Consider the following 72089-nt stretch of genomic DNA (forward strand, 5'->3'; position numbering starts at 1 on the left):
GTTGGCCTTGCCACAGGCTGCTTTTTCTCTCTCAACCTCATTTTCTTTACCTGTGAATGCAGGCAAAATAGCTAATTATATGTCATACCAATACATTAACCATTTGCAGTTCTCTGGGTGAAATAAAGTATTCAAAGCCCAAGACGTTCCACATAAAAGCGTATTGATCACACTGAAATCAAACGCATGTAAAGACAGTTTAAAAATGTGGCAGGCCCATGGATTGATGTTTATTACGTTTTCCTTGCCCTGTCCATGTAAATAAGTCTATTAATAAGAGAGCTGATAACAAACTTCGGGGAAAAAAAAGTCACCTATAAAAGTAAATCCCCTGTAAAACATCACTCACCCAAATAGTAAGGATGAAGTCTGACATTTTTCAAGCACTGAAATAGAAAACAGGAGATTTGCCCCCATGAAATGAAGACATTCCCAAAAGTAGAGCAGAACTGACACTTACTTCTAGTTCTGGGAGATCCATCCCAAAATATCAGACCTAAAAAACTTGAGACATCATGCCATATAGAAAAGCTACAAGAAAACGTTTTCAGGATTTTCTGAGCTTTATATCTTTTCTATGGGAGAATCTGATATCAGCTCATGGCATTGAAACAGCGTTTGCTTTTTAAGCACAATGTGTAAAATAATCATAAAATACTAAAAAAAAAAAAAAAAAAGATTCCTCAAGAAAGAAGTCATGCAAAAGAGGTTGAAGTCCAGCTCTCTCTTTATTGCTATTTGGTCATTTTTTGGAGGCAGGGGCAATTAAGATTAACCATATGCACACTGTCAGTAATTTTCACACTCTGACCCACTTTGAGTACTTCTCTCACGCTGTTCTCATCACTCCTTAGTGAAGAAGCTATCTCTGGTCATGCTGGTAGGCACATGCTATCAGGATGCACGATATTGCCCTGCAGTTTCCACATGTTTAAAAGCGTTTTTACCTACCACAACATTAAATGTGGCTTTGTGGTTTTTGTGAGTGGAAGACCAAGTTCAAAATAAACTTGGCTGTATTTAATGCTAGATCAGGTTAAAATTTACTAGCATACACAAAGCTTCTTCTAACAAAACCTTTTTTTGTGTATGGCACTGAATTTATTTTAAAAGTGTGGCAATTCACTGTTGTTGTTGTGTCAGTCCAAATCTCTCTAAATGCCCAGCTTTACATTAGTGCAAACCATTAAAATTTCACTGTCACTGAAACAATACCCTTTTTCCATATGACACCACTTGGTACCAGTTTGTTTTCCCTAACCAGCCAGCAAAATAACACCTTTGCATTTATAATGTAGGTAAGTATCTCTTGTAGGGAGATGGGCACATCATGCCTATTGTGTCTGAAGATGAGCGAGTGGGTGACAAAAAGATTCTGGCATAAGTGTGAGGTCCTTTAGTATTTTTATGTGTTCTTATAAAAATGTAATGAATGGTACAAAGGTCCCCTTGGGAACTCATTCTGAAGCCTTTGCTTCTCCCACCTCCCAAGTGATCTGCCAAATCACTGCTCTCAGAACCCAGTCAGTCCTTCACGTTTTCAGAAATTGGCCTTTCCTCTCAAGACTTTCAAAGTTTTTTACTGGTTTTGTTTTTTGTTTTTTGTTTGTGGTTTTTTTTTTTAAACAAAACTATATTTTAACAAAAACACTTTAACAATAAAATTGCTTAGGCCAAGCCTTCTCGTATGACTAGGAATAATTTAAGGTTAGTTTAAACATTCTTTTCACAAGAATCTCTTACACTTATGTCAAATAGTAAATGTATATCTTCTTAAATAAACCTCTTCAATTTGTCTTAGTACCCTGCCCAGCTGATGCGTCACTTGCTTTCCAAACTATTTCTTCTTGGTATATTCTATGTGCATGTTCTCCAGCTTGGGGGGAAGAAAGGACTTCTAGGAACATACCTGGCCATTCCTTTCTTTGAAGTGTCTTTCTACGCCCATGAACTCTCCCAGGACCAATAAATGTTGCACAAATAAATGTGAATAACTTTGAAGAAATCTGTCGTCTTGGTCACAAAATCTATTTGGTTTTCATCTAGCTCTTAAGTTGAAAAAAAGTGCCTGCTTTTTAATTGGTAAAATAAACCCCAAATCCTTGTGCATTCTGCTTTCTAACTGCTCTGAGAACCTTGCTGTCGAATATCAAGGAGATAGATGTAATATTTGCAGTGCTTTGTGGTACAGCCAAGGAACTGCCTGGCGACAACTGTGCTGCACATACCAACTGGCTGCAGCTGAGCAATGCATAATCTGCTTTTGTCATAGGAATGCTCAAACTAAAGGATCATGTTGTCCAGTATCTTGCCCCCACAACAGACCACGGCAGATGCACTGTGGATCCGGGAACAGAACAAGCCTCTGGAGACATTTCCGTGGAGTGATCTCCCCTCCTCAAGCGATTTAGGGTTCAGAGACTTCTGGATCCAGAGGTGGTGTGTTCATACTGAACAGGACTTGATAATTTTTATTCCTAAATTTGTCTGGCCAGTTTTTGAACCCATGAAAATTCTCAGCTACAAGGGACCTAGCAGCTTAACTGTGACTTGTAGGAAGAAAAATCTCTTTTTGCTTGTACCAAATATACTGCATCCTAATGGCCAAAAATAAGGAGAAAAATGAGAAAAATCATTCGTAATTCACCTTCTCTGTGTTACTCAAAACTGTCAGCTATTATCAGAATCATTGCACATTACTTTGCAAGGATTTTTTCCCCCCATTTTCCCAGATGCTTAACGTCTTACCAAGACATTTTGTTCTTTATTCAGAGAGTTTGAAGCGTGAGAAACTGAGTTTTGGATCCGCTGTTTGCATTGAAGTGAAATTGCATGTCAAGGTCTTATTTATATATTTATTTAGTTGTGGATTAATTAGTGAAGTTCTACAGAGAAAGTCTAATTCAATACAATTTGATTCTTCATTACAGTCATCATCTGGTGGAGGGTGGGGGGGAATCAGACACTACATCTAATATCTGAGTCTTTTGTGAAGCTGGGCCTTTGAGTATTGTCAGACAGTTATGGAAGGTTAATAACATTTTTTGAATTCTAAACAATGTATGTCTTTTCCCCTTATCTTCCATATGCTGTAGAGAGGTTTAAATTAATAGAAACGTGAGTGGAGCTATTATAATTGCCTGGTTTATTATCTACATTTTCCCCCTGCAATGATCTGGGACTGAAGAACCACATGATCTTCTTCACTCTGCAGAGCCAGGGAAGCAGAAGGGAGTGTGTTGTTCTCCCGTGGGCACGTTGGATTCACAGGTCATTTCTTTCTTGCCCATTGCAGCACAGGAGGCCCCTACTTGAAATTCTTGCTATATTAATCAGACACGCAGGTAGCAGTCTGGGAGATCAGGGAACGTTTGCTTTCCACAGCTTTCCTTCTCCTATTGTGTCTCATGGAAAATGTCTGTATATTGTAGTCTTCATCAGGCTCGTTTTATCTGATTTGCTCCTTCTGTTGGAGTTACCAAGATAAGGGGATTTCAGGTAGAGTAAAAGCCGCAACTTTAGGAACCCATTAGCAATAAAAAGTCATGATGTTGAAGGGGTTCTCTGAGGTATATGCAAGTCTAGCCAGTCAAGCTCTTTTTCAATCCCAAAAGGAGGTAAAACTGACTGCAGGTTAGGGTAGCATTCAAAAGAGAGTCTGAATGCAGCATATGAGATTAATTTCTTCTGTGCATATTTTTTTCCACTAGAAGTAGCCACATTTAATCACATTTTTGGTGTTAATTTTTTATTATTTTTTTATTATTATTATTTTGAAAGATATTCTATAGATATTAAAAAATCAGCATCTTTTCCCACCCACAAAGTTTATATTTACCTCAGCAAATCTCTGGGATACACCTTAGAACAACTGCAGAATTCTCATCATCTTTGAGGCAGGACAAATGTGTGAGGAAAACTGAGTGAGGAAATCCATCCGAGGTTTTTTTAACAGTATGTTTAAAGGACCAATTTATGACTGAAATAATGTGTGTTTAAAAGGAAAATATGCATGTGAACTGCTTATCTGATGAACAGGTCCCCCCTCTATCTACAAGCAAAGGCAAGGTTTCATGGAAGCCCAGCTGCTCCTGGCTCAGAAGAGGCTACATGAGGTGACCTCAGCCTCAGAGGGTCCCAGGTGGTGTATGTACACGTACCTGTCCCAACTGATTCCCTCATTCCTTTTCTAAACTCAGTTTTTGACACTGCAAAGCCATGTTTGTCTTTCCACCAGGACCTGCTGAGACCCACTCTGTGATAGATGTCACTCGCATGAGTTTTTTAATACACTATTTGATTATCTGTTTTCCAAAGCCTGCATACGCACAAAAAAAAAAGAACCAAACCAAAACCCACAACACAGCTACTAGGATTTTTTATTCTTCTTCTGTGCCTCTGCAGAGCTGGACAAATGGAGCAGGACAAGTCTGTGAGAAAGGCCTAGAGGCACTTTTTAGACACAGCTGTTTCTGAAAAGAAGCCAAGTATGGTAGGCAGCCCGCGAGGAGGGTTCCCACAGTCAGCCTGAACAGAGTTAACTTTATCAGGGGACACTGGGAAGGGGGGAGGAAGATTACAGGTTTTTAACCACAAGAGTAAGACCCTGCAGTCGATTGAGACACAGCTGTGGGGTCCTTGCCACAAGGGCAAAGGATGCAGCTTTGCAAAACAGGTGAGTCCATCCAAGAAAGCTCCAGCAGAGCATTGCCTCTTCCCTAGTTGTTTCCACCGCTACTTCTGCAGGAGTTAAAGTGCTTGTCTGACCCCTCAGCAGGCCAGTTCCCCTTGGAAAATAAGTAGAACGTTAACCCAGCAAAAAAAATATTAATGGTTTCCTTGTAGGTTGCCAAAAAAACTTCCTGTGCTTTCAGCCTCAGCAAGCTGTTAGATGAGGCAGGGATTTCCTGAACCAGCACGCTATTATCCACCCAGTTAAACCTGGGCCCTAGCCTGCTATCAAGGCCAAAGTCACATATCAGCCACACAGTAGTAAACAATTGTGTGATATTTGTCCTCGGAAAGCTGATAGGGAAGCTCTCAGACCCACTTACCAAAATTTCCACTCTGCCCAGCATGGTCCCCAAATCCAGAAGCCTAGCTGCCTTTCAGCAAAGAGCTGAAAGCAAAGGTGATGTGTAAGTGGAGTGTAACAAAACTATAGACAATATTACTTCAGCATCCCCTTAGACATTTTCCCGTCATCAGGACTGATAGATATCAGATAAGTTTTGTGTCGCCCGCAGCAAAAACCCAAATCATGTAGATTGTAGATTAATAGGTTAGTAATGTAACTACTTCCATATTATCTTCAGTCTGTAACAGGGGAAAAATGTCTTTTGCGGCCGTTTCTAGACTTCTATTGCTCTGATGGCATCAGGACTTCTTTTCCCTTGCTTTGGACTGCAGATCAGTGACTTTTTTTCTTACTCCTACAGTTGCCTGTAATAATTAGCCTATGTTTTCAGACCAGTTTGCATACCTATTTTCTGGTGCACTCTGTCTAGGGCTCCCAGTATCAGATCAAAAATACCATGGCCACATGATAAAAGCACTGACCCAGTAAAATTTGCTGGTCCAGTGTTCCTAAAATGGATAGATTAACTTTCTGCCAGCAGGCTTTGTGACCGATCAAATATCATCTGTTCACACCTTTACGTTTTTGCTAGAAGTATTTCTCCTCTTTGCATAAAATGATAGCGCTGGCCTTGTGTTCTCTGACTGATTCAACAGCACTGAGACTGGGGATTCATGCATGGACCAGAATACATTAGGATCAGGACGGGGGTTGATCTGCTAATGCAAAAATCACTCTTTGTAACTGTGATAACACAACTGGGAAACCAACGACACCTGCAAATTCTTCCTGCAAGAACTAAGGCTAGCTAGGGTGACAGGAATGCTTTGAATTGATGCAGAAGACAACTGAATTGAACCTGGCACTGAATTTCAGATTAACAGGCCAACAACACACTCATGGCTGAATATGTCCATGGTTACATCTGCCAGACCATCAGCTGCGTGGACTGCACGTTAGGTATGCTGGTCCTGAGTTACAAGTTGGTTACTTACAGCATTTAGAATCATTTTAGAGCCTGGGGTTGTCCTCTCATACATCCAAATGGTTGTTTAAGCTGTATCTTCAAATATCATGCCACAAGGTGTGTAGGTCTTTATCTTAAGCTAAAAGGCTTGTGGGAATTTCTAGTCCACTTCTTAGTAACAAGTTTCGATTTACAAGAGTCAACTTAGTTAAATTCTTACTTTCTAATCAGAAACTTGATTTTTTTCCACTGAAGGATAAAAGCTTGACTATAAATAGAAACTGAATATTTTCAATATTCAGTATTGAAATTAAATATATTTCAGTATAACTTGAGTAATGTTTAAATGCCTAGCTGCTTCAGGGTTCTTAATGATAAGCGGGACTCTTCTTAAATTTCCCCTCCCCATTTATCAGTAACCAGGAGAAGATTTTTCACTCTGGTTTTGACCACAACATAGTATCTATAACATGTGTCACTGTCCTACATCTACTCCTGTTTTCTTTCTCCTGGGGGCCAGGAGCCAGACTTGGCTCACTGGCAAACCACTGAGGAGTCTGATGGCTCCATCTGGCACACGGGTCATGGGGCAAGGGAAAAAAAATGATGCTTTGTTCTGCTGCTGCATGAAATGTGAGCTCAGCAGGAGCTCAGGAAAACATCTGAAACCAAGTGCCTTATGCAATGCATAAGGATGCTGATGCTGAACAGCAAGTAACAGGTAGGGATCAGAGAGCACAATCAGAGCCTACTGGTTTGTCAGAGCAAATTTCCTGGCTGATTCACACACTCTTTCCTTCCATTTATCAGTGCTTTCTTATTGTCAAAAGGTCCTTGTACTTATCCATCTCAAATAACCATTTTCCCCCCTCTTTTTTTCTTACCAGTTTTTCTTTCCACTGGAACAGAGCTGTGCCAACTTTTTCTACCCAGCCTGTATTTCTTCAGTTTTATACTTGGCTTTTAAAATAATTGCAATTAAAAATTATTCACCATTTTCCTGTCCCAGATTTCATTTTTCCCCCACTAAACATAGACAGCTGGACCTTAAAATCCCCACAGAATTCCTAAAAAGTGTTAATAAGCAGTATAGAGAGATACTTCCTTTGCAATCTTATCCAGCTATCAGAGTTTTTACAAACCTGCTAATATTACTTGAAACTTTGATTGCCTCAGTATCAGCAGCCCAGAATTGAAATTTCCTGTGACATTTTCCAAAAGGAAGAAATGGTCTTTTGAAGATCATCCCAGTCAAATCTAAGGAGACCAAGAATTATTTTGATGAGGTAATAACCCCCTTTCAATGCCATTATTTTTCTGGTGGGTTGACCTTGGCTGGACACCTGGTGCCCACCAAACTACTCTACCAGTCTCCTGCTCAGCAGAACAGGGGGCAAGAAAATAAGATGGGAAGAAAACCTTGTGGGTCAAGACAAAAGTTTAATGAAGCAATAGCAAAATTAAATAGCTCGTGCAGAAGTGAAGGAAGACAAAAGATGTTATTCTTTACTTCCCATCAGCAGACAATGTTTGGCCTTTTCCCGGGAAGCAGGGCTTCAGTATGTGCAGTGGTTGCTCTAGAAGACAAATGTTATAAATAACGAGTCCCCCCCTTCCTCCTCCTTTCTTTTAGCTTTTATATCTGAGCAAATGTCATACAATATGGAATATCCCTTTGGTCAGTGTGGGCCAGCTGTCTTGGCTGCGTGTCTCCTCCCAAGACCTTGCCCACCCCCAGCCTACTGGTGTGTGTGTGGGGGGGGGGGGGGGGGGGGCAGGGGGGGAAGGTTGGAGAGAGCCTTGGTGCTCAGCAGTAGCCAGAACACTGGTATGTTATCACCACTTTTCCAGCTACCAGTACAAGCACAGAACTATGAAGGCTGCTATGGGACTCAGCCAGACTCAATACCGGTTTTTATTTGGACTGTTTCTTTTCCTTGTCCATATCCACATTAGAAAGCCACAGGCTGTACCTATATGAAGTTGGTTTAGCGCTGCAGCATAGTGCTGAAAATCTGATCGTAACACCATAAGCAAGCCAGCAAGTGAATTTCAGGAACACATCTCACTAATCTGTGATTGGGGTTTTTCCTTCCAATAATTATTGACATCTCTATAAAGCACTTAAGGACCTTGTAATGAAAACACAAATTAGATTTTAGATACTGTCATTACTGTGCTAGCCTACTAGGCAAAACCTGATACTTTAATCTAGTTGCAAACTTTGCAGTGGAGTTAAGATTCGGGGACATGAGGCAGACCTCATGCTAGTTTGTTGTTGAAAGTTGCCTCTATGAGACCCAACTGTGAAGTGATTCCTGGTCATTTATGCTTTGGAAGCAAGGAAAGTTGGCTATGGCCACCAAACCCCTGTCTTCCATGTTCTTGGATAGAGAAAGTGGTGTGCCTTAGCCATGCTGACCTTATGGTCCACCTAGGATTGGCATACCTTAAATTAATAAGTCTTGGTCCATACTCAAATGGAAAGACCCAGGTAAGAGAAAAGGACTTCTCTGAGCATACGACAACATGATGCCAACCCACTGGCAGAACGCAAGGGAAAGAGTTCTCAGTCCAAAAGACTAATGTCAACTTACACGCAAACTTCATGCAGGTCTGATGTCTCTGTTAGATGAACAATGAAATAAAGAGTGCTGAGTTGGAACACAGGAGAGGTGGAGAGTCCCCTGAGGCTTTTTTAATGAAGGGAATTTTGCCCAGATGCAGCATGGGAGGTGTGACTGTCTCATGTTTTGGTGATTCTAGTGTCGCACATGGGAATAGGAACACGTATTTTATTACTTGTTTAATGGTTATGGCTGTTGATATATGGAAAGTTGAATTTCCCAACTACTGTCTGAATCACCAACAGTTACTTAAAACAGGGCTTGGCTCAATAACAGGTCAGGAAGGGCGCGTGCTGCTCCTCGGCCACATTTCTCATTCATACCCTTTCACAGGGGATTCATCTGTTAACCGGCTGCTTCAGAAACTTGTCACATGACAACTGTTGAGGCTCTAAATTATTTTTTAACACTGATCATAAAATCTTATTTGAATATAAAAACAGAGTATTGAATGTACTTGTGTGTATGACTGTCTGCCTAAATATATATTTGAGGGGTTTTCTGGTTTGCTCTTAGGCTCTAGCACAAGCCTTTCCTAATCCCTGTAGCTTTTCAGTAAAAATTAGAAAATATATATTGTTATCCTCAGAGATAAGTCCCTTTTCACATGTAGTAGTTTTGCACTAGCCTCCCCAGGAAGAACAGTAAATTAAATAAATTGCAAAGGTTTCCCAAAGAACTAGGCACAGAGAAAATAAAATAAATCAAACATGTAACATTTCTATGATAAAATCTGTTTTACACACCTGACATGGAAACCAGAGGAATCAGTCAAACAATAGTTAACATCAGCCTGTGGTAAGAAATATTTTTTTTAAAATCAATGCTTTTCCCTTTGCCCTTCTTGCTCCAAGCTCCCCCATCACAGGCTCCCTGGCAGCAGGACTCGGGGATAATCTCCTGGAATACCTGAGGCGTAGAAGCCAGCAGGATTAAGGCACCTCGTGCTCCTCAGCATGGCCATGTGATGACCTGCTGATCCCAGCAAAAGGCACCATTTCCCAGCAAAGTTATTTCATTTGCCTATACATTGTTCCTGCCCTGCCGAGATTCTCCCTAAACATAAGGAAATCAGTCACAATGCTTTTAGTAAAAAAAAATAATATCAACAAAACCACTTTTACTAATAACAGTGGCAGCTAAAAGAAACTGCATCATTCAGGTGCAATTTGCCCAGCAATAAAAGAATTGCTGTCCCTTTGCTCCAAGGGGCAGCTTCACAGAATATATAATTTCTGATGCCACCCATGCAGCTCTGTTAGCTCTGATCAGTCTAATGTATAAGAAAGGAGTGGGTGGTCTGGAGGCTGCCCAGTAATGTACCGAGCAAAGAACACAGATACGGTGTTTGCAAACGGCTTGATGGGAATATAACAGGAGTCAAGGTTTGTTTTCCAGGTCCAGAGGCATCTGCTTAAAGTGCTTTCTGCAAATCTCTTGGCAGGTGGCCAGTATTCTCTGTGGGGATTTGGGTGCAGGTTTTGGTGTGCCATTAACTGTCAAAGTGCTATGGATTTGAGGGGAACAAAAATTTAATTTTTTCTGGAAAACGTATTTCTTCCCTTGTGAAGTTACTTTGCCATATGTTGGTGTGGGAAAGGTAGCTTATATTGAAATACAAAAACGCCAAGCCAGGCCATTTATTCTGGTTGTGCCCTATGTTCACACTTAATCTGACCACATCAATTTATATTTGTCTTATCTTAAGAAAAGAGATAGTTTACCCCCAAATTGTTTATTTTCTCATTTTTAGGTTCACTGTGCTTATTTAACTCACCAGATCCTTCTGGGTCTTTTTTTAAACAATCATTTACTCTAAAGCATGTAATCAAACAAGGAATTTGAAGAGCCTGAAATTGTTTCTGAGTCCAAATTTTAATTTTACTTCCTCTCCAATTGCCAGAGGAAAGCAATCATGTGCTAGGCAGAAGATGAAGGTCTATAATAAATGCCTGTATTTTGAAACATGTAGGGGGTGGGGGAAAATGTCACTTGGCTTTTACCCAGAACATGTGATAACAAGATTAACCCTGAAGTGTATTTTGTGTGTAAATGCATCCAGGGTAGGAATGCGGAAGGACATTGGAGGGTCCACTAGAAGAGAAGTCAGCAGTGAAGCATTCCTGGTGGAAAGGAGAAATTTCTTTCACACCCAGGATTTTGCAGGGGTCAGAGAGAGCACTCCATGCACTGAAGCGTAACGCCAATGCTCTCCTGCTGCTCTGTGAGGATGTCGCTGTTTGCCATGGGTTTTCTGCTAGTCAGCCTTCAGCCATCCACCGGTCAGTTCCCTAGAGCCTGTGCAAATGTGCAGAGCTTGCTGAGGAAGGAGTGCTGTCCCCCCTGGAATGGAGATGGGTCCCCTTGTGGGGAGCTTTCCAGAAGAGGCTCCTGCCAGAACATCCTTCTCTCTCAGGCTCCGCTGGGACCACAGTTCCCTTTCTCAGGAGTGGATGACAGAGAGGACTGGCCCTCTGTATTTTACAACCGAACGTGTAAATGCGAAGGCAACTTCATGGGATTCAACTGTGGGGAGTGCAAGTTTGGTTTCTCAGGAGTCAACTGCACTGAAAGGCGACTGAGAACGAGAAGAAACATCTTCCAGCTCACCATCAGTGAGAAGGACAGGTTTCTTGCCTACCTTAACTTGGCAAAGAACACCCCTAGCCGGGACTATGTTATTGCTACTGGCACATACACTCAGATGAACAATGGCTCCAACCCCATGTTCAGAAACATCAATGTGTATGATCTCTTTGTGTGGATGCATTATTATGCCTCCCGAGACACACTCTTAGGTGGGTCCAATGTGTGGCAGGACATTGACTTCGCCCACGAAGCCCCTGGATTTCTGCCTTGGCATCGAGTCTTTCTCCTGATGTGGGAACACGAGATCCAGAAGATAACAGGTGATGAGAACTTCACCATCCCCTACTGGGACTGGAGAGATGCAGAGGAGTGTGTGGTCTGCACTGATGAGTACATGGGTGGCAGGCATCCCACCAACCCTAATTTACTCAGCCCAGCATCATTTTTCTCCTCGTGGCAGGTAAGGACAGGCCAAGGGGAAAGGGAATGGAATTGTCCTACCTGATGATAGGCACTTAAGTGTGGCACATAAGCTGGGAGCTTAGCCGTGCTGCATTCCCTTAGACATTCCTGGAGAGAAAGCAGGCACTTTAGAAAAAGAAAGCACATCAGATTTTATGTGGATTTAATCTTAATTTAGAGCAGTTTGTTTGTCTCTTTGTCTCTTCTTTCTCTGACTGTAGGATTTAGGCCACCTAAATTTAGGAACCTAAAATGAAGATGGAAGGAGGAAAGTTACATCTTTGTGCGCAAACATGGCTTTTAGCAGACTAAATAAGCTTGGGTCTGCTGGCAGCCAGGTGTGGAAAAGCAGGATTTATGTGCACAAATTGCTATAGCACACAACCATGGAAAAAGAACTGGTGACTGAATGATGGAAAATAGATGCAAAGAGTTTTCAGACGCTCTACCCCTCTCCCAGTGAATTCCTCCACCCAAGAGTTAAAAACTATCAGATTATGCTAATCTGCTCTCAATTTAAACAAGCAAATAAAACAAATCTTTAGAGCACAGAAGAAACAGCTGTGTAATTCACATCAGTAATTCAAAAGAAATATAAGAAGTAATCTTTGTTGCTCAAAGGAACTAAGAAGTAAACCCAACAGCTATTCCTTCCACTTAAAAGCACTGCAAATTAGACTGTAAACCAAAGTAAATTTAGATATTTACATGGGTGATGTTGTCTTATATAACTAAACTATACCATGCTGTTCTAACACTGAGAGTGTCTAGACTTTTTTTGTCTCTCCCTCATTACTGCCACATTGCCTAAAATACAGTGACAAAGGTCTATTAGCTTCCATAGACACACTCCATCATGACAATAGCAACAGTCGCTTCTGGCACTGAAATCTATGATTATATTGGTGTAAATCTATCTTTGTTCTATTTATTTCTGCAGCAACAGCCCAAATGAAGGCTGGACAGTTTTAGTGATTTAATGGAAAGTGAAAGAGAGAGAAGCTCCAGCAGCTCTGTGATATTCTGACATAAAAACCCCAGCAACTAACTGGGTTTACAGGGCTGGTTGTACTGTATTTGGTCTTGATGTGTGTCCTCTGAATAATATAGGCCACGTATGTCCCTGTAAATTCAAGCATTCCCAGATACTGTAACAGACCTATTTTAGGACATTCTCTGACACACGTTTTGTATGTGTAGACTGGTTCCCCCCCAGAAAGGTACTTTTCAGGGACCATTCCCAGGGGAATGTTTGCATGCTGCCACCCTGTTTGGGAGGCTAAGATGATTTTACTGGCATAGACATGGATTATTTCATGTCATTTGGCCTCAGTGCCCAGGAAATTTCCTGGCCACATTTAATTTACCAGTATAGGTACAGCCATAAAATAGATACATACATAAATATAGCATAAAATAGTTATAAACATGTCCTTTCATCCCATTTTCTAAGATTCTGCTCATTTCTAACTGTATGAATTTGGATGAACTCTGCTAACTTAATTAGACTATATTACCAGAACGAAGTGGATCTGATGTTCTGCACTAAGCTGAATAAAGGGTTATGTGAAAACGGTATCAATGTTACAGTGGATTAAACGAAACTAGAATTGCACTGGTTACATGTGTCAAGTGGAGCTATCAATACAGTATATTGGATGAAATAACCAAGGTAGTAGGAGGCAGGTAGCAAAAAGGAATCAGCAAGTTTCTAGCAGAATTTTCTAAAAGACCTGGAGGGGGTCAGATAGTTATGTTTAGCTCGGTTTTTTTCCAAAGGTCTTATTAATCACATCCAGATTTTTAGAATTTTTCCAGCCTGGTAATAAGTATCCAAAAGAATCTACAAGTAGCAATGAATAGACTTAAGAAACAGTCAGGTTTATAACTTCTCATTTACAGTCAGTTCCCACAAACGTATTCTGAAAATAAATTCTTTTATGAAACGAGTTGCTTTTAAAGATATTTCTGTATAACTTAAATAGGTGCAACAATAGAAATTGTGCTATGATTAAAACTTATTCAGTGTTAGTGTATGTATGTAAAAGCACCTAAGTAATTTGTGGAAGTTTTCCAAGTAATTTCCGAAGATGGGTGCTTACCACTTATATTTTTCATCCACTTCTTGAAATATTATGCTTTTATCAAAATTTCAAAAATAGGACTACAATAACTTTAGCTTCATAAGGTGTTTTTCCCCTTTAACACCTGCTATCTATGTATATCTCTGTTGTCTTATCTAGCAAAAGAATGAAAGATTGAATAGATCTGCATTTTCAGTCAGTGAGTCTAGGGTGAAGATACAACACAAACTCGTATTTCTTAATTAGACTTGAATCTAAATTTAAACAATTGTTTGTGATGGAATAACAGTCAATACAGTTCCTTCCAGTAGGACAAAGTAAGAGATCAGAGTCTCACCCCAGAAAATCAAAAGGGAACAAAAATAGCCTTAGTTTGAACCAGAAAACAGCCACAGATCTGCTGCAGAATACGCCGATTATCTGAGCTCTGTAGCTAAACAGCAAGAGGGAAAAAAAAAAAAAAAGGAAAAAAAAAGAAAGAGGAAGATCCAGAAATGTGAAGGAATTTAGGCTTTTAATAAGCATTCAAAATAAAAAGAGGGCAAGAGAAACCTCTTGAATATCACATCTATAATATGGTGTCCTTTTTAGAATTTTAAGTCTCCTTCCAAGGCATAATAAAACAATGCCTGCTATGATAGGAAACAGTTATAGATTTATTTAAAAAAAAGGTAAAATGCTTATTTGCAGAACAGCATCTCTCTCTTTTTTTAATCCCTAAAGAAAGGAGAAAATACTTTATTCCATTGAGAAGTTGCCATGGCAACATGGATACCCATGAATACATGCTGAAATTCTTGCTTTCGCCTTACTTTTTCTTCAATGTGCTGCTGTTAGCACTTAGCTGAGTGAATTATCTGTCCGCTTTTTTCTCATGACACTTCTGATTCCTGCCTCTGGTTTTACCAGCAGCACTATCAGGAATCTTTAGTGTTTTTATTTGTTTGCTTGGCTCATGTTTTAGGGTAGGTGGGAGGGATTTTCTCATGTTTTCCGTTACTTGTTTGTGATGATTCAAGGGTTGCATTCAGAATTAGGACTGCGTGACACCTACTAATGCTTTGCAGATTTTTGCAATTCCATGTTGACTTAATGGAAAGCTATATGGGAGATTGAGATGTGCATGCCATTTTGAGAGTTTTTAGGTTTAGTGTCCATTTCTATAATAATTCAAGATAATGGATTTGTTAAAAAATTAACTATTTTGCCTCACTTAAACAGTAGCAGGTGAAATTCTGCTTTCCTCGGCACCAGAACTAATTTGGAGAAATCACTGAAGTCAGTGGAGTTGCAAATGCATGAAAAGCTGCCTGCAAATAAAAGCAGGATCTGTCTGCTGGTAGTTAACAGTTTGGGGATCCCCACGGTGTGCCTGACAGATGATGAAGAAAGTAAAACAGGAGAATGTAAATGCTGTTTTGGTGTTGCTGCTGTGGTAAGCAGACTACACCACCAACTTTAGCCTCCTGTATTTTGTGTGTCCTAAAGGAAGAGTGACTTGAGAGAAGTAATTGCATGATGTGGAGAGCTGTCTGCTCTCAGAAGCGCTTCTCTAAGCCTGCAGCCAATTCTTTGTTGCAAGCATGGAGAATTTCCCTTAGCATTTCATTCTGTATCACCCTGCAGAACCACTTCCACAAATGCAAAGCTACTACAAAAGGGAAACAAGTTACACAAACAGAAAATGGATATAATCTGAACTAATAATGACAGTACTTTAGATCCGTTACATGAAGATATGACTTCATAAGAAATAGGAAATTCAGCTATTCAGATGCAGTTATTTAATTCTAAGCACAGTTTATCAGGGAGCTGTATTACTAGGGGAATCATCTGAGGGGATCATTTCAAGCACTATTTTATGCCCACCTTTAAAAGCTGTAGGAAATCTTGAAAAATAGAAACACCAGAAACCAACATTTCTTGATTCTAAAATCACCCAGTCTTACATCCATCAGCTTGTGGACACTCGAATATCTCTTGAACTCAATGACTTCCTTTTTATTGCAACTTAATAGGTTTTGGTGCCAGCTACAGGCTGGTAAATTAAAAAGCAACAACCCAAATGGAGCAAGTAACCATAAAAGAGGAGTTTATCAAGATTGGTCTACTAATGAAATGCTGACATGGATTATAAATCTTAAACATATCCTGTTACAAAAAGATAACTCTCCACATGCCATACCTCACTACCACAGCCTGAGGGAATCAGGATCTATGCACAGCAGGAGCAACCACTCGGCTATGCTCGGGCTTTTTATGCCACTGCAACCTCAGAGTAATTCCCCTTTTTCCATGGGATCACGAGTGAATGACAGCAGTCTGGCCTGTAGATGCTTGGTTGTTTTCTAGTACGTGTCCATGACTGCTCCAGAGTTGTGTAGTGTAAAAGATAAACATTTTCAAAGGTGTGTAAATTAATGGCTAAGGATTTTTTTTTTTTTTGTAATAGTTTTGTTAATAATTAACCAGAAAAAGAAGATTACCATCTCTCTGTAGAGAAATGTGTCTTAGTGAATTTGTAGTAGACATGGAGACGGTAACACTAACTGTACAGCTTGGAGACAGCCAGAAAGCAGGGGAATCACAGACTGCCAAACCTGAAAGTGTTAATGAATGTTTCAGCAGTAATTGATAACGGAGTTTCCTACTCCACCCTACCACCATTTTGAAGTGCTGAATGGGGTGTATGTTACCCACACACACACCCTCCAATCCCAGTTCTGGGCTGCCTCTGAGCAAAGAGATGAAACTCAGCCAGCTTTTACTAAAGGCTGAGAAAATACCTTGAAGGCCCTGGGTTTGTTTCAGTGCTGTCACTTCATGTTTGTCTCATTCCCTTTTAGCCTGAGTTTCACAGCTCATCCAGTTAATGCATACGCTGTAAGGGTCAGAAAGATAATTAATGACCTTATCTTGCACAAAGATGTTTCTTACAATTTATTTGAAGCTTTGCTTTCCAAATTTTCTTCGTTTCATTCAGTCCTTTTCCTGTTTTACCTTTCAATCCCTGCTGATATTCAGGAGTACATGAAGAAACAGATGTAAATATCCACAGTCTCTTAAAAACTTTTTGTTCTGCTATAGATAAATCACGTTTTAAAGTTCTGCCTATAAAAGCAAGCTTCCAAAGTACAGTTTGTTCTGTTGCAGGTTATTTGGGGATTTCCTTGCATTTTCCCAGTTTGGTGAGTAAAGGGTTTCTGGATGCTACTTAATTAGGATTAGATTATGCCAGGTCCTAATGCAGCCCAAACCCTAAAAGTTAAACCTCTTTACAATTGCCAAATGTTTTAAATCCAGTGTGAGGGCTGCACTTTAATGCTATTCCCAAGCAAAGATGTGAGAATAAATGGAGAAGGACAGAGAAAGGCAACAGATCAGTGGAAAATCCCTTTTGGCCACATAATGGGAGCCAATACTCCAGTTCAGGAGTCTAGACCTCATGTAGGACCAACAGGGACATGTGGGTGTGTCAAGGAGGGCCATGAAGTGTCCACATTACAACCTTAGGAGAGCTGGGTTGGGGGCCACAGACAAGCAAGTCATGTAGTTGCCCTGGCTGTAGTCTGAAATGGTTCTTTTAAGCTATTTTAACCTGGAGCATAACACCATGAAAACATGCTGGTAGTTTCTGGATGTGGGCAGACTTCTGCTCAGTGGTCTCAGAAGAGAAGCAGAGCAAGGGACAAGCTCTAAAGGAAGCAGAAGGGTGGATTAACCCTTTGAGTGGCCATATTTCCCCAACAAACTTTCTATGTGAGCAGCTTTTTCATTACCCTAGAAAATACCTTTTTCCAAGGGTTCAGGTATATATTAGCTGTATTGCATGGCCCTGTGAGCTCAAATCTAATAAGTACAAAAAAAACACGAAGAATTTGTCATCAAAACTCCCAAAGCTTTGAATTTAAAAATAGCAGACAAAGGACTGAACACTGCTGAAGACTCCTGCAATGCAGTTCACTTTATTTAAGCGCAGGGGCTGCTCTGCACAAGCAGTTGCGAACTAAAAGACAAGAGGGTTTCCCATTTGTGAAAAAGTGCGAGACAGCAACAACGCTTCTGTGCATTTACAGTCTGTTTGTTAAGAAATTATACAAAAAGCTGTGCTAAATATCTCAGCTGCAGTGCATGGAGGGATTTTTTTGCTGTGTGCTACATGGCCCGGGGTGATGCTGCACATTCTGGACTGCCATCTACTGGCATTTGCTCTGCTAACTACTTACATAAGCTTTTCCTCAGAGTATCTTCCTAAAATTTCGCTGGAGCCAGTGAATTTAAGCATGCAGAAGAGCAGGCACTCACTGCAGGTTGAATATGAAGCTTTGTCCGGGGTGAACTGAGAAATTTGTTCTGAAAAGGACCAAAAAAACCTGTGTTTTAAAACAGCGTGTTTCTAGTAGAAAGTACCCCCGATGAATGAAAAGGTGGCAGTGATGTGACCTATTTTGTGTGTGCCTTATGCAGATTGCATCTAGAATGAACCATTTGACTGACCTATGCCCCATTACCACTTACACATCATATTGATAGAACAGCAAATTATAGTTTCAGGATACACCCATAATTTATTTTACCTAAGTTACACTTTTCTGGAAAAACATCCTGGTTAATTTTATGGCCAGACCTTAATTTTTAGTCCAGAAAAAACAGCAGAAAGTCACTGACAAGTATTTTCGTTCCTGCCTCCTATGTTGGCGTTTTTTGACCATGAGTTGCCAAATGCCTTATAACATCCATCTTCTGTTTAGCATGGATTTGATTAGTCAGATAGTTAGTGAGGGCTACACAGACACACACATGGAAAACAAAAATTTAGCACTCTAACTGTTTATAAGCCTCATAACATTAACAGATGCATTACATCGCACCAAAATGGATCAACAGAACAAAGGGGAAATGTTCCTCTGTTTAGATATATTTGAGACTTCATGCTTGAAGATTCCCTGTTTGAAAAGCCAGCTTTGAAGGGAACATTATTCTTCTTTAAGACACAATAAATGGCTCTGGATATATCCCCAGGGCAGTAGGGAGATGATTAAAAGATAGGAGATGGCAGGGCAGAGAAGTCAGAGGAAGATATGGACCTAGCTAAAGTCCACAGGGAACAGAGCCAAACAGAAAATCCACGTGTATGTAGTTTCTGAGCCAAATGCCAACTGGGAAATGTATTGAGCTCCGCCAGCCAAGACACACTTGCCTTCTTCACTAATGAACTTCTAGGGACATAGGACTGTGCATTTTTATAAGCGATATTACTAGACCATCTCCTGAATCATCCCTTTATTTTTCTTCTAATGGGAATAAACTCCCTCAGTAACACAAACCAGTCATAAAAAAAAAGTACCATAGCTATAACCACAGGTTCCTCCCTGTCATTACTTCTCCTTTCTCAGTGGGGATTCTTAGAAGAGACTTCTTAGAGGCACAGTCCTGACCCACTTGGTGAGCTTCTGGGGGGAATGTGCACAGGAAACTGCTGGACAACTACCTGCAACCTCCAAAGGCACCTTAGTAGTTTCAACAAACTAGGGCAGATTTCAGCTAATAGAGCAGCCTCTAAGGATAAATTTCTCTGATAAGCTTTCTTACTTCCTCAAAAAAAGATGACAATGATTTATTCATGAGATTCATATTCATAAGAAACTTATCATTTAAGAATTCCAGATTCTTAAGAATCTAGGTTATATCACCAGCTCCATCATATGTTTTCTGTGAATTTGTGGTCGAATGACTTAGAAAAGATTTCATCTCATCTCCTTCCACTCATTCAAAAGTTCGTTAGGCAGCAGAGCAACTTGCCTTTGGCTCTGTCTTCAGTCACTTCAGAGGCACATCAGTGCCTCCAGGGTGTGATCCATCCTGTCCTAACGCTAAAGCAGAACATTAAGTCGAACACTCTTAATTTTGCTTCCCTTGCTAACTGCAGTCCAGAGACAGTTTCTGCATTGATTTTTTACACATTTTATTTCACTGACTTAGTCAATGGAGAGAGTTAGGCACCCCTAGAGGTAAGTACATCTTACCTACCAGACATCTGGCTTAGGAGGGCCGAATCACACTCAGGAGATGCCTCTCTCTCTATTGATTGCAGAGGTCATCCTAAAGTGTTGCTTCAGGCTGGCAATGGGTACACCACTAGCACTGGTGAAATGAATCTCCCACTCACTTCCTTCACTAACAGAGAATCTCGTGTTCTTCCACCCCATTCACAGAACAGATGATGGCTTTCATTCACCTTTTTGTTCACTGATACAATCCATGAACTAGAAATACACCTCCAGGGTGAAAGAAGTCTGGGAGCTTTAGTGTTATGTGTTTTTTCCGCTATGATGTCTCGCTCAATAATGAGACTTTCTCCACACAAAGTTCTCATTAACTACATTGATTCCCTGCTAACCACAGAGTCTTATATTTTGAAGGGATCTCTGGTGATTTGGAATTTTGTTTCGGTGGGTTTTTCAGGAAAAAAAAAAAGCAAACCAATAGACAGCAGTTTTGGTTCAGAGCCTCAGCTTCACGTGAAAGAGATACAGAATGTCTTCTGGGAGTTCTGAACAATGGTTGTTCTGTTTCACTTTCATAGACCCATCAACCATACCACTACACATACCCACCAAACCCTCTAGTCCGATCTTCTGCTTGTTGTTGTGTCGTTATGTTTTTCTCCATCCTCCATGTTAGGCAAGTTCTTGAATATAAAGTAGAAATATGAGTTTGCCCTTGCACTGACTCCCTGTAGGTTTTTGTACCCGAACATGCAAAAATCCTCCCTCTCATTGCGATCACCTCTCTGGCCAAGCAGTGAATGCAGTGAAAGCTACTATAAAAGCTCATGGTCACCAGAAGACCCACATCCTTAGGTAAAACCTAAGTTACTGTGGTTTAAAAAGATATCGAGCAGGGCCTTAGTGACATACAGTCTATGTAGGCACTTTTAACCCACAGCAAATGTAAAGGAGTTTGATTCAGTCAAAATTAGCTATGATTCAAAGCTATATTGGACTACCTTGTTCTTCCAGGTATCTCAGACTGGACTGGCAGCTTCTACAGATCATCTAACAAATAATGACTTGTTATGCCACGTTAACTAGACTTCGCCTCTGAACCCAGAACATTTTTATAAATTATGCTGGATTCTGACAGTATTTAATATCTGTATCCATCTCTCTCTTTAAGGTCCTTTCCCAATACCCATTACTATGGCATCTCAGTTGGTGATATATGTTCACCCCTGCAACATTCCTGGGAAGTAAGGAATGCCTTTTCCCATTTTGTACATAAAACATCATCAAAACATGGTGAAACTAAGTGTCCTTTTATTCTAACAAAGCACAGACAGATATTTTCAGAATAAAGGTGGCGTTTTTTCATATTCCAAGTCAACAATTCCCTTTCTTACTGTGTGGGGAGAAAAATCTGATTATTATGGTTTTGTTCAGTAGTCTGCTGAAGCCAAAAAGCTTCCATTTAGCGACTGCAGTAGCAGATCTAACTCCATTTGTGTCCTGCTGCATTCGTAGGTAACACTGAATTTAGCCTCCGTGAGTTTTCAAGGGCATAAATGAGAACTGATGCCTCAGTCCACATGGGTAATTTCACATACAGACTAGTGTATTCTTTCAAAATGTGAACTGTAGTAGAGGGGTGTCTTCTATGAAACAACCCAGCTTATGTTAAAATCATACATATAAAATTAAAAAAAAAATAGATGTTCTTGCAACAAACATTGCATTGTACATCCTCTTTGCTCCTTTAAAAAAATATTAATCAAGGTACCTCTTTTGTTTGCTTTTGTTTTTTACAATTGCAACTCTGCTAATAGAAAGTGTTTATACAGGTAATCTGTACTCGGTCTGAAGAGTACAACAGCCAACAGGCTTTATGCAATGCCACAAGTGAGGGGCCTATACTACGAAATCCTGGGAACAACGATAAATCAAGGACGCCAAGGCTCCCATCCTCAGCTGAAGTTGAATTTTGCCTGTCCCTGACTCAGTATGAATCTGGATCCATGGATAAAATGGCCAATTACAGTTTCCGAAACACTTTGGAAGGTAACATGTTTTATTCTTTTATGCCATTCCTATCTGTAAATTTTTTCTCTCTGAGGTCAGAGTCTTTAAACTCTGGGCCGTTTGAGCTGATTCCATGAAGCACCACTCAAAAAGAAAGAAAAAGTTATGCTTACTCCTGGAATAACAACAGACAGAAAGAACCATGCTAAAGGCATTTGATAAGAAAATAGAAACTATAGACTAGAACAGACCTTAAATCCCTCTGTTAGGAAATATTGTCTCCTGCTACAGTCAGCACCAGACACAGCAAAGAAATTCAGCACTGCATAAAAGGAGAACATCTAATAATCTATTTACACAGGATCATAACCATGTCCATGTGGGTTACAGGTTTTCCCTGGAATCCACTGTCTTCCAGAGGCCAGGCTGGACAACAAGGGTGAAAGAGGGTGCTGCCAGTTGCCATGTTGCGTCTGCATCCTGCCACTGTGAACTCCATAGCAGACTTCTCCCCAAACTTCAAGGATTAGGGATCAAGTTCTACCTTAGTATATGACCCTTAGTATCATTTGCAAAATAATTTAGCTATTTATCTTAATTATCTAACTACCCAACCTGTTCTGAATGTTCCTAATTTGCAAGGGTTCTTTGCTAAAAGGAGGAGTTATTCTTAATTATCTGCCTACCTGATCTCTTTTGAATCTTGCCAAATTACTAATAAACAAGGATAGCACATTATATACTTATCAATAAATATTTCCACAGTTTCATATATCAGCAGAAACAAATGTGATCTACTTTTGATGTCCCAGAGATGTTTGTTTGCAAGGAACTATGCAAGGGCCAAACCAATGCAATAGAGGAGCTGGTGCAAAGATGAGAAAGCAAAGCTTTTAATATGTTCAATATTACTCTTAATGCAGTGTGGAATGCCATAAAACTTTCTTGGCGTGTGTGTGGGGTGTAGGGGGTGTGTGTATGTGTGAAGTGAACAAGTTTCTGCTCTAAAAACAGTCAAAAATGTGGAATTTGTATGCTGAATCCAACAGAGAATCCAGACGTGAAATGACTCCAGCTCTGGACATAGCTGTGCTTTCTTTCTCTTGAAAACAGAAACCACATGAAGTATGGGAAAGAAAAAGATGACACTGAGTAGAGGTTTGCTCACATTTTCCTTCACAAAGCATGTGAATATATGCAAAGGGTGGAATAGGAGGAGTAGAGAAAAGGGAATTTAAGTAAACAAGTCATGAAATAATGAGGGTCTACTATCATGCTGCTGGTATTGTAATCAAAACCAAAGGCACAGTCTATGGAAGTTGCACAGAGCCACGTACAGGTTTACTGAGAAGGAGAGTCAAAATGGACCGCTCACTTATAAAGCCTAAATTTCAATATCACGGCTGCTCATTAAATAACAATCATTCTGTGAGTACTGGCAGAAAAAGGGCAAAACCTGCTCTTTGTCAATGCTAAGTCTGAACCGGCAGATAAACAGAGCCACAGATCAAGTACACCCCTTCGATACAAATGGATACATTTTCTTGAAACTGAAAATAACAGCAGCTATTTGAAAAAAGGGCAACAATAATAGATGTTCAACAGAATGCACAATGGAAAAAGCACTTAGAGGTCTCAAAAAGCCTGGAAGAATTTATTTTAACTTCAAAATCAGAATCAGTGTTTTGTCTGATCAATCTATCAAACCTTTTCTCCGTCACTGTCTGTCACGTTAATTTCATGGCTAGCAAGCACAGTCACAGCTGGTCTTTGTTAATATCATACTGTCATCTGTCAATCACACTTGAAAAGGGTCATGCTTTAATCTGAATAATGGTAATGTCACTCTGAAAAGAGCTCTGCTGGATCAAATTTTCCTCCAAGTGAATTCTTTTGTTCTGTGTAACAGCCCTTCAGAAGATGAAGAGTGTTCATCTTCCTCCTAAATGAGGTTATGAAGCTCTAGCTCACCACTGTGGTCATTTGGAGCCCTCCACATGCCACACAAGACATCTCACGGTTGCCACCAATAGGTTCTAATGGTTTTCATGTGATTTAGATAGATCTTCTAATAGACTGGGGGAAACCTACATGTCCTTCAGGACATATGCAAGTCAGATACAATTCTGAAGACACACAGCTTAGGTGGCTACAGAAGCAGCATATATTATCTTGGTCACAGTGCCGCATGGCCTCTGGATGCATCAAGTTAGCTCAGTGCAGGGGCAGAACATGCCTGTTTTATAAATCCATCCAGGTGTGCCCTCCCTGACACGCACCCTAGCCCTTTCAGAGTGTCTGTAGGATCCCTCCTATGTGATCCTAAACGGGAAGAAAAGAGATTGAGTAGCTCCTTTTCTCATGGCAGTGAAAGTGGACATTTGCAAGTCCTAGGATACATGCAGAAGAAGCCTGGGAAGATGTAGCACAGTGAGGAAAAACTGTAGGGTAAAACTAAGGCAATGAGTGTCCTTTCCTCAGAAGCTCTGTAGACATGAAATCAAAAAAACAGGACAGTCATACATTAGAATCTCTCTATTTTAGGGGAAATCCTGTTAAGAAAGCGATCATGTTTGCTCATAGCCCAACTCCCAGTGCAATTACCAGATCCTGTATTATTGTCTAACTTGTATAACCTAGCTAAATAAGATTTACAGTGCTCAGGAGCTGCTATGGAAGAGAGCAAAAGTCAACAGAGTGATGTTACCTTTCTTTCCATAAGAATATTTAATTAGAGCCAGAGATCACTGAAATGAAACTGTGTCCACAGCATTCCACGATAAGGCGGTTTTTTTGGTGATGGATCTGTCTGAATGCAAGCCAGATGCGGCTCAGCAGGCATTTACCTGTATTACTATGGCGACAGAGCTTATTCCATCAGACACAGTGTTATTCTGAGGCACTTTTGGGGGGTTGGGTTTTTTAGGATATTTTATTTTTTAATCTGAATTATTTCAACACTCAGCTTTACACTACAGGACCACAAACTTTTCTGTCAACTAACTTATTTAGCTAACAAGATAGTGAACTGTAATTCAAAGCCAAGAATACATGGCTAATGTTGAAAAAGATGGTGGAAAGTTTTTAAACAAGTTTTACTGCCAAAAAATCCCATATTGTATTAGCTTATTTCTTACAAATGGCCTGCTTAGGGTTTTTTTTTGTTTGGTGGTTTGTTTTTTTTTTCTTTGTACAGAGGCCAAGCTTAAATTGCCAGCTTGGATTTATTGTGCCAGTACCCACTTCTGTGTGACGGCATTCCTACAAACTTGCTAACACTCTATAGTTCCTAACATTTACTTTTTTTTCTAAGCAAAAAGCTTTTAAATCCTTCTGTACTTGTTTACGTAACTTTGTGCCAGTAGACCTACGGTCAAATTCTAATCTCTTTTAGATCCAAAGTAAATCCATTAACTTTACTGGAGTTACTCTAGATTTACAAAAGATGACCAGAACCATTGAGTGGCTCCTAATTTACACTGATGTGAGATTTACTTCTCAGTTTTAGTTCTGTAATGGCAAACACCTGTCATCTCTTAGAAGAACTGATCACATAGAAGAACTCCTTCTGGGCAAAATTTTATGCTCTTCTGTGCTTGAGTGCACTGGAACAAAGACAACATTGTTTTACTCTTCAAAGGGATAGATACCAGTATCATTATGAGCAGATGCCAAAAACACAGGATGAATCTGTTTGACTAATAGCAAATGCTGCTATAGAGTCAGAAATTACATCACTGAAGAATAACCACAACAGCCATAAACAGCAAAGGTTGATCACGTTCAGTAAAACAACACCCCTCTGAGGCTGAGCACATGAGTTGCCTTCTTACTCTGGGACAGGCCAGCTTCAGCTTTGCCTGAAAAACAACAGGTTAAAAGCAGTTTGCACATTGTCCCTTGAAGTAGAAGCAATTATTTTAAATACGATTTGTTGAATCTTGACCCTAACTGTGGAACACTGCTGACTTCACTGGATTCTTCATGGATACAAGAAGAGAACAGAAAATCAGTCTCATTTATAAGCATCAGGTGAGATCAGAAATGGATTAGGTGACTGCAAAGGAAATAGTTGTTTCTTCTTTATGCAGTTCAGTTTTGGTGTAACATCTTGAAAGCCAGCTCCTAAGAATAAGAGATGGCTGAAAAATTTAAATTTCTTTTTATTTATGAGCAAATTCCACATTTTAAATTATTTTATTCATGGCAACTTCAACTGAAGATCAGTGTCTTCTAAGGTTTGCACAAAGTGACAAAAGAACATTAAAAAAATTCTAAAACTATATCATTTTCATTATTCATGAATTAACTCATGACACACAGTATCAAGTCAAGCCATGTCACAGCATTCCACTGTCTGTCACACTTATGTATTGTTGCCACTGTTCTGTCATGAAATGATAGAATAAACCATCAAACATTTCAAAATCTAATTTCATTTTGATAGGACATTTTCTCTTTTTTCTCAAATAAGAGATTTTAATCTGGAAAATTTCTCTCAGTATTTTGGGATCCATATAGCTAATGAAAAATGGTTTCTCAAAATGGAGTTTGCAAAAAAAAACCCTTCTAATTAAAAAAAGTTTTAGCCTACAGCCAACATTCCTTAACCAGCTCAAACCACAACCTCTGGGTAAAATTTAGATGCACATTGAGAAAGTGCTGTCAAGTTGCAGATGGTCATTACTAAAGAACAAGAAAGACTATTCAGCCCAGACCACAGTGAAGCTCTACAAGAGACATTTTATAAAAAAAGCCTGAGATGATGACATGGAATAAATCAGATAATCCCAAACTTTCATTTACTAGAGCCCCCTAGGCCAAATTCTGCAGATCTTGCAGCTACCTCACTCTAGAGAGGTTATGGTAATAACATTGTTTTAGAAAATATGTAAGATTTAACCCTGAAAAAGATTCTGTGAGATAGCCAATGGCAGAAAAACTCCACGAACATTAACCAGAAGAACATCACTGACTTCAAAGACTAGCAAGGGGTATGGCCTTAAAATTCTTATATCTATATTTTGCTTTCTATTTTATGTGCATCTGACATGAACTTCTCTAAAATGTGAAATCCTTATTAAAGAAAAAATCATCATCAGGGAGAGTGGAAGTAACTAGATCAGCCAGTTCAGTTCAGACATAGAATTATAGAATCCCCTAGGTTGGAAAGGACCTTAGGATCACTGAATCCAGCCATTAACCCAGGACTGCCAAGTCCAGCACTAAACCATGTCCCTAAGCACCACAGCTACATGTATTTTAAATACCTCCAGGGATGGTGACTCAACCACTTCCCTCAACGGCCTCTTCCAATTCTTGACAACACTTTCAGGGAAGAAATTTTTCCTAATATCCAATCTAAATCTCCCCTGGTGCAACCTGAAGCCATTTCTTCTTGTCCTATCCCTTGTCACTGGGAGAAGAGACTGACCCCCACCTGCCCACAGCCTCCTGTCAGGCAGCTGTAGAGAGCGATAAGGTCCCCCCTCAGCCTCCTCCTCTCCAGGCTGAACACCCCCAGTTCCCGCAGCTGCTCCCCGTCAGAGCTGTGCTCCAGACCCTTCCCCAGCTCCGTTGCCCTGCCCTGAACATGCACCTCAATGTCCTTCTTTCTTAGGGATATTAAGGATGCCACAGTTGTTAAGCAGTCTACTAAGATCATCAGAGGAGATAGGATTGTTGGAATGGTTCCTCCATTCCTGTAGCACTGAGCAATGCTAATGCTCTCTGAGCTCTGCATACCTTCTGCTAAGCATACTTACAGCACTTGTTGCAGATGAGCAACTGAGGAAAAAACTACCAATTTTCAATACATAAAGCTTTGCACTTCACTGATTGTACATGGACTTAAGTGGTCTCCCTTATTAGATTGCAAAATCCACAGTTAATATAATTAAATACTCCATTAAAAGACATGCACGTGAGCTAACTGCATGTTCAGTGAGAGCCACCTATATCTCATCCTAAAAACTGTCAGGCAGCCTTAATTTTGTGTGGCACCGTTAGCTCCTCCTATAATAAACTCTGGGCTAAATCCCTACCTGATTTAATTTGGCCTGGCTCCAGTGAAGCTAATTCCAATACACTGATTACTGTTGCTAATTTGCAACACCACAAGAAGAAGCAGAATCAGGTTTATGATCTCTTTAAAATGCGATTTTTCTCTTATTGAAATCACTGGTAGAAATTCCATTCCCTTCAGTGATGTATGTCCTAATGGCTATTTCTAATGCACTCTAATTAAACGAGGGTTTAAAAGGATGTCAGAATGCTACAGCTTCCTATACTGGCCAGATGATTTAACAGCTCACCACCCTCAGGGACAGTCCTGCTTCTCTACGCAGTCTCCAACAGCCAGTTGCTCTTCCTCCTCTTTTTTTACCAACACTGGTTCTCATCGTACCCTTACGCGGGATAGTGTATCTTAGTAGCCTGGAAAAAACCTGACATCCCATACTCCAGGGCAGTTTACTGCCAGACTAGTGAGTTACATCAGTTCACAGAAGGACTGACGAGTTGCAGTCAATGCGTGGGAGAGGAGGGCAGAGCACAGGGCAAGGCACGTGAAGGTGGTGGAGTTCCCCTTACCTAGACACAGGGAGGTCTTATTTCAGCACACTGCACTATTAGAGCTGTAGCCTCACATTTGCTGCAGAGGTGATTTTACTACATCCACCTCAGCAAAGCTTCCCATACTCAAAAAAATTCCTTATTCTTTCACCTGTTCTTTTTAATTGGCTCTACCCCGTTTCATAGCATGTCATTCTGAATAGCTGATTATAGCGAAGCCTTTTGAGAAGTCTGAGAGAAAATAATATGACCCTGACTAATAAAGTGACATCGCATTGTGGGTTTCTTCCTGCTAACTTTACAATTTATATGGACTTGCCTTAGCAAGAAATTAGGTATTAGAACTTCTCATGTGCATGGTTAAACATGATGTCACTTTTGACACTGACTGAATGTGCCCCAGTTAACTGGGAGGTGGAGGGTGGGGTTGCTAAAGCTGTTCCAGTTACAGACTTTTTGATCATTAAGATAAATTGCTCATAAGCAGATGTTCCATGAGAAGTTCTCCAGAGCCAGGATAAGTATTCTGTATATTTTTTATGAATTATTAGATCAAGTGTTTGCAATGCATTAAATTTTAAGAAGTATCCCGAGTCTGATATAAATCGTCTAGCCTCCTGCCTGGACTCTGCATAAAGTTTATCTTCCCTTAAACATACTTAAAATGCAGCTGGATATAAGTGAAAGAGTTGCTTCAGAATGATGTACAGATAGCTGATTTTCAGTTAATATTCACAGAAATTTCCTACATCAATGATCTCCAGAGGTCCCTTCCAACTCTGCCCACTCTGTGATTCCGCAATTCTGTGTTCTATAGAAACAAACAATATTAAATGACTGAGCCTGTTTTATCTTAGGAACCTATAAGTATAGAGATCAAAAAGGAAAATAAAATGAATACATTTTTTCAACATAAATAAATGTACACACAAAAATGTCTGCAGGGATTATGTTGCCTTTTAGCAGTCAGACACAATGGACAAAGAAATTTAAAAATATAAAGCAATTAAGCAGTACATTTGCTGACATGCTGCATTAGCTACATGGCAGAAGTTTTAATTTAGCTTATTGTCATTTCATCTTTGCTATGCCTTTGAAATATATTAGCACTCCTTTACATGTTTTCTTAAGCCCTTGTCTAAAAAACTGAATGCAAATGAAGTGAAAGTAGGTACTTTGATCTTCAGGCTTACTGGAAAAAGAATTATACGCATTGTCATATCAGCATATGATTTCTTCTTGAATATACAGGCTTTGCTGATCCACAGACTGCAATATCAAACATATCTCAAAGTGGTTTGCATAATGCACTTCACATCTACATGAATGGCTCCATGTCCCAAGTACAAGGCTCTGCAAATGATCCTATCTTTGTACTACACCATGCTTTTGTTGACAGGTGAGTTTAATTCTTCTTAGTAAACCTAATTTATTCTGTGTTTTTACAGTGTGCTTTTCACCTATATTTCAAAACTGCAAATACTTCACATGCCTTTACATGCACAGTATTTTCAGACATGTAGAACTGAGCTTTGCTGTTATTCGAGAGCAACTGTCTTTCCTAACCTGTCGGTATGTTCACTGGATGAAATATAATTTGACAAGTTGACAAATGCATTCAGCTTTTATTACCAAAGTAAAAATAGTTCTTCAGTGATGTCATAGTGATTAATATATATGGATGCGTATGTCAGGAAGTTTGGACTAAAAGTGTGTGACTCATTTTAACACGACGATAATCAGTTGGAGCAATTCCCTTACGTTCTAAATGTCAGTGCTGTTTTAATTTCTATTCCATAAGGAAAATCCAAGCATGCTATTCATAAATAAAGAAGAAAAAAAATGTATTTCAGTGAGACAAACAAAATTGTGACTGTCTCTTGATAAAAGAGTACAGCTGCAGAGAATGAAAGCAAACAGAAGGCTATAATGTTTATTAATAAGAAAGAGTAGGGGGAAATGGTTTTGCAAGAGAAGAGTGAAATTGCTGTTAAGGACAGAATTCCAAGATTTACTCGTGACCTTAAAAACTTCTGTGTCACTATAACACATGCAAATGGCTACTAAGAATTTACTATAGACTGTATTACACCACTGTGGTGACTAAAGAGCAATAAAAAGGAAGTTAGCTAAGCAAAGGAATGTAAAACCACACAAACAATACTCATTCTGGAGCAATTTATATCTTCTTACTAATCTTCCCCTACTTTCCCACCATGCACTGACTGTGACTTAGCTAATGCAATGCTTAGAACAAACAAAATATTACCCTGTACAAACTTTTGGGACTCTTTCATAAGTTTGTATGCTCAGAAACCTGCTGGCTGAGACTCTGCCTGCAGCAGCAAGGCACTTATTCGGATGAAAACCAAAATGATTTTGGGTCACTAAGGCATGCAGCACAGGAGGGGTGCAGATTACTACTTGCAGGCATCATCTTGCAGTGAAGTTTTCCAGTTTCACGCAGTTCACACCGAAACTCTTATATAAAACTTTACCTTATTTAACCAAAAAGCTAGTAGGTGTAAAAAGATAAATTTGAAGTCAGGCTTTTTTCTTCTCAGTTTATACATTTAACGAGCCTAATGGTTGTATTCTTCATACTTTACCCATACAGAAATAGGGCGCATCAAGTCTAAGCAGTTCACCCAGCCATCCATGGAATGGTTCCTTCAAAGGGTGATCCACCTGTCTTCTGATCCTAATACCGTAGGGTATAATTAGCCTTCTGGGGGTGTCAGTTTTGAAACTCTTTTCTTTGAAAAGCTTTTCTTCATAACTTTTTAAACATTAAACAGTATCGTTTAGCTGCAATATAGCATATCCACCCATTCACTGTTTGACAGGATGGATGCACAAGGTTTCAGGTGTGGTTACAAATTTTGAGTTTGGTGCCTGGAAATTAGCTTTCCAATATCTAGGCTATCAAAAAATGGATCAATTGAATATTCAGAGGAAAGGAACGCAGAAGAGAAAGCATTAAAAGCTCCACCATATCAAAAGAAACATTTTTCTTAAGACATTCACACTTCTATAAGACCTACTCATCTCCTAGCTCCCACTCATTGCAGGGCTTAAGTAGCACCTTGGTCTTCATGGTGACCCCTCCCACAGAGGAATTTCAGTCACAGTCATTACGAACCCCTGGAAACACTTCTCATAACTGTAGTTACTATCCATTTTAGAAGGCAAAACTATTTGTGAAAGATAACATCATTAAATCCTACTACTGTTGTGGAAATAAATCACTGCACAGGCACTGTGGGGGCAATACAGATATCCATGATGCAACCTCATCCCATCTGTTGGCAGAAAGGATATTGCCAGTGCTCTGCAGCTGCTGTGTGTATGGGCTTTAGTACACACAGATGTAAAAACTGATGATAATGCTGCCTTTTGTATAAGTGACAGAAATGCATTAGCATGATCAGGGTTACTTAGCAGCCTTATCCATGACAGATTAATCATGCTTTTAGTTATAATTAATAAGTGACTGATAGGTACATACAGTACATTTAAAAAAACCCTGTTCCTCTCCTACATAGACTTTAAATCTGAAGGGCTGAGAAGTTCTTTTCTGAGGCAAGCAAGAACACAAAGAATAGAGGAAACAGGAGAAACAGTCTCCACAGCAGCAGAAACACTTTTTTTTATTATAATTTTTTTTGGTCCTTATCAACTTTTCTCATTTGAGCAGAACACTTTTGAGCTGATTGCTATCACTATCTTGGGCCAAAGGGCTTTAAACTAACTTTTTAACTACATTTTCTGCAAGGACAGCATCTCTTCCAGGCCTTGGCAGAAGACACGGAGAGTTGTGAGACAGGGGTTTACTGGCAAAGGCTGTAAAAAGACTGGACACAAGCACCACAGGTCTGCTGGTTCTTGCAAAGGCAGGGAACAGCTGTGTGTCATGAAACCAAGAATGGTCCAGTGCTTTGAGCATCCAAGGAAGACCCAAAAGAGGGACGCCTCACTCCACTGCTAATTCCTTGGGTGAAACAGAGCATGTAGTTTGCTCTCCCAAATGCACACCTCCTGGAGATGTGTTTCCTTCCCGTTGATTTCAACAAGACTTCTGAGGAGCTGTTGATCTGAGCTTCAGCTAACCCATCTGTAAAGTGGGTGATATTAGATGCCTACGTAACACGGACACTGTCAGGGTAAATGCATTAACGACTGTCAAATGCTCAGTTACGACCATAATAGGAGTGATAGAAGTAAGGCAATAGATCATTGGAACTGATTTTACATAGAAACATATGGTACAGAGGAGGATAAACAAGTGTATACGGAGTTTGCTGACAGGTGTGAGCCAAATGTTAGGAACTGCTTTCCAAACCAAGCAACAGTCAGCCTCCGATCTGTTATCCCCAGCTTTTCCTCCTGGGGCTGATGCACAAAATGGGGAAAGGATGGACAGAGCAGCAGTACAGTTGAGATTTTTCAGGTGAAAAGCAAAGCATTTGCTTACAAATGTTTTTTGTTTTTGGTTTTGGTTTTTTTAAGGTAATTTCCTTTCAGCAGTGCAGAAGTATGAAAGTACCGAGGCAACAACTTTCTTAGCAATGATAAATCAGGCTCCTTGCCTTCTTACTTGCTAGCTAGAAGACCTCGGTGTTTGGTAAAAGCAGGTGACCACACTTGAAAATTATTAATTACTAATTGAGTGGCTCAAAAAAAAAAGAATTATGCAACAAAATACACATTCAGCAAATATGAGAGCTTTTTTAGCTCTCTGAAGTATTTCTTTTAATTGCAAATCTCTTTGCTATTCAGATATGCTCTACAGTCAGCACAAGGGAATAACAAGGGAGGAGTCAACCCACTCAAGCTGGAAGGAGCAGCTGCACAAGCAGTGAAAACAAGGGCCCACAATCCCACTTGAACTCACTAGGGTGTTTTCTGTGCTTTGAAAAGGAACTCCTTCCTCTGTCCTGACTCTTTCAGACCCTCCATGCCCATAACCTCATAGTGCCTTCATCTGTTCTCCCTGCACTTCTGTCCCTTGAATGTTTCTTCCATCTTTCTTCTTATTTCTTCTGTACATCTCCTCTTTTTGACTTCCACATCGCACTCCAACAATTCCCCTTGCAAACTGCAAGAAAAACTAAATAGCAGTCAGGAAAATAAGCTGCCATTAAATATCTCCATACTACATTATACCTGTACAGGATGAGGAGCAGCTGAGGGAACTGGGGGTGTTCAGCCTGGAGAGGAGGAGGCTGAGGGGGGACCTTATCGCTCTCTACAGCTGCCTGACAGGAGGCTGTAGACAGGTGGGGGTCAGTCTCTTCTCCCAGTGACAAGGGATAGGACAAGAAGAAATGGCTTCAAGTTGCACCAGGGGAGATTTAGATTGGATATTAGGAAAAATTTCTTCCCTGAAAGTGTTGTCAAGAATTGGAAGAGGCTGTTGAGGGAAGTGGTTGAGTCACCATCCCTGGAGGTATTTAAAATACATGTAGCTGTGGTGCTTAGGGACATGGTTTAGTGCTGGACTTGGCAGTCCTGGGTTAATGGCTGGACTCAATGATCCTAAGGTCTTTTCCAACCTAAACAGTTCGTTGATTCTGTGATTCTAATTTAGAACCAATTTTCTAGAGACATACCATAGGGTGTAGGATTTCAATCTCTTGCATTTCTAAAGTCTGGTCTTGTTAGAATACGTGTACAGCTAGAGCCAGGTTGTCAGTTGTGGTGATGTCACCACTACAGGACCTTTTTCTCCAGCCTTCATGAGAACCACACAGCTCAGAATAGTGCTGCAACTGTCATTCCATTAACCCAATGCTCTGCCCAGGTATTCCTCTCTGTTCATACCCTCCTCCAATTCCTTTGTTCTCTGTCACATCAGATGAACTGCTGGTCTCTGTTTTCAAGGCTGTTCACTGCCCATCCCCAAGTCATTCCTTATTCATTATCAAGGAACTCACTCACCCCTCCAATAAGTTCATTATATGTATCTCTATCGTACATCTGTTTGGCATTCACACAAGTCCCTCCATACCCCTCCTAGCTGGGCATTGTTCACCCTACACATCCACAGATTCAGTCACTGTTCTTCCCTTCAACATGACACTTACAAAAAACAGTAAACCGAAACCTTCACTTAGTGGGTGGACTATTGCCATCCCACTATATGTTTGCCTAGTTCTCTTCCCATCTGTTTGTATCTATCTGTTGTCCCTTGTCCTGTGTGTATATTATAATCTCTGGCATTAAGGGATTGCCTAATTGTGCTGGTCTGTGCAGTGCTTGTCATATTCTTAGCCTCTGACTGTGAGTCTTAGATATTAAAGCCACAGGTGATAGCAACTGCTTTACTTACAATCATCTGACATGCCAACAGCATCAGACAGTCAGACAACCCTACGCTGATCTTGTTGCTTCAGTTACTCTTTTGCTTGCTATCACACAGGACTAAATTCTTGCAGCAAAGAGACAAAACCTCCAGGGCTGGGGATGTGTGCATGTGTATTTGTGTGTGTGTACATGCACTCTGCTAAAAGTAATCCAAATCAAGCATAAAGCCACATAGGGAATGGAGACACTCATTTACAGATACTTTACATACATGCATACTTCCAAGCAGGTGCAGAAGAAACTCTCCTACGCATCAGCTTCAGAGCCCAGTGAAAATGTCACAGATTCTGCCTAATCAAGGCAAATGTCTTCATGCTGTTCAGCAACATCAGCTGCCATGGACTCCTCTGCAGGATGCTAAAATAACCTCTTCTGCTTCAGTGGCAGGATGGAGCTGGGAGCTTTAGGAAATGCCAGACTCTGGCTTATCTGAAGATCTAACAATAAAATGTTCTTTATCACATTGCTTATCAGTAAAGTGTTAAATTGGAAAACATGTATGGAGCAATCTGTTAAAGAATATATTAGAACCCAAAATCTACACATCCTAATTTTCATGCCACCAATGTCCCATTCTCTAAGCCAACTGTATGGACACTTTCAGTACCTGTGGACCTCATATACTCACTTTCATGCCAGTCCCTTCTTTTACTCAAAAAAAAAAAAAAAACCAAACAAAAAACCAAACAAAAAAACCCCCACCCTTAACATTATGTCAAAAATGATTTTGTTGGAAAATACTTTAACAAGAGGAAATTTGATTTTCACTCCCAGGAGATGTCAAAATAAAAGCTTCTTATTTTTACTCTGTTTTTGAAACAGAACATTTTCATTTTCTCTTTAAATGTCATCTCAGTTTTTTTAAACCAAAAAATGGCACGAGAAAAACCAAGTTGTTCTCTTGTTTTGAAATGTTGACAGGAAACAAGAACTTTTTTTAGCAGTTAAGAACTATTTGCTTCAAGAATTTGGAACATTTGGAGAGAAAATATTCAAAAAGAAACATTATAAATTCTTGTAAGGCAATACTAGGTTTCCAGACTTGTTTAATACATGAAATAACAGTCATTCCTTATCCTGCACTGTCTCCAATGGGAGAAAACACAGAGAAAGCATGAGGCCAAGGAATTATTTTCCACATTTGGTGTATGGAAACTTAGAGACAACAAAACAAGTGACTTAAACACAGCTGAGATGCAGATTGTAATAAAATGATATATCAAGTAATAATAAAGCGGTGTAAAAATGGAGGAATCGCTGCAAAAACATTAAGTGCATGATTAATTTTCTTCCTTGATATGGGCACAGCAAGACTCTTACTGCTTTCTGTTTGCAAAAAAATGATGACACAGCCTAAAAGCTATATTTTTCTGGAGCTGAATGCACTATGGCTTGGAGCCACATGAAATCTGTTAGACAAAGGTAGTTCAGGAGGTTGCAATTAGCAATATACCTCCTCCCACAGTAAGAGTATAACCCACAGTAATTCTGTATTGTGTCAGCTCAGGATCTTACAGTCTGTGCCCAGCACTGTATCCTCCCAAACACCTGTGTAAAGGCAGCAGGTGAGGTAAAGTCACCTCCACAATTGCCCCTGGTACAAAGGTGAAACACAGTTAAAGTTCTTCCACTCAGTGAAACCATGGACATCACTGAGCTACTGCTGTGCCCAGGGGTAAGCAAGTACAGCTTTTATGAGCGAAGCCCCTGGAATTTCCTCCTGACCTAGGGATGTTTTGCACCATTTCCAGAATAGAGCTGAGATGGTGTTTGGCAGGACAGCCCCTAATGCTCCCAAATACTACCTTACCTCCTAAAAGCTTTTGCACTTTCTTGATATATCCTTTGATATCTGACAGCTGGGTGAAATCTCATTGAAGCTGGTGGGTGTTACACTCATTTCTTACTCAGGATACATGTTCATAACCTCTAGGTTGCCTTTTAGAATTAAACGTCTGGATTATAAAGTGTTATTGCAGGAAGAAAAAAAAAAAAAAAGAACTGAGTTCATGGTGTGGCAGACATTGGAGTGGTGGGATGGAATCAGTGGGAGCTGGATGGTTTCAGTGGGACTGTACGCATATGTTGAACACATGCAATATGGATAAGGAGGGGAAAAAACACTTCAGAGGCAGACAGGGATGGCAGCAGGAAGCCAAGGACAGCCGGAGAAGCACTTAAATGTGATCATTGTGGAGCAGCAGCACAATATCCAAAGAAGTCCTGATAAACCATTTTGTCTGTAGTGCGATGAGTAGAGCGGCACACTGTGTAGGAGATTACCCTGGTCCTCCCCTCGCAGAGAGCTCCCCTGTCCCATGGCACCTGGGTGAGTGAGGGCATCAGCACTGCAGCTGATGACCTGCTCACACCTGGCTACCTGACTCCACGTAGCCCTGCAACAGAGCCACAGCCGGTGGAGCTGCCGGCTTCTCCCTCGAAGGAACCCCACCTTCAGCTTTGTTTAAGCTGTGCTTTTCTTGAACTGCATTGCACACATCTCCTTTTGAGCCCCACGTATAGTCAGTAAGAATGTAGTCAGTTACAGTCTAGTGACCAGCTCAGATGCAAGTATCTCTGCTGAGGCACACTTCTGTCTCTTGATCAGATGAGTCCGCTCAAAAGATTTCTTTATATCTCTGTATAACACTTGGCACAGAGGGTTTGTTTAAACTCAAGTTCAGAAATTACCATAATGCCAGCAGCCACAATACGTGTAATGCTTAAGGTGTACGACCCATTACTTGTATGTGTAACAACACCGGGCCTGGAAAAGTTACGTCCCCACCTCCCAAGCTGCTGGGGCAATTAATTACATTTTTGGAATGCATCCTGGGTGGCAGTTGCCTCTTCTCCCTGTCTTGAGTGTATTACATGACTCCTACTGGGAAGAGAGCCCTGATCAGCATACACACCCACATCCCACCAGCAGGCTCCAGCTCTCACCCTTCTCTGATGCTTAACAAAATCACCACATTACCAGCAGCTGCTATGCTGGAAGCCACCATGTCACAGAAACCAGCTGTTTTACCAGGAGGGGCAATAGAGGAAGAAAACTGCTTTCCAGCAGAGCACTTCATATGAGGGTGGTCAAGAATTACTTTGGTCACAAGCTTTATGGGCACATGCAAACTCCTACAACAAGCATGAGGTACAGAGCAGATCAGTACTGAAGGGGTGGGAAACTCAAGCACAGAAAATTTTAGAAATGAAAGCAGGGAAGGATTCATTTTAATTTTGCTTCCCATTAGGGGTGTCTACAAAAGTGCAGGAGGACACACACTCCCTCTGTTACCACAAGCCCTCAGTTGGCCCTGAACCAGAGTTTCTAACCTTCTCCTCTTAACCTCTCAGTCTTAGTAGCATGTTAACCAGAGCTACTCAGCTTGTTTGATGGAGCTGACTCACTCGAAGTGGGCTCAGTATGTGGGTAGAGTGAGTTCACATCTACTGCAAAATACCACATAAATATATCCACGGAAAACAGAGTGTAAGTGGGGTGTTGCCGAGAAACACAGATCCCCAGTATCTCTCATTTGATATCCCTGTGTCTGGGGCTGAAAGGCAAATCATACACCAAGATACTGGAGCTGGACTCCAACATCTATTTCAGTAAGCCTGGGCAATTCCTGCTACTGCAATTGCAAAGCACCCAAAGAAAGGTAGGAACAGCTCCGGAGGGTCACACCACAGGTCTGTCTAGCCTATACCATGGCTAGAGTGGTGGCCAGAAGCCAAAGCAAAGGAGTATAGGTTTAGAGCAACCCTCCTCCAGAAGACCTCCCTGCTTTGCCCATTGGACAGACAGGGGCTGAGTCTATATAGTACACTTGAGGTTGCATATGGGTCTAAAGTAACCCACTCTCTTAAATAAGTCCTCTGGCAATCCAAAAATACACCATACAGGATCAGTGGCAGAAATAAGGACAATGAACAGGCTCTGAAGATAAATGTTCTTTTTTATCAATTAACCATACATAAAATCTATAGTGCTGCTGATCACCTTGATTGACGGGAACAGCAACAAGAAGGTTAAACAGACATCTTCTGGATTACATGTGAAATACAGTAGCTGGCCATCTCACCCACCATGTATTCTTTAGGCTAGATGTTTGTAATGACCCATTCTGCTCTCAAAAATCAGTAATATAGGAGGTTTAGTTCAAATAGTTCCATTTAAAGTGCATGTTTCATATCACTCTTACTGCAAGATTTTAGTTCAGCCAACGCAGTTACAGAATGGATCACTTTGTACACTACATATTATGCAAGCAATTAGTATTTTTTTAAAAAAGGAAAGGTTACTTTGTCCTGAAACTTTGCAAGAACCACATGGTTAGTCTTCACCTAGTCTCTTAATGCTGGAGGAGGAGAAAGCTCTCTGTGACACAGCGATCAAGACAAGCTCTGATGCAGACAGCTAGCACAGTGTTGAATTTCCTTCCTGCAGCTCTTCTGCAATAATAGCTGATGTAACTGTTCAAATTGTAAAAAATCACAGGAAAACATGGTACTTTTCTCACCCACATGTAGCTACCTTCTATTCATCAAAAGAAATTATCACTTTGCTACCGTAGATGTGATTTATATATTACATGCCCTTGTGAACTTCAATAACGACAATCTTTCAGTCTCAAAAGAATTGAATTACAGAGCACAGGAGTGAGTTACATAGAGTCAGTCCAGCTACCTCCACAGCAGTCCATTTTAATCTGCTTGTTATCTTTGTCTTCAGGGGAAATTAGTTATTAAACTTTGGAGCAGCTGGCATTTGTACTATCGCTTACTTCAAGTGATGTTTTTCTGTAGCTGCAAACCATGGCAAAGATGAACCCGAGAAAGTTAACATGGGATATACATTCCAGAAAATGTTAACTTATTTCTTCCCATGCAACACATAGTTGCATTTATATTTCCTTATTTACAAAGCACACAGGACAGCATCGTGTATTTTCTATATCTCAGGTTTTGCAGTGTTGGACACAATTGGAGACCTAAATCTGAATGAGAAACAAATGTTTCTAGCCAAACATTGCCCTAGTTTGACAGCAAGAGGTGAAACAATACACATGATGACAGCTATTTTAAGGAATAAGAATTTCTCTTCTCCACTCAAGAAGAGTCACTGCCGACTTTCATTGGTGTAAAACAGAGTCTGGCTTCACTAAGAAAAGTGATAGAGTTTAGATCCAGTATCTGACCGAATCTCAGTCCAGGTAAGCCTCACCTAAACTCCTAGTTTCTTTCCAGCAGAGGTGGAGAATAAGCTTCTGCAGGAGTTCGCTTGCTTTGTCAATAACAGGGTTACAATGAGGCATTACCTAGTCCTGCACTAGAGAATACTGACATTCCTCTGCAGATTCCTACACTATTTCCAACACACGGCTCCTGCCTCTAGCATCGTGAGCAATGTGTCATGCTCAGCTTATCCATTATCTCCCTCTCCAGTAGGAATAAAGCTCTTTATGTTGTAATCCATCAGCAACTGATCAAATGTAAGCTGGTCTCAGCACTTGTTGGTTCATTCTACCTAATTTTCTGAGAAGGCAGAAAATAAGAATATTTCTGTGAGGTTCATCGACTGGGAAAGTGCCCAGCATGTTAGGCTTTGTGGTACCGGAGCCATGCCCCAGACTTATATGCAATGGGGTGAAGCCCCAGGTAGCTATATGGGTTTCCTGGGAAGAGTTAGGCATTTTGCAATGTGACTCCAAGAAATCGGCACAGCAAATGTGGAATAGAAACACAGGACTTCCGCAGCTCTCTCTGAGAGAGGAGCAGCATTTAGGTCTACACCACCAGCAGCAGTGTCTCCTCAGGGTTGTTTTATCTGAATCCTCTGCAGGACTAGGACGCCTGAGCAGCTGTTTTCTCCCAACAGAGGCTTGAGGAGCTGCTGCCTTTGTTATTCTAGAAGAGAAACACTTGGAGCACTACGTTATTGGAACAATGACTGGAAGCTATGTAGCCCTCTGCACCCAAATGAGCATGTTAAGCAGCAATGAGAGATCCAGCTGCATCTTCTCCAAATGGCTATGGATACTCAAATTGGTTTTACAGTCCCAGTTTGTGCAGTGCCATAAATGAGAACAAAGGAGATGGAAGGAAGTACAGATGTCTGTAGTGGGATGGGAAAGCAGAGCAGTGCCAAGATCCTCAGGCACCACATGGCTCCCCAGCTCTGGTGGTACTTTGTAACGGGTGGGAAGGTGTCAGTATTGTGCACGTTGTTACGCCTTATCCAGAGAACGGTCCTTTAGGAGGCAGCCTGCAGCCAATATCAATCTGGCTGGATACGTAAAGAGCTTCATGTTATCTGCACGTTGCCCCTCAGTGTTGCAGGTGGTCTATTCCACCGTGGTCCACTAAAACAAACAAACTTTGCTTCAGAAGTAACCAAAGGGAGTTGGAGCAAAAGGAAACAATACAGTAGGCCAGATCTTTCCTGAAAATGAATTTTCATATTTCACAGACATATGATTGATCTATATGGGAATATATGCTTCAAGAAAAAAATCAGAAGCACAACACTATAAAGAGGAACAGCTCCACTGGGCTAAAAACATGTCTTTTTTTTTGTCTGTTTTGTTCAAGCCTGTGTTTAAAGTGTTAGGGGTTGACAAATCTAGAAGCCCAAACTGCCATAGCTCTGCATTCTTGGGTCCAACCAGTAGTGAGGTTGAGCATGTATTCCCTGTAGATGTATACACACAGAGTAGTTATATATGTGTATGTGCTTGATCAGCTACACAGATCAACATAAGAAATACAGCACTCACACAAATTCCAGCAGCACTAACAACTTCATCCTCTTGCCTTCTTCAGATGACCAGGATGAAAGCCTGTTATGGAAAATAGGCATACATATATGCAGATATATACATACACAGTCTAGATTCCCTAGTAGCTGGCCTTAGACACCCAGTCTACCCATTAACTGCCCCTGGATCCCCTGATCTCCCAGTTGCCTCACTCACAAGCAGACACACATGCACAAACATGTCTCTCTGGCAGCTGGTCTGGGGAACTGGCAGGGAAGTAATTTGACAGTGGTACTGCAAGGGTTTGTGGAAGAGGCACTGTGCCCAAGGATGCTTGCTGCGTGCTTCAAATTGATGGTGGAAGGCTGGATGTTCCCCAGCTCCTGAGGCCAGACACAGAGTGAGAACTGGAACCCAGGGCAGTATGCAGCAGTGATTCAAAGTCAGGGAGACATAGCCTCAGAGACCTTGGATGGGTTTCTCACAGTAATTGAGGGCAGCGTCTTAATTTTTAATCAGACACTTGCATTATGACCAGTGTGATTTGTTTACAACTTTCCTGAGAGTCTCTGTAGTGTCTTTAGCCAACTTAAAACACGAAGAAAAAGCAAAAGGACACTGCAATATAACCGCATACATTGGCAAACAGTACAGTGCCTTGACTTTACAACCTCAGCATCAGCAGCTCTTCCAGGGCTAAAGCACCGATGTTTCTCCCAAATGCTTGGGATGGGAATTACCTGAGGTGACTTTGTAATACCGGCTACCTAGTGCCAACTTTTAAAGTGATGACTACTGTGTAATCACAGTCCTTGGACTAGCATTTCAGCTTCCCTCAATTTGTTTCCTTTTCCCTTTATTTCCAAATTCAAATACATGTTCCTTGCCAGATTTCTTCTACACAATGTCAGATCTCATGATACTGAAACAAATTGTATAAATGACCTCTAAGCATCAATGTTCTGTTTTCCTTCTGCCATGGTCAGTCTAATCTAGCCTCAGTCTCACAACTGTAGAATGAAAGTCTCTGTGTCAAATCTGGCACAAACTAGTCCATGGCTTCAGATTAGGATGAGATAAATTTATTAGTGGCTTACAAAGTTGCCTTTTAGTAGCTGAACCGTTAGTATGGTGTGCGGGCTTAGCTGAGGCATGGATTTATGAGGCTACTGAGAAACAAAAGGCACAGTTTCACTCTTGCTTTCAGTCAGCTTAACAAGGCACATAGGTTAACCAGAAGAAACAGTTCTGCTCACCAATTAATGCTACTCAGAGGTGCTCACCTCTGTTCCTCCCTTGTGCTGGTACTGGCCATCACGCAGAAGCATAATGAATAGGTCCGTGACTTTATTTCACCTCAGCTATCCCAGAACAAATGAAAACAAATGAGATGTGTTGGTTTTGGGGTTTTTTTGAACCAAAGCAGTTCCTTAATCTTGGTTGTGGCATGGTTGTACAAATGCTTACAAGGGAAGTGAGGACAGGAAGGTAGGAGGCAGAAGGAAAGCAAGATTGTGTCCTCTGTAGCGGTATGGACCCAGAGTGACCTCAAATCTTCACCATAAGGGGACTGCAGTCCTCCCACTGGGGACACCTGCAGTGTCACTCATGTTCCTGGTTGTGTGGCAGAGGAATTCATATAGGGGTACTGAATCCTTTTCTTTCCCCATCCCCTCTCTCCAGCTGTCCTTAATTGCAAGGTAAAACACACTGGATTAAATTTCTCCAGGGAAATTTTCCTGAAGGGCCAGTTAGGTGTACACTATGTGTCAGTGTCTCTGTGGTGGCTCAATATGAGGAGATCTTTAATAACAGATATTTAAGGTCTAGTTTCTCCTCTTCCATTGTAATTGCTTAAGTGTAGCTCTGCTTACAACTGTGGAGGCACACTGTTGGGAAATGGCTCTTAGGAAAGATGCTTTCCAAAATGATAAAGAAAATGCCTACTTTTATTTTGTTACTATACTTTTTTTAGGTTTCAAGATTTCTTTCCTGTGAGCAGCATCTTTCAGTACACTATCTGGAGCAGTATGAAGTTATCCAGCCTATATTCAGTGGTGCTCTTACACTCTGCCTGGTATTTCCCACTGGCAACATAAACTCATTTATTTCTTGACTCATCCTTTCATTAGCTATAATACCATTGCATATATTATTCATAGAATAATATGAATTCAGAAATATATATTGGTGGCCTTTTTTTAATCATCCTCAAATCAATCTTCTTTTTCCCCCCACTCTTTAAACCAAGGATTTTATTTTCAAATTAATTTTCCACTAAGGTTCATTTCATTTCACTTCGTATAATCTGGTATGTATGGAGCAGAACAAGGAAAATATTCAAATCTATTTATATGCAATTAAATGGAAGTGATATATCCATGTCTTTTGCAGATGGCTTTAATTTTCTCTGTAAAAGCACCTTACCACACTAAAACTCTTTGTGAAAGCAAACTATATTTCCCCTGAGTGAAAATTTTAACTATCAAAGCATCAACATACCAGATGGAAATCTATTACTTTTTACCACTTATCAACCCTTTAGACCTATCAGTGCTGGTACACACAAGTATTAAGCTCATTAACAGTCAGAGAGATCTGTATACAGATATATAGCAAAAAAAATTAAATTAAATAAAATTGAGACTCCAAGCTTTGCAATGGTATAACCTAACTCCAGAAGTATCATAGTCTGATAGGCACAAAAAGGCCCCAGAGGTGACGTCCCACTCTACCACAGCATGTCTAGTATGAACTCAGGCAAGTCGTTTTTACCCTGTGCCTATTTTGTCTAAAGTAAAATGGGGCCTCTAACACTTTCTAAAATTTCTCAAATATGTAAGAAGAATATTCTTTCCCTTTATGACTTTTTGGGAATCCTTTTGACCAGATAACCTGCCTAAGCTATTTCTGCATCAAGTATGCAGCATCTGATTGAATCAGAGGGTTTAACTGATAGTGATATTATCATGTCCTTAGATCAGTTTTGTCAATATTTAAATACCAACACTGAGCCTTATTTTAGCCCAAATTTGCCTAAACCCAACCTATTCTACAATATAAAAATTACATTTCTTACCACAAAAATAGTCTTTGCATAGACTGTTGATCATCATAATCTAGTCATTCTAAAACCTTAATTATTTTCTTTAATAATACACCCACTACAAAATAATTTCTCCCTTGGAAGTGCAATATAGACATACCAAGCCTCTTTGAGTTCTAAATGTGAGACAGGGCACCTTTCAAAATCCAAGTTATTCTCTTACCTTTCTCGGTTCCTTAGCCTCATACTTGGGACTGCACTTTGGGCACTGATTTCTTCAAGTGAAGTAAGAATTCTCCCAGATACAAACAGTCTTTGCTCTAATCTAAATAGAATTAATTTTTGATCTGTCCAAGGCCTTTAAATAAAAGCTACCTCTTCCAAGTCACTTTTGCTTGCCACTGAAAAAATACAAAGGGCATTAGGGCTATCAGGAGACTAAACTCCGTTTCATTTAGTTCATTTTCATATTTTAGATTTCTGTTTCTTAAACCCTAATTGCCTGTGACCCTTCTAGGTAAGAGTTGCCACCCTGGAAGATTTATGGTTTATTACTGCTAGATCCCAGATTCCCGATGACTTTTGATTAGCTTTTTTCTATCCTTTATCCCGCCTTGTCTTCTTCACCATGTTCGTATCCCATCTGTTCTCTTCAGCTGTGCCAACATCTCCCAAATGACGGCAGTCTAGCTGGGATCGCAATGCTAAAAAAGTCTCTGTCTCTGGAAAATATCACTCCTACCTATACAAATAACTAATTATCTGCTTGCCCTCTTTGCCTACATGTTGAGGAAGAAAGTAACCAGCCGGACCGCTGTAGGAGTCAGACAGATTTCCCTCTCACTGAACTTCTCCTCAGTACTTTTTTTGAATAGAAGAAACACGAAGAATGGATATCACAGAACCCCAATCTGAGTCTTTAGCTCTCTTTTTGTTGCCTTTAATCTCATTATGTCAAGAAAGGAAGGCAATGTGGAACAAAAAGCCCCTTCAGATGTCTTTTAATTCATATTCCTGCTTTGTTAGGCTCTCAGGGCCAGGGGAGGACACAGAAGTTAATACGAAGAGAACATGATCGCAGTGGCTTGCCCAGATAACCAACAATTTATGGAGCTGATGTCTGCTGCTCTGCCTCAAACCTGGCTTTTCTACCAGGAACTTTGTCAGCCCACGAAGGGACCAACTAATTGCATCAGCATTTTGTCTCTCTGCGTGTAGCTTTAAGTCTACAGCCCCAAGAAAACAAGGATGTATTTTCAAGGTACTAAGAGGAAATAACTTACAACACAGCTTTTTTTAAGGGAAGAAAAGAAAAAATTCTGTAAACAGTTAAGTGAATCAACATCTGATGATGGAAGCACTGATTTCTCTCTGTCACAGAAAGCAAATGCCTGTTAGCAAATAAAGCAACTGTGTCTGTAGACCAAGGCACACGAAAGAACTGTGAGATGATCCATCATAGCTGTTAAGATGTGTTCTCTTTGCCTACAGGAAAGGATAGCACTGCATGAAGGAGAGCACATTTGATGCTGCCTTAAAGGTAGCCAGGAATGGAGAAAGCACCTTATTTGAGGAAAAAAAAAGTATCCCACAATGTGTAATTCAGTGGTCACAGTACTCTGAAACAAAATAATGTGTGCTTATTTTCTCCAGGTATGCCCTTTTTTGTCCCAAGTCTTTTCAGTTAAGAGAAGTTCCCAAGAATAAGAGCACTGTGCCAATGTCACTACCTGGCTGATAGCAAAAGCCATAGGCGACTTCAGGATTTCAGCTGCCCTTAAAACTCCATGAAGAGAGTTAACAGCCTCAACTTGGGAGTCATAAAATGTAACTCTCTGATATGAAATGGCTTATGGTGCCCAACAAGAACTATTTGTACATCACAGCAAAGGTATAGCTGTTGTACCTTCTTCGTGGATTTTCTCCCCAGCCAGATGCAGTTGGGAGGGGTTTTTTTTCCACTCAGCTGGGAAATCTTTCTTGAAAGGTAAGGGTAAGGTTCCTTCTTTCATAACTTCTTACAAAATATGAGTAAGGCAGGGAAATGGCAGTGCCCCCCTTTTAAAAGGAGAAATACAAATAGTTGACAATGTAAATAATACTACTGACATACTAAATCTGACAGGTTTTTCAGCCAAAAGAAGAAAAAAATGAAGATCTTCATGAAAATACAAAGCATCATGCATTATCTTGCCAAGAAAATATTAGTGTTGTGATTTCATCTTACTGAACAAGCTGGGAACAAACCTTGAAGTGGAAAGAATAAACAAAACTTCAACCAATTGCTTTATTAGCAAGCAGAATATGATCATAATCTTTCAAAGTGTCCAAAAATAAAAGCCAAGATAAGTGCACAGGGCCAGCTATTCTAAAGGGAGTAATGGGAAGTGTGACTCTTAAACCTTGACGGATGTTTCTGAGATTTCTGCAGTGGCATATAGATATGTTAGATGAAACAGATCTCAGTAAAGATTATATGATTTTATGCTGGCTGAAGGAGACAACTGTTCATAAATAACTCAGTGAATTGTGCCATTTATCTTGTGCATCAGTACAACTCATCATATCAGTAATTAGAGGCATACGATTGTGTCTAAATCTAAAGATCAGCTGCAAGGGCAGACAATTCAATACTCCTGCTGCTTCTACGAAAAGCTTGATATCTAATGTGGGAACCACACTGCAGATGAAGGAATCCAAAAGTACATATGTTCATTTCCATGGAAATGCTTTGCATTTGCATTCTGCTGGAAAGATTACTGGCCTAAGGATTCTTCTTGAAACTGCTTAAGAAATGGCAACATTTAAGTCACCCAGAGAGGATGCTGCATTTCAGGGCATGTTACATGAAGCTATTTCAGCCAAATGACAACTCTAGCTCTGAACCTTGTGCTCATCAGCCCTCCGGATTTTCAGAACATGGCTGCTCAGCATTTTCTAAAACTCAGGCCCCAAGAAGTACCTCAGATCAAGCATTCAAATGTTTGGGTGTGGATCATCACCAGATTTTGAAAAGCTGATCCAAGTCCTGTTTCTGCCTTCTTCTTGAAATATTACCATGTTCCCATAACCGAAGTATCTCTGTACCTCTAACATCTGTCCTGTGCTGCAGAGAAGAGCTATCTCAGCTGTCACCTACAACTGCTAGGAAAACAAGGCACTGAGAGTCAGGGTCCCCTGCCCAAGACACAGGTAAAAGCCAGGCTGGGAAAGTATTGAAGTCCAGCACCCCCATCACCACCTCAAGATAAAATAATGCCCCGGTTTCCTTTATATTCTATGCCTTTTTTAATGATTATTGAATTTGGCTATGCATTCCCCACAGTTGTAATCTGATTACAGTTTCTGTTCAAACTTTCTTGTAATAACTGCAGCTGGAGTCTTGATATCATTGTTTGCATTTACCTATCTGAAAGCTTCAGCTAAATGTTATTCTGACAGGAATTTTTCTAGACAGGGTTGATGAAATTAACTGAAGAAGAGAGCCACAAAGAAGATTTTAATCAAGATTAATATCTGCATTGTTAAGGGGTCGACAAAGTGTATGAACATAGTGATGTTTTCATCTATTTAATCTTTTGATCTTAAAAAAAGAACCAAGGCTTTGGTCCTTCCTCTATTTTGATGAGTGTGAGAGGGATTTAATTTGGTGGGGTAAGCAGAGTGTTTCTCAGCATTTCTGCCCAAAGACAAGAGGTAAAAATCTACCAACAGAATCCTCGGATACTCTGCAGATATCTGGATACTGCTAAGTACTTGCATTTAGGGTCTGCGTTTCTGAGGTAACTTGAGTCCCTGAACAGCTGGTTATTAATCAGAACAAGGAAGAGAAGTCTGTTTCCTCCTGTCAGTGGCCAGTGTCAGGAAGGAGCAGCTGTTGAGCCAAGACCTCCATTAATGTACAGTCTACAGGTCTCTTTAGACTAGTTCCATCCCTCTTAACTGATAAATGAATCCACTGATCCCTGCCTGAGCTTGATGCCGATAATCCCCTCTTACCAATATTATCTGATAGACCATAGGGTCCTCTTTCTTCATGCATAAGATACCTGCGTCTGCTCCCCCTGCAGCATCTTGCTCCCTCCCCTGTTTCCAGCCTGGCACATCCAGGTGTTTGCTGACAAGCCATGGTCACTGCGTAAAGATCAGGGCATCAGGGCAAGGATTGGAGGACTGAAAGAATGTGAAGAGTTGAGTAGAAAAAGCTCAGGCACAAAGGGGGAGAACTGAGAATGTTTTGGAAAATTGTAAATTTTGCTTTCCAAACACATCCGGTAGTTGATTTGAAAATGTCAATACAACCTCTTACCATACTGCAGCCCTTAAGATTTCTGCCTCCAAGTTACAGAACAGACGTACAGCCCTGTGCTGACAGACAGCTAAAGGGAGAAACTTTGACAGAGAATATGGAAAGAGGCAGCTGAGGTCAGAGGTGTGGGTAACAGCTTGTATTGGGTTTACGGGGCAAGGTTCTGGTAGCAAGGGGGCTGCAGGGGTGGTCAGAAGGTAGCAGACGCTGTCCCTATGTTGAATGGAGCCTCTTCCAGCAGGCTTCCAGGCAGACCCACCGCTGGCCAAAGCTGAGCCCATCAGTGACATTGGTAGTGCCTCTGTGATAACATATTTAAGAAAGGGTAAAAAAAGAGCTGCACAACAGCAGCTGGGAGAGAGAACTGATAATATGTTAAACAACTATGCAGACACCAAGGTCAGTGAAGAAGCTGTGGCTGGAGAAAGACTCTTTCCTGACAGCTGACTTGCTTTGTCAAGTTTCTGGACTTAGATAGCTTACCTCTTCTTCCTCAGAGGCGTCCACCCCCATGGTGATGTCAAACCAGCCATGGTATAGCCATGATTCAATGCAGGCATGAAAATGATTGGTAAGAAAACAGAGGAAGGGGAACAAGACTAAGAAGCTGGCAACAAGACCAATCACAACCAGCTATAAATGCTTCTGAGGGTGCCGAGGAAGGATTGAAGTCTTTAATCCTTTTCTTTCTATCGCTCACAGCCATGTGAATTACTGAGCAGAAATTGCAGTCAGGTCACAGCGAGACAGTGAATTGCATTTATGGAATTTAAAAGCATATTCAGCCTCTCTGCAGCACTGCAGGTCTTTGCTGTTTGTAGGCTTGCACAGGAACTCAGCACTGAAGTAGCTAACCCCAAATGATTTGGAAAGCATTACATGCACACAAACAAAAGTCATTACATGCCACTCTATCCCCAAGGTTCACAAAAAATAGCATCAACACTTTTTTTTTAATGTTCAGGGAGAAAATTTCTGTCAAACTCCACCGTTAATTGGCATACTATTTCTTTTACAGCATTTTTGAGCAATGGTTAAGAAGACACAGGCCCATGCTAGAAGTTTACCCAGCAGCCAACGCACCCATTGGGCACAATCGAGAAAATTACATGGTGCCCTTTATCCCCCTTTACAGAAACGGAGAATTTTTTAAACCCTCAAGAGAGCTGGGGTATGACTATGACTATCTGCAAGAACCAGGTAACGTTCCTATTTTGGGTAATTGTCAAATTTGTTGCCTACAACCTGGAATATGCCTATAAAATTAGAAGATAATAAAAAATCCTTTTATTCCAGATTTTCCCCTGAATCTGTTCCCAAATTGTAACTGCTTGTTTTCACTTTCCTGGTCTGATGTAGTCAGCATGATACATTAGAAAAGTTCCAACCAAGTTCAGTCACTGACATCAATGCTACCTTTCCTAGTCTATTAAGAGCAGAATCTGACCCAAATGCTCAGCTCATGATCAGAACTGGTGAGAAAAAGTGCTGCATTTCAAGTCTGCCATTTGCCCAGCTCATCTGTTACAGTGGAACAGAAATGGGAACCAGCAGGATTTTCAGATTTCTGGACGCAGTTTAAAGGAGGGCAGATAAGCTCTCTTTCTGGTTTACAAATTAAATCTGATCCCTTAAATACCCAGAGTAAAATTCACTGTGGTATCAGAGGCCAACACAAAGTCTGTGCAGCACTTAAAAGAGTGATCCATTGACTTTGTGCTTGCCCTATGGTTATTTGTGTGAACACACTTTAATAATTTAATCTTTAATACAATAATATAATAATTTAATAATCATTTATTCATTAATACAAGTAGAAACCATCACTAAACAGTGCAAATGAATTTTGAACTGTTTAGTAATGGTTTCTACTTGTATTGCAGTTCACAGGTAGTTTTGAATTGGGCATCTTGGGCATCCTCAGGTACAGGGAGGGCAGAGGCCCTTGGGGCTGTAGTTGATGGTGAACCTCAGGTAAACCAGGTCTCATGCACATAGTAGTGGACCTCATAGTTTCCCCTGAGTAGTACCAGTTTCCTTAATGTATAAGGGAAGGGTTAAATTCTGCTAAAGATAAAATGTTGCCTGGAACTGAGGATTGCTCAGATAACTTTGGCCCAATCCGTTATAAAACTGGGCCATTGGGATGACCAGACATGTCTCATGTTCAATGCTGCCAAAAGCTACCCAGGATGTGGGATGCAGTTATCCTTGCAAAGTACTGGCCACTGAACATGTAGGTTACCGGGCATGTTTGCTTTTCCTGTTTGAGGCAGAAAACATTCTGCGAACATGCCTCTTCAGTTAAAAGGCATTTAAAAGTTGAAAGTCCAATAACTGTATAGCAAAAAGCACCAGGGGCGTTTTAGCAGTGCTAACATTCTCATAGCTTGATTTTTGTCTTTATCAAAACAATATCAAAACAGGGCATCCCTGTTTTTCTGACAGACTTTGTTACTAACAGGGTTGTATGGTTTCTGCACACTTGATAAACTGTCTAATCATGCATTTAGCTTGTTTGTTCACATCTCATGTAAGATCTAGCTTGTGATTTACAGTCATTCAGAAAACTTGATTTTGACTATTTTATGAGTAATGAAAGGAATCTGCAACTCTCCAGCATAATTGTCTAAGGCCATTTTAGTACCATAACCCAGAAAGAGAAGTGAGTATTTCTCCTAACACACCATAAATGACTTGGCCAACCCCAGACAGAAAATAATCTAACAAATGCTCTAAATATATTCTCAAAATTATTATTTTAGTCTTATTAGTAGCATTTTTGCCTTTTTGTTCAAGTAGGCAGGTGGGCGTAGGTCTTTTTTTCTAGATAACTAGTGACAGGACAAAAGGAAAGAGCCTCAAGCTGCTCCAGGGGAGGTTATAGATTGGACATTAAGAAATTTTTTTTCACTGAAAGGATGGTGAAGCATTGGAACAGGCTGCCCAGGGAAGTGGTAGAATCACCATCCCTGGAGGTATTTAAAAAACACATAGATGAGGTGCTTAGCAACATGGTTTAGTAACGGACTTGGCAGTCCTGGGTTAACAGCTGGACTTGATGATCTCAGAGGTCTTTTCCAACCTAAAGGACTATGTGATTCTAAGTTGTCATAATTTCATTCCTGCTCAAGCCTAGAAATATTTATACATACTTTTAATGAAAGACATTAGATTCCTAAACTAGAAACATATGTTTCTATTCCTAGAAACATACCACTCAGAAGTGCCAAATACCTTGATTTTTAGAAATACTGATTCCTGAACTGGTACTGCAACAGGAAGCAAATGGTTAATTATTTACCCTTCAACAATTCACTTCTGTTGCTTCCTGGTCTCTTCCCTTTTCCCAGAGGAGCACAAAGTCTTCAGAAAATGAAATTCTTATTAAATTCTGCCCATGTTTTTAACACAAAGATGAGGAAAGTAGTTCCTTAATTATTTTGAAAGATCAACACAAAGAGTGAAATTCAACTTCGTTTAGAAAGCCCAGATAATCATCGGATGTTGCTCAATTTGTTAATCTCACTGAGAAGAGAGTTTAAGTTATTCCTTATCTGGAGAGAAGAACAGGTTCCAAATGGAAAGTGGTTGGAATCTCAAAATGCAGATATGGATTTTCTCGGTACTCTCCTGTTTATACTCAGACTCTTCTCCAGATAGGAATGCTGGATTCCTCTTCTGAGGAACATAGGAGTAAACAGAAACTTTTTGGTAGAGGGGCTGAAGCAAGAAAGCCTGCTGACACTCCCTGAAGGCTCCCATGTACTCAAAGAAAAAGTGAAAGTTTGTGACTGGCAGACAGAAGTTTCTAGACAAATAGGAAAAAGTCACAGATATTTTTTTTTTAAATACATAAACCATGGCAGTAAAGATGTGGGTGGTCGGAAGAGGCAGCATTTCTGCAGATCTTCCAAATGAGGAGGAAGAGGAAAGGCATAGGAAGAGGATAGGCCATAGTGAGGAATGAGCACACAAGACCTGGCTCCATCCCATTCTCAGGACCTGGCTTGTTTGCTTTTAAAGAAAGTAGGTGGAGGAAAGCAGAAAGGGCAGCAGTTCTGAGTTACAGCACCAGCGACCTGGTAGAGATCAAGCAGGGCTACATAGACCATGACGACACTGGTTACAAGAAATAAAACTCGGGAATAATCTGATGACAAAACAGCATTTCAATGCTAAATTATATTATTGCTGTTCCCTTGAGGAAAAGCTGATACCTGGAGCCCTGCATTCCACTGAAAAGTAAATCAGTGTGCTACAGTATATAATTTTAATTGCAGCTTCATTTATTTTTATATGTACAACAGCCCTGAAGCAGAAGTGGTCACAAACAGTGTGCCTGGAAATCCATCCCTCAGGAATCAAAGACACATGTCAGAGTCTAGTTACTGGGGATCTGATGTGAGCAGAAACTGGAGCAGACACCCAGCTTTCCTTGACATGAGAACCGTGAACTGTAAAACTACCACAACCCATATGGCTTACTGAAAATGAACATTTGTTAGCATCAATAAAAAAGATTTGGAAGAATAATGGCACCACCTAGCAATAGCTGTCAAAACAATTTTCTACAGCAAGAGCTATCCCAAGCACTTACATTTCAGGGCTTGGACTAAATCTTTTCCATTTCTTTTTTTCTTCCAGAAATGGAAACAGATAAATTTGCAGACACAGCCTTGACTTTTCCCCAGAAATTCTCCCCCTCTCATTGGGAACTATTTGGCGACCACTACCTGAGTAGCTGGGTGATTCACAGTTTTTGTTGAAAAGCAGGCTACGCAGCTCTAAACTCAGGGTTCTAACCATGGGCTGCAAATTTTGGACACCTTAACTAAGGAATTAGGACACTCAGGGCAAAGCAAGGGATAAGAGCATGGTGATTACAACATAGAAAGCCAGGTTGCTCATGCATGTGTTGCAGGAGGGGAGCTCAGATCCAGAGTCAGGCTGCAGCTCATTTCTATTTCTGGCTCTTCAGAAATTTGGTTGCAAAATCACATTCCAGGCAAGTAGAAAATATGGCAGCTGGCAAATATGATACCAGCATGGAGGGACTCTGCTGAGTCTCCCAGCTCAGGAGCACACACTATTGGCCGTAATGTGAAAGGGTGATGTTATACATGTAAGAGCCTATGGCAAAACAGTGACATGAACAATAAAATGTGGATGCTGGGACAATAGAAGGCAATTAAACGTGACAATTAAATTAGATCCATTTGCACGTTTCCCAGGAGAGAGGTTACATGGCAGCTGAAAACATCGTAATACCTATGACAGTTTAGGATGATGTCTATCTGTGCTTGCTATTCATCCCTCACATTCATTCTGATCATTTACCCTATGACTAATAACAAACCAGATTCAGTTAGTGATTCTTTGCAGACATTGAAATCTGAAGTTGCTGTCTCCATCAGGGGTTATATGGATTAAAGAAAACCCTGGAATGTCTGGAACAGGAAGAACTTGAAGTGTTTATCTTTTTCTCTGCTTTTGAAGGAAAAACTTGTAGTGCAAAGTGCTACAAAACAGAACGTAGTATATTTTCCCAAACAGATGGGGGATAGCAGATGATCACCTGTTTCTATTAAAATGTATTGCTTACAGGAGTTTTGATGATTATATAAAATCACGATCATCAAGATAGATATAGATCATGGTTTCTTTTAAAGTAAAAGTTAAAGTGCTTCTTGTCAAAATGCATCTAACTTGTCTTGTTAGGAAGTCTATTAAATAATATAGTGTAATTAAAAAATCTAATTTTAAATTAAGATTTTTATTTAATTAAATTAAAATTAATTTAATTCTTAATTAAATTCTCAAATAATTGAGAAATGCTGACTTAGGAAGTGGTTTACATTTCTGAATTAAATAAAATATGAGAAGAGAGCATTTTGGCCCCTGGTACTCTTCAGGCAGAGGTAAGGGGGTGTAGATTAAGGTTGACTAAAACAGAAGGAGAAAACCAAAGAAAACAGGATGCAAAAATATATTCCTCAGAAAAAATATTATTATGAGCAGGTGTTTTGATGGTTATATAATGATGTTTCATGGAGGAACAGAAATACGGATTTTAAAACTGGTTGGTTCTTTGTTTGTTTGTTTTTTCTTATTTTTTCCTGGGAACCATTTAGGGGTAGGAAACTATGTTTTGATGAGTTATTAACACCCTAGTGTGGTAATATCAGGTATCCTATCGTCAAATCTCACCTCTTTTCTGAGAAATTTATACAAGTAAACTGTGAAAGACTGCTTATGAATTGCAAGTGTTAACTGAGGTTGTCAAACAAAAAGTAAACAGCATTGCTTTATAAATACACCCAGGAATATTTGATTCATCTCCCCTCAGTACCCCAAAATAATCAATTTTTTGCCACATAGCCCACTCTGTGGATATTCCGTCATTGCCAGTGAGTGGGCAGGACTCCACAGCAATGTTACTATGCAGAAGTAAGAGGCTGATCAACTTCAGCACTGAAAAATTAATTAAAAACCTGTTGTCAGCCATGCAGAAATGGTCTGATTCTCACTGTTTCTAGAGACAACCACATGATGAAGGGTGGGATGTAGTTTCCTGATTTACCCACCCTGGGCTGAAAACAGAACTGAAAGGGAGCAGCTTGAGTTTACACCGATAGATACTGTAACTCTACCATAAACAACCCACTACCACCCATTGCATGGCATCTCTTGCAGTCCAAAGGTAGAGGACTATGGCTGACTTGTCCAGACTTCCTCTTACTGTTGTCAGAAGACAAGATTACAAAAGACTTTCCAAGCTGCAATAATGAGGACACTGATGAAACCTGTGGGAGCTGTGAACTTCCCATCACTGAAAAGACAAATAATCCTGCCTTAAAACAGACCGAGGGACTCCATAACTTGAATCCCTCCCAGCTCATCTTCGTAGATTTGATTGTGGAAGTCTCACTGGTATTTCCTTTGACCACCCAGAGAGACACAATCAGTGAACCATGCACATACAAGAAACTGCAGAAACCAAACAGAACTTACTCACCAGGATAAGAAAATATTTGCAAGCTTGATCTAATAAGACATGTGTGTGCTGCCTCAAGGTTTGCTTCAAAATCTAATGTCCACTAACTACCCATGTTAGAGGTAGAAAAGCATGTCAAATGGAATAGCAAGTCTGCAAACATATCAGTGGGGCTATGGCAATAGATAAATGATAGAAAGTTTGTTTTGTTTATTTCCTGGTTGGCCAGAATTTTTACTTCTAAATTGTGGGATCAACCCTGGAAAGACTTTGCCACCCTATAGTTTACATAGAAGGAATATCTAAAATACAGAAATATTCTTTCAAATTTTTTTTTAATATTATGTGGGTTTTTTCCATCCTTGGGTTCTGTTATATTAATAATGTAGTTTGGTGTTAGCACAAAAGGAAGATCTCAGGATGCTCATTAATAGATTGTCCATGGCATATTTCTTCTTCAATCATTGTGAAAAGTCCACGTTATTACCCTAAATACAGGAGACACACATTGCTTCACCTTAAAATTACACTGTTGTGGTTTCATACCTTCTCAATGACATCCAGCAACCAACACAAAATGGACTGCCTGGTATGTTTAAATTACATTTTAAAAGAATGATCTGATGTATTAAGAGTAAGAAATTATCTGTTGCTGTTACCAAGACCTAACACTCTTTGAGAAGAAAGAGTATGTCAAGAGTTGAATGCTAAGGCCATGGCTGAGGTTAATCACTGCTGTTTTCCTATCAGAAAGAGCAAGCTGAGAAGATACAGTCGGTTAGTCACTAATGGGAGGGAAGGTATCAAACACCAGCCTGGTCTGGCTTCCTCTTGCTTTGTCATGAAGCTATTGACTAAACGGGGCAGTTTTAATCAATGTTCATGGCAGCTTTCAGGGAGGATTATCATTTCACTCTAAACAGTGGTGTAAAAGGAATGGAATTGGCATTGGCTAATGTCTCCCACAAAGTAGCTGTCTCACACCCAACACCACCACCACTTCCTTGACACTCTTCCTAGGTAGTCATTAGCAAACATAGTTGCTGCACTCTTGGACCTTGCACAATTAGAGATTAAAGAATTATGGTAACAGTATACCTGAAATCCAAGGTTGCATGATTTGGGCTGAGCAGCCAGTCCAGTCATAGATTTACTGTTGTGTTAGAGCCACAGATTAACAGATTATAAGCACGTCCTGGGGTCCTCCATCCTTTGACACCCAAGAGTTGTCAAGGCAAATTTAGGATAGCGATGCCAAACGCCTTTTGTGTGGAAAAAAGACACAGACTGTAGATGCCGGGAGGTGGCTTTTGGCTTTGAGCTAATTACAGAAGCTGTACAGACTGAGGCTGAAAGCAAGAGAAGGGCATGTTTGACTGGTAATTGGGGTATAATAATATAGAGTAATCCCTTCTGAAAAGGCCTGCTGTGAAATGTGACATTTCATCATCTCAAAGTCATGTTATGTTCTACTGGGAAGAAGATAGCTCAGACCCCCCAAATAATATTGATGGAGGAATGAGATGGTTCAAGGACAAAGTACAAATTTAAGACATCACTTAGAAAATCCTCATATCCAAGATAAATTCTGTGAAGAAGAGAACTTTGTGATAATTCTCTTTTCCATAACATTAAAACAGTATCAAGTTCCTGTTATGTATCTTTTTCTTATAAGATAAAATTTTCTTTTATCATATGCATACTCCAGTTTAAATAGCCAGATTATTTCTAATTCAGACATTTGCTATGCAAACATTTAAAAGTTGATCTAAAAAACATTGCAGTCACAAAGTCATGTGCACAAAGGTAAGAAATGCCAGCATTAAAGTCAACCATATAGCCATAATTCACCCTCCACCTCTATACATATGCATTATCCTTAATTGCACACTATTTTTCCCCAGACCCCCACCTCATTCATTACACAGTGCAGACAACATTCATTAAGAGCCAGATGTCCAATCCTTTTTACTTTTGATTTTCATTTTCTCAGTCAAGTAATGTGTAGCCTAATGTATGATTTATTGCACACTTTTAATACGCTATCCTAAAGTTGTTTCCTCTAACACTTTTCTTTGGTGTTGATCACTGCAGCAGCTGAGTCCTGCAGAGATATCAATTTATAGTCATAATACAAAGGATTCAGTGAGTGGTATTGCCCTCATTTGACAGATGAGAAATGAAATATTGAAAAGATAATGTACCTCATACCCAGCGGTTTGTGGAGTTCACTCTGAAACATCAAGAACCTAGTTTTTTCTAATTCTTAGTGTTATACAGCATTTATATGTCTAATGAGGTCAGAAGCAGAAGGCTGAACATGCAAACTCTTGCAAATACTATCTCAGAATACAAAGCTGGATAAACTGCAAAACAAAGACCAGAGAAATAGCAACCAAACATTCCTCAAAGCGAAGCTGACTTGTAAGCACAAACTATATTCAGCCCAAACACAGCCTAAATTGGAATTACATCTCAGAAAGTGATTCAGACATCAAGTGCTAAGGATAGCTTAACCTTAAAGATGCTGCAAACCAAAAGCATCTTTCCAGAGCACAGTACATGTAACAGCATACACTCAGAAGCACCAAAATCCAAGAAGGCATATGGGACTACTTTTCTGTGCACCAGTGAAAATGCAAGAGCGCAGGAAGACATTTATAGCCTTTGTAGGGATATACCACACTAAATATGGTTGAGTACATCTGAATCAGTCCAGATGCATAAACACTATTCAAAAATAAACCACCGGGGGGGGGGGGGTGCAGAGAAGTTGCCCAGAAAGATGTTTCCCCCCCCCCAAGAACTAGTAATTACAGCTACTAATAGTAATTATAGTTAGTACTTGAGAGATGTGGATTACAAATCCTCCTTGGCCCAAGGGGACAGGCATTACCTTTTCTCAAATTCAAGCCAACAGGTTGTTGCATGCATTGTGAACGGTCACTTTCCAACCTCTATTGTGAACTGAGTGCCCTGTATGGCAGGGTTTTCAAAACTCATTAAACCATAGTGAGAAAAACAGACACAGACACACACATCCATATCAAAAAGCAAGAAGGTAGCTGATTAACAAACCAGTGAGAAGCTGCCGTGGATTCACCAAAGAAAGAGGATTTATTGTGCAGGGAGTGACCAGAGAACACTGTCTACTGCCTCTCCCTACACAAGAACTATGAAATGAGATGAGCAGGGGGCAGATTCAAAATTAGTGAAAGGAAGTGGAGTTTTTTTCCCACTGAATGTGTAGTTAAGGCAGGGATCTCTTTGCTGCAAGAAATTGTGATAAAAGTTCAGAGCAGCTAGAAAAACTGGTGGAAAGAGAAAAAATAAATCCTCCAATGACTATTACATAGAATGACACCACATCTTGTTCAGGAAATCCCTGAGCTGCAAAATGTTGGAAGCTGGTTAAGTATTTTGTGAAAGGATTATAATAGGCTTGACCTGCTCTTAAACTCTTCTTAGTTCTCTGCTTCAGTTAGTGTTGCCAACAGGATGCTGAGCTAGCAGGACCTTTGGCCATACTGTATCAAACTTCTTGGGTTGTAGTCTTACAGTTTAGACAAAACCATAAAAAACACTGGGGACAAATAACTCTGTTCCTGCCTTTATTATGAAGACTGAGAAACAGACTATAAGGGCCAAAGAGATGTGTTTAAAACTATTTGTAACCTTCAGGCAATTTCTACCAGGGTAGTCTCCTTTTTTACTCAGCCTTTCAGTATAATCTGTGATACAAGTTCTACAGGTTGAAAGACCTTTATTTTTTCTTTTTTCTTTTTTATTTTTTTTTTTCTTTTTTTTTTTTTTTTTTTTTCCCCAGCCCTTGATTCTTTCCAGGAATTTTTAATACCCTACCTTGAACAAGCCCGTCAGATCTGGGCTTGGTTGGTTGGAGCAGCTGTGGTTGGAGGCATCGTTACTGCTGTGCTCACCGGGCTCATCCTGGCCTGCCGAAAGAAAAGAAGAGGAACTTCTTCAGAGATACAGCCCTTGCTCATAGAAAGTGAAGATTATAACAATGTCACTTACCAGTCCAATTTCTAGAGGCCTCCAGTAACTAAGTGATGTTACTCAGGTGCTAATCAAGCATGCGGTGTTTTGATTCATGTTTACAAATAACTTGTCGAGGTGTGTTGCCTAAGCAGGATGGGCACTCTTGCTTCTCAAGCCTCTTGTAAATTCTGATGTTGTAGTATCTTATCAGATCCATTCCTACAAAAATGTCTCAGATCCAACACAAGTTACCACGCCACTCAAAGAACACCATGTATTTTCCATGCTTGATTAAAGAAGTGCCTCTATGAAACCAGAGCAGCTCATGTGTTGGTGGTTTTAATGTATAATTTTCTGCTCTTTTATTTGCTTTTTTACAACTGTAGGCTCCAATCTCGCAGCCCAATCCATGTGAGATTTAGTGAGAGGTGTCTTGACTGTATCATCAGTGCTACATTCACTGGGTTTGAGCAGAAAGAACCCTTGTTTAGAGAGCAAAACTCATGGTGCCTCCGAGTAGACTGAATAACCCACAGACACATTTTTCTTCCAGCCCAGACACATTTTCCCTCCAGCTCTTGTAATGTCCTGTTTGTCCTTGATTGAATGCCATCCACAGCAGAAAGCACGCCTCCTTCCTTTGGCCATGGCAACTCACCATGCATGGAAGGATGAAAGTGAAGCTTTGGCTCACCAGGTCTTCTAAATCCTACTTTTTGCCAGCTCTTGATCATCCCTTCTTCCGCAAAAGTGCAGAATGTATAATTCATACATTGTGACCAAATGTATGACCTATTAGTAAAAGTGTGTTTGTGCCTTACTGAGATCATTTAGCAATTCCCAGGCAAGCTTTTTCCTTTCCCTTTTCTTCAATCGAGGATCTAAAAGCTTGCTTTCTTCCCCAAGAAGTTTCATCACAGAGGAGCCAATCTACTTCTAACTGATGAATGGGAATTTCTATTCTCTTCATACTTGCATATATGCATACCCCCAAGCACTTTTCCCTTTTAATTCCCACTCACCATATGACCTGGAGACCACATCTCCTTTGAAAGTGAACACAGTAGCCCTGTTTCAAACAGGTCTGTGGCAGGGAATAAACAGTACTGTGTATATTAATCTTAGTAACCAGGACAAAACTGATACAAGCAACACATGCCGGTGCCCTCCATTGTTGTGGTGTTTCTGCTTAAGACCACTAGCCTGATGATAGTTTGGAGTTAAACTCTTCAGAAGTATATCTGACTCTGAGCACATGAAAACCCAACTGATCCTCCTTTCTGAGCAAGCTGTTTAGGTTCCTGCAGAGTGGGGGGTGAACACCACTGCCAGGTGGGGATTGACTGCACCAATCTTAAAGCAACTATTCTGGGACAGGAAAAATTGTCCTGTGGGCATGCCTAATCCTTCCCATTGACTTTTCGGGTACCCTGCATGTTAGTCTGGACAAGCCATCTAGTTTTTGGATGGGTCAGGAAGAGAGAGAGAGAGAGGACTTTTGGCACCATGGCACTAAATGTTTTCTTGGCACACCTCATCTGCACTGACACAGATGTGCTTTCTGTGTGCAGCTACAAATGCAACGACACATCATTTTTCTTCTCGGGGTCATGTTCAGGGTTATGCTTACTCCTGTGCTCAGACATATGTAAGTTAAGTGTTGAAGGACCTCCTTTCTTCAAAATTCTTCCCTGATATGGGAGCTGCGATTCCTGCATTTTTATTTTTATTTTTATTTTTTAATTGGAAATAATGTAATGCCATGAGATGGTGCTTGCCATGTAATCTCATTGAACCAGAGCAGGCAGAGCTTAAATATGACCCTGCCTTTCCTTTTTCCTCTGCTCAAGGTGACTTGAAACAAGAAACTTCCCTAATTGGCATTAGGCAGTTGGCTTAGGCTTGGGGAGATCCTTCTAACAGGATCAGTGCTGAAAATGGGGCATTACAGTGTTTGGTGCCATAAAATCTAGATCCTGTGTACCTAGACCATGCAATCACATAAACCTTGACCCCAGTAGGCATTGAAGTTAGGCTTCTCTGAAAGTGCTTCTTAGGTGAGGATCCCACCAGCTTCAGCATCCAGGGACGTATCTGCAATATCAGCACCATGTTGTTTCACATAATAAACAAAAATATCATATGGCTGATGTTCAGAAATCTTCTACAGGATACCTGTCAGCTTTATTACAACGTATGCAGTATTGTACGTCTCTGGCCTTTGCAGGAGACTGTTACCTCTGTAAAATCTTTCATTTTCTAGCCTGCTCTCTTTCTTCCCTGGACTGTTAAAGTCACACTTAGACAAGGCAGGACAATGAGCAGCTGTCAGTCTTTTTTCGTTCTGTTCTCCCTCCCACATTTTCCCCAAATTTGTATTTTTAACACCTGTCCTCTCCATTGAGTTATATCTGTGTATACACACGTGTAGGGATGCAAGTAGTTTTGAATCAGTCTCCAGAGTGAGCTGAAAATTTTCAGCAATGAGACCTTGTCATTAAAAATGGCTTTTTACAGTAATTTTTGTAATAAGCTCTGAATTAGATATGAAGTAGCCATTATAACAATGGAAAACCAACTTATTACTGCATATCCATCTTGTATCCATTAGGCTTTCATATGTCCCATTTTATGGATATTTCCCTAGAAGTCTGCCTGTTACCTCCTTCTCTTGAGAGTGTTAGGCATGTGGAATTCACATGGTGCCAGGAAGTTCTGGAAATCTGCTAGATTAGTAAAATATGTAGAGAAACCAGTTCTTTCCCTGCATACAGACAAAATCCCCTTTGACAGAAGAACTCAGAAATAAACATTAATTCTGGACCACAACTATGGCTTGGCACTTCAGATCATATCCCTGCATGCAATTTCATTCAGCCTTACGTGACTCTCCTATCCTATCACCACACGCTGCACTGCTTTATCCATCAGGAAAAGGGCTGCTCAAGGGCTCAGTGGTGGAATTGTCCCACATTACTGAGGCTGGTATAGAGATGGCAACACAAAACAGCCCCCAGGGGTAACACCCAAACTGCTGCTGTCTGTGTCATACAGATATTAAAGGAACTTTGGATGTATAAAACCACCTACCTGTTTAAACACAACCATTTCACTGTGCTACTTTTTAGACTGCTGTACATCTTTCCAAGTACTTCCGACAACAGTGCCATAAATATGAATAAAGGCAAGTAGTCTGCAGAGCCTTTTAACTCTTAGGGCAGAGCCATGCACCAGGCTTTCCTTGCCTTGCATACCAAAACAATGCTCTTTGTAATCAGATTGTTTTTCCCTACCAGTGACTGATGCTGATGAGCTTTTCTACAACATTAATGTCATTACTCACCTTCACTCCTGTGTGCAAGCTATTGCGAATAAATAGTCTATACGTACCACAGAAGAAAATACGTTTCTGGGAGAAAAGCTAAAAGCTTAAGTCTTTGCTTGTAAACCCTTCATGCAAAGACAAGAACATTTCAGTAATGTGCTGGCTATTTTGTCACAGAGCTGAACACATCAGGAAGATCTGCAAATAAGAACTTGAAGGTTTGGACTTCTTCTCATAAATTTACTGGGAGATTGGCAGGGTGGAAAATACTGGTCTTGAATGGTGCTCTGCTAAATTTACTATGGACTGACTTCATTGTCAGATGACCTGGCTATATAGAATGAAATATATACATGGTTAGATAGTTGAAAAAATACCAAGTGACCAAGATCATGACATTATCTATATACAAAACTGTCTATTGGTGTAATTATGAGAAAATGTGATTATTTTTTTTAACTGAAGCACAACACACATCCCAGAGTGACAGAACTACATCCATTAGCTGACAGCAAAATACATATACTCATGGCAACAGAGATACTATGTAACTGCATTCTTACTATAGTAGTACAAGTTGTACAATGTGTGCATATGTGTGTAGAAAAGCCCTATAAGAACTCTTTTTTCCAGCTCCCCTTTCATCTGGATGACATTACAAGCATTTATATCAAGAAAAAGTAACACATGATTTGTCAAGTTGGAACAGCAGCAATTTGTTTTAACTTTGATCTTGTCAGTTAATGCCACAGTGACCATGGAAGACACAGACAAGCAGAGAATCCAGGCTGCATGTCCTCTTTTACACCATCATGGACCTGAGATGCTGCTTTAAAATTCACTTTAGTCTTTTAATTCTATAGTCTGTGGTCCCATTTATTTAATCCAGAGGGTTGACTGTCAAAGCATCAATGTCCTATTAACATTCAGGGAGAATCAGGCTCTTGACAACTCTCGTTTGAGAGCCTAAATGAAAATGAAGCATTTCTGTCTTCCCTACTGCTACCAGAAAAGGTACTTGTCACTTTGGAAAATCAGATCACTTCTAGACAGAAATACTTTCTCCTTGGAACAAATATGCTTAAAACCACAAGTCTAGACACCAAGACTTAAAACTTACAGCCTTTTGTCTCATCCTAGGAGCCATAGCATTCTGCAGCACCAAACAGAGATATCTGCAGGGAAGCAGTCACTTAGAAATTGTGTTTAGCAGTCTGGGTACAGATGACAGATTTGGGAATCACTGCAGTCACCATAATTAAGGTGACACTCTCCTACAAAGATACATACTACTGTAAAAAGTTACAGGAAGGCTTATTTGGAAAATTAAACTGTGAAGAGATCAAAAACTTAGTTTAACAAAATTAATTTTCAGGAAAACCAGAAGAACAGTTTTGGGAAGGGGCACAGGACAAGTTGTTGGTTATTCAGGCCATCAGTCATCAGTCCACAATGCACGATTTCAGATTAGAAAGTGCAGAGTTATTAAGCTCAGTCTAATGCTTAGGCATATGCTAAATAAGACACCAGAAAGAGTAATGATAAATCATGGAGCCATTAAATTCATGAGAATTAAATTTGGGAGGAGTTGGAAGAGGGAAATGGATGAGAAGTGCGTATTATTTTAAGTCATTTCTCATAAAAAATGATGATGGGATTTCAAGAGAAACAATCCAAGTTGCATTGATTAGAAATTATTCCAAGGTGCCACTCTTCAGCCCTCTTGTAACATCCACGTGGCTGTAATGTGCTTTAGGCATGTTTAAGGCATCAGGTTCCTTGCAGTGAACAAGGCTTTAACTGGATTGCACAACTGCTCCCCAGCTTTTAGGAGACTGGTGGGACCAGCAATGGGTACCTATCCCTTTTACCCAAGAATTCAGAATCAGGAACAGGTAATGAACCACCTGTGTGTGCTCCTCAGACAGTCTCAATTTTGTAACACACTGCTTTTGCAGGTGGTTCTTCAGCTGAGATATTCCGGGACCTGGGAACCATTTCACACCTAGCCATAACTGCATTTGCAGCCCATAATGTGCTGTGTTTTCCAAATGAATGAGTATGTTCCCTGGAACATCAATGGAAGGAAAAAGGAGCTTTTGAAACAGACTTTGTACACTGAAATGCAAAAATCCAAGTCAGGTCAATCAGTTCTCCCTGGAGGTCTTTATAGGCTTTCACATCTCCCCACTGTTTATATGAGAAGGGTGTTCATTTATTTTAGGACATTTGGTTCATTGAATAACTGAAATTCATGAGAGGTTGGTGCCTGGATGGGTCAGACAGCGGCTGCTCAGCCCACAACTACTGTTTTTCTCTCTAGAAAGGCTCATCTATTAGTGGCAGCAGTCTTTGCCTGCCATTGCCCACCCTTCTGCTCACCTTGCTATCAAGAATTTCATAATGATCAACGATGCCCATGTAGCACTGAAGTGGGGAGGAGGAAGCAGTTTTTCTCTTCTGCTAGAAAAACTGCGAACTGCAATACTTTGCTTGCTGCCCAGTGTAAGGAGAGTTTATTTGCTTCAGAATTTTTAGCCAGGTTTTGTCAAAAAAAAAAATACCCCCCCCCCAGTTTTTGTGCTCCCCTTCCCCTGCTCTTCTTATAAGAATAATGAGATTCCCCTCTTGATCAAATGCATTTGTGAAATGTATCATTTCCCATAAAAACTCTCCAAATATCAGTCAGAAAATCAAAGCTCATGAGCCAAAACACATTTTGCCAAACCTCATTACTTGGCCAGGGGAAGGTGAGTGGGAAAGGATATTGCTCTTAATGAAAAATATAATAATATTTTTTGAAAATATAATTTTTTTCTCTGACAGCTCTACCCAGCATGCCACTGACCCTGTGTTATGTATAAACACCTTTTACATTTCCACTGCTCAAACTTCTCTGAAGTGGAGACATTAACTTTCTCTACATGTTTCTAACCTAAAAACTAAAGATAAATAAGAAGGAATATACAGGTTTGGGGGGGGGGTTGCCTTTTTTTTCTTTCTTTTTCTTTCTTTTTTTTTTTTTTTCTCTAGTTTAACTCCTTATCCTGGAAGGATGGTACCTTTTGCCATCATTATATCGACACAAGTCTGGAATGAGAAAGCAAAAAATACAATCCTGAGATTAATATATGCAGTTTGTGTGTCATTACTTTTCAAAATAATAATACCCAGAACTTTTGACAGCAATTCTGAAAAATCTCAGAGAAGTCTGCACACTTGTATTAATCAATATTTCATGTGTAGTTTCCTAAAAAAAACCCAAACCCACAACTCTGCCAAAGGCAGAAATGATGAGGTGGATGGTTACCAGGACATTTAATGTCTTGTAGAAAGATCGAGTGGGTGCTGTAGTCCTCAGTGCACCTGAAAGACCCCTAATGACATTACTGGGAAGTAGATTATGAGTTTTAAAACAATTGTGTTCAGATTGCTGTAGAATCAGCAGCGTCTTGAAGATTGTAATAAGATATCAGCTCTCCATTAAGATCTATAGAAAGCAGTATGGTCTGAACAGGTAATTCCAACAAAACACACTGTGAAATACTTTACCAGATTGAGCAGACTAAAGCAAATACCCAGATCATGTTTCACTCAGTCAGGCTCTCAAGTGCTCATCTTAAATGAGAAGGATTTCTGCACACTTCTTGTATAGGAAGGAACTTTATTCTTGATTTTGGTGGGTTAGTGGCAGGCAGGTCCTGTTTTCCTTTCCCACTGTGCTCTAAACAAAGACAGAGAGAGTGCAGAGGACTGATGTTCTGAGTTCCAGTGGTGGGATGACTGTGTATGAGAATGAGATTATATATTCTGTTTCTGAGATGGTCTCATAGTTGCAGACACACAATATATTTGGTACAGTCCTGCATTTTGAATGGTCTGGATTTATCAGAAATTTTAAGAGATGGCATATGAACTAAGCATGTGCCTAATGTTTTCAGTCAGAAAATTACTCTGGGTGGCTAAAAAAGGGTGCCTAGTACAATTTTCATACTTTGGGTATCCTACGTGGCTTCCTGCTGTCATCCCGAGGATTCTGGGTCTCCTGCAGCGTATCTGCTGACCCCGTGTGAATGTTTCAGCTAGTTTAGGGCACCTCAAACAGTGCTAGAGCCTCTGTTAAAGCAGCAAAATCCCAGCCTCCCTTGCCAGCAGTAATACATACGCACATATGCACATACACAATGCTTCCATGATTAAAGCAGTATGTCATTAATTAAAACCAGGTCACAAACAGCAACCAACCATGTTTTGCTGTCTTGGAATGGTTGTTTATTCCAAAGTCATGAAGTTTCCTGTAAAGTAAATACCTTGAGAGTACAGTGCCATAATTACATGACGAATAAATGTACAGTGCTTTGTCAAATACATTTAAAGACTTACACTCACATTAGGGTGTCCTGCTAATAGACAGAAGGTAAAAATAACACTGAACAGCAACAGAACTCAGCAGCCAAATACTTCACTTCGCAGGATTGCCATTAAGATAAAATGGTTAATTCAGTCTAGTATTTTTTGGAAATGAGCATCCTTTCCATACTGCAACCAAGATTTTGCAGTTTAACTCCACAAATTTGAAGTGAAGGACTATTTGCCAGGCGTTCCATAAAACTCTTCTCAGATGTGACCATTCTCATTTTACAGGCAGGCAAAAAAGAACATGGGATTTTAGAAAGGAGCTTAATGCAGCTGGGTATCAAAACCTCAGCGAACTTGAATTCTTCCATGTTACTCTGAAAATCCTAGGCAGAGTGACTGGTTGTAAGGAAACTGTAAGACTGTGGGATAAACCCCAGGATTTCTCCCTGTCTGATCCCTTTTTTAGCCTATGGTTTGCAACTGGAGTCACAGGGCTGTATAATTAAGAAAGGGACACAATGGTAAAAGATTTCTGCATATGACTCAGGAAAAAGAGAAGAAAAGGACTCAGGAAAAAGAGAGAAGAAAAAAAAAAACCAACCCAAACATTATTTACGATCTGTTTTCTAGCTCTGCCTTATTATACAGCTAACTGGTAAAAGCTTTGCTTCATTTGATGGGAACTGGAAGAGCTGAAAAGCTTATTGAAGCTCTTTGAGGGTTCACAAGGCATGCAGTTACAACAGTGACCTATTTAAATCCTTCCAGCCAGTAAAATATAGTTCCTCTGTTGTGTTGGGGGGCAGCAAGCTGAAGGTACAAAATGGGCTGTTTCACATGACAGGAATATGACTTGTTATGGGCAGAAACCCACTAAGTACTATTCTTTTTCTTAAAGTCAAGCCTAGGGAAAAAAATTCAAAATGAAAGTTTAGGATGAAATTTTGCTTTCTGTTCCACTTGGAAACTAAACAGACATTTCTCTTCAAAGAATTGTACCACATCCTCATCTAAAAACCCATAAGAACAGATTGAAATTACATTAATGTAAACAGGCATCTCTGAAAAGAACACCGAGTACTCAAAATTGTGGACTTTTATGCTAGTACTTTCCAAAATGGTTATCTTGCATATTGTATAGAGATTAAAAAGTAAATGCCACCTTCTTTTTAATACATTATTTTTATTTCAGCTCTAGTGAAAAAAATAATCAATTACAGAATTCAGAACAAATTTCTGGGCTCTTTCTTTTGGGACAGGAAACAGTGAGGGAAGAACGTGTTCAGTAGTGAAGAAGTCAAGACCTTCAACTACAGAAAGGACAAGGCATTCATTTTTTCTGTCACATTATATGTGTTAACTGGAAATAACTGCTTCCAAGGTGTATTTCTTGAAAGAAGAATGGGAAAGCTGAACTTAAGTTTATTGCTTTTTCCAGATTTTAGGGATGGCAACAATTTCATTTGGGGTACATATCTTCCTTCCCGAGAGTGGATTTTAATTTATTATTTTCTGTCTGTGTAGCACTCTGGTTCAAAGAAGTCCTTTGACTAGTGGGATCACAGACTAAGTTCTTTCCAGGATACCCATGTTTGTAGTAGTGTGCCCAGTTCTTAGACATTTACCATGTCAAACTCTCATATGGCTTACGAGGGCCAAATAACTACTCAAAGTGAGAAAAACATGGATCATTTGTCTCCTTCCTTTCCAAGATAATTCCTAACCCTATATCCTCATCACCTCAGAAGCTATTATGAGATAACATAAGCTGTGGCTAAAGAAGGCTAAGTGCCCAATGTGCTCCCTGCCCTCAGTACACACAGCTCTCTCCTGGGATGGCTGGTGTGTGCCCAAGAGTCCATCAAGCTCTCAGCAGCTGGCTCAGCAGCTGGACTCAAATTATGGAGCAGCTCAAGTCTAGGCCTGTTGCAGACATTGCCTTGAAAGTTCCAGTGACAGTGTAGACATGATCCTAGAGACATGCTTTAAAAGGAAGATACTAATTTGTCAAAGCTCAGATTGTGGTAATATTGCTTAGTTTGAACAGTACCTTTCAATAACAAAGGTAGAATGCTTTGCCATTAGAAAATAATAGCATTTTTCACCTGGTTTCCGCTGTCCTTCTAAGCATCTTGGAAGATTTTTTTTAAAAACAGACATGTTTTGAACATAGTAACATTTCCCAAGTAAAAAGAGCGGGGGTTTTTCTGTTGTTGTTCTGAAATGAAAATATATTTATATATATATATTTATATAAACAATATAAAACCATAGAACATGAAAAAAACCCCAAACCATACACATGATGCAACTAATATAGCTGGCACAGTCAAAATATCTTTTTGGATAACAGTTGAGGAAAAATGTCACAATTATGCATTTTCTTCTCAATTATCACAGACCAAGGCAACCATATCTTACCCAGATGTGCTTGATCAAATTTGCTCTTGCAAGTGATCAGAAGAAACACAGGGAGAGAAAATCTCAGTGGGATTAAGGGTTTCACAACATGGCACATATGAGCTAAGGCTACTTGTTTCAGAAAAGGCTAATTAATAAGCCCAGAACTTCATCAATATATGAAACCTGGAAGAGGGTCTTGGTCACATCTGAATCTCAGTGAATGCTCTGCCTTTCTGCAGGGACCACAGCATCGGTGCCTCCTTCTCAAAGATGCAGAGTAGAACATATGTGTTGGGAGCTGTCTGCTTAACAGCACAATACTTCTTCTTTACCTTTATAAACAATGAGCTCTCAAGCTCCCTGAAGCAAAGAAACCAGGTGAGGAAATATTTAATCAGTGAAAAGAGAAATTTATATGCAGTTGATAAACTAGGGGCTGTATGGAAATAAGAGAAGGTAATTGAAAAAAGCAATCCTTTCCATCACTGCCCGCTGTCCTGAAATGCCTATGTGTAAAAGCAGAAACATGACTTAATTTCAGTGATGGCCACAAATGAGCCAACTTTCACAAAACCAAATCACTGATTCTCATTCAGCAGATGACATAATCTTTGCTGTTATGGGTTTTCTTGATTTTCTTCACAGCTGTCCTTGTGGCACTGCCCCTTATCTCGTTCTAAAAAGCATCTCCCGCACTGGGATGTTGCAACTCATCACTTTCCTAAAGCTAATCAGAGTGACTAAAAGATCCCCATTGATTGTGAACACTAGGAGCGTTATAAAGGCTGGTGTATGCTATGATTAAAATTGAGGAACTCTGCATTTCCCAAAGTGGTGTTTTCTCGAGTTAAGGGAAGAAGAAGGTGGGAGGAGCCTCTTTACACATCATGTGCTACGGAGGAAGGAAGAGCACAAAGGAGGACTCCGTGACACATGGATGAGGATGTTTCCAGTGATCCAAAGGTTAGGGCACATCTCGGGATGAAGGCTGAGGTAATGCAGAAGGAAGAGATGGGTATGAAAGCTAATCTACAGAGAGGGAGTAGACTAAGATTAACAAAAGCACCAATGCATCCAGCTCCAACAGGGAATGACACCTCACTATCATGTGAGACCCTTTGCAAAGTTGCACCTCAGCCACTTTTTTAAGCTCTGCTTGGGGACATTATGTTTTTCTCAAAAAGCGTATATCAAACTGTTAAAAGCGCGTAAGCAATCAAAAAGAGTAATGCCATAGGTGAATTTTCACATTCTTAGCAAACACTTTTTGAGAGTTAATTCTCAAATTTGCATAAAAAATGCAATAAAGGAAAAACACAGCACTTGTATCTTCACTGCAGAGATTTTGCCATTTATTCCTCATGAACAATAGTGCAAACATAGGCAGGGTATATTCAGTTGTCAGTGGAAGCTGGCATTCACCATCCTCATCTGTTCCAGACAGTATATGCTTTAAGCACTAACACCTAACGAGGTACAACATCATCCCCTGCTCCCCAGTCCCTGAACAACGTGCTGCTACAAAGCTACAGAAATACAAAGGGTATGCCCATACCCTCAGCTAACCACACAACTGAGACTGCACTCAGGACTCAGAGCAGCTCATTGTCTACACAATTCACCCTCAGATATGACAGGTCTGAACTCCAAGCTGGAAGGTGCACACAGGTGGCTCGCCTGGCTGCATTTAAACCTGTTTTTCATCTCACATTGCAGACCCAACCCGAGAGCCCTCGACTTTCCCTGATGCCAAAGTGTACCTTTAAGACAGGCTCTGACTCAGCACTGTTCAAAGATGTGACAGCCAATGTTGTTACATGACCTGATTCTGACTACAGATCATGTATCACTGCTGTGTTTCTCCTTAAAACAGTTTTCCTCTTTGCCTTAAACTTCGCTTCTTCCAGCAGCTTGCAGAGTTTCTGTGCAGCATTCCTAACCAGGCTGCAGTGAGTGCAGCTCGGGACACCGTCCACTTTATATGCGCTCTGGCATTTTGCATTTCTCTCAGATTATTAAAGGGAGAAGAAAAGGCTCAGAGGCATTACTTATTCAACTCAGAAACAACCCGTTACCACTGTGTTACATTTCTAACATGCAAACACCACTACACATCACTAGGAGGGA

The 72089-nt window shown here is 40.2% G+C and overlaps 1 protein-coding gene across 1 annotated transcript; it reads left to right on the forward strand.

Annotated features, from left to right (window-relative positions):
• Positions 1–10803: 10803 nt before the first annotated feature.
• On the forward strand, positions 10804–60193 carry TYR (tyrosinase). Its single transcript, XM_037377492.1, has 5 exons — positions 10804–11720; positions 21647–21863; positions 29649–29796; positions 49898–50079; positions 59703–60193. Exons 1-5 carry the CDS (start codon positions 10878–10880, stop codon positions 59924–59926), a joined length of 1614 nt encoding a protein of 537 aa, XP_037233389.1. The 5' UTR covers positions 10804–10877; the 3' UTR covers positions 59927–60193.
• The last annotated feature ends 11896 nt before the right edge of the window (positions 60194–72089 follow it).

Source organism: Falco rusticolus, chromosome 2 (genome assembly GCF_015220075.1).
Source record: "Falco rusticolus isolate bFalRus1 chromosome 2, bFalRus1.pri, whole genome shotgun sequence".
NCBI lineage: Eukaryota > Metazoa > Chordata > Aves > Falconiformes > Falconidae > Falco > Falco rusticolus.

Coding starts and splice junctions, on each gene's coding strand:
- TYR (XM_037377492.1), top strand. CDS start 10,878: ATGCTCTCCTGCTGCTCTGTGAGGATGTCGCTGTTTGCCATGGGTTTT. Junction 21,864..29,648: donor TTTCCGAAACACTTTGGAAG/GTAACATGTTTT, acceptor TTGAATATACAG/GCTTTGCTGATCCACAGACT. Junction 50,080..59,702: donor TGACTATCTGCAAGAACCAG/GTAACGTTCCTA, acceptor TTTTTTCCCCAG/CCCTTGATTCTTTCCAGGAA.